The sequence below is a fragment of the Somniosus microcephalus genome, chromosome 6, assembly GCF_052327205.1.
Source record: "Somniosus microcephalus isolate GS21.2 chromosome 6, FLI_Smic_1.0, whole genome shotgun sequence".
In the NCBI taxonomy this organism is placed as follows: Eukaryota; Metazoa; Chordata; class Chondrichthyes; order Squaliformes; family Somniosidae; genus Somniosus; species Somniosus microcephalus.
In genome coordinates, this window is record NC_140992.1 from 41,280,493 (window position 1) to 41,352,581 (window position 72,089).

The following is a 72,089-nucleotide window of genomic DNA, read 5'->3' on the forward strand; positions in this document are numbered from 1 at the left end:
AGAAACTATGCAAATTTGCATGGTTCCCGATTGCATCACAGATGTCACTCATAGGGCGAATCATTGTCTGCCTTGTTTACAGCACAATCCAAGTGCCTACACTAATTGGGCACTGTTGCGCAGTCCCCCACCTCCTGATGAACCGTGGACCCACCTTCAAATTGACTTCACAGGGCCTCTGCCTACAGGACCTTCTGGTTTGTGGTATTGTCTGGTTATAGTTGATAAATTTACTAAATGGATGGAGGCTTTTCCATGTAAAACAAACACCGCATTGACAGCAGCTTGCCTTTTATTGGTTGAGGTGATCTACAGGTGGGGAGTGCCAATTCAAGTTGATAGTGATCAGGAATCACACTTTATCGCCCAAATTTTTACCGAACTACAACGGATAATGGGTATCTCGCATAAACTTCACATCTCCCATAACCCACAATCCTCTGGAGTGGTGGAAAGAGGAAACTGAACTCTGAAAACTATGTTAAACACATTTTGTGCAGATCACCCCACCAAATAGTCCAGTATGTTGCCAATGTGCCTAATGGCGATTAGGTCCTTCTGTTCTTAGGCAGTCCCTCGGAACCAAGGAGGGCTTGCTTCCACATTAAAAATGAATTTGCAGGTGACTGATTAGTCCAATGCGGGACCTACAGTCTCTGTCACAAGTGGGGCAGACGGTGGTTGGAGGGACGGTTGGCTGGGGTGCTTGGGCTGACGTGTGCTCCTTGCACTGCCTGCGCTTGGCTTCCGCTTGCTCCCGGCGAAGAGACTCGAGGTGTTCGGCGCCTTCCCGGACGCTTCTCCTCCACTTTGTGCGGTCTTGGGCCAGGGATTCCCAGGTGTCGATGTGGATGTTACAGTTTTTCAAGGAGGCTTTGAGGGTGTCCTTGAAGCATTTCCTCTGCCCACCTGGGGCTCTCTTGCCGTGCCGGAGCTCTGAGTAGAGCGCTTGTTTTGGGAGTCTCGTATCAGGCATGCGGACAATGTGATTCGTCCATCGGACCGATGGATCAGATCCACCCACAAAGCACAACGGGTATCTCACCCTACCAGGCTATGACCGGGCGACTAATGCGAATGCCAACCCATCTGTTAACCCCTTCAGCACACCCTTAGTACAGGGAATTGCAAACCAAAAATGACTTGAAATGGTGGTAGAGAACACAGAACACACTAACATGTTTGTAGCCGCACAAACAGGCAAATCAAAAAACCAGACAAAGAAATACTTCGACAAGAAGGTCCGAACATTTGAGTATCAAGTGGGGGATGTTGTAATGGTACTAAACTATGGGAAGAAGCAACATTGCTTTGAACCAAAGTGGAATGGCCCCTTCCCGATTATTGACAGGGCCAGTCCTTTGGTTAATCTGATGCAATTCCCTGGGAAAAAGGAAGAGCCAAGATGGCTAAATGGTACCATATCAATCAGTTCAAAATTGTGAAAGAATAAATATTCCTTGTTAGATGTTAAACTGTAGCTTTCTTTACAATTTCTGTATTCTTTGTTTTGCATCATTGTCGTACTGTATATATGTACTTAGTCGACGTTTATTTTTAGCCCCATTAGAAAATGTAATTAATTTTTTCAAAAATTTAAATTATTGTTTAAAATAGTTATTTCATATAATTTATAGTTATTTTAAAAATGTGATGGTTTTTAAAAATTTATTTGAAGTGTTAGTGATGTTTTGGGGCTTATAGTATTTATAGGTTTGATAGCTCTTCCTGTCAAACTTATAAATGAAGCATTCCCTGCTACCATTGGCTCTCCATGGCCCACGTGATCCCAGGGGATGCATCGAACTAACTGCGCCCCTGGGATACGCAAGCACTGCGCGCCGGCAGTTGGAAGAGGCCCAGGATCGGAATCCCACGCGGGCCCAAAGCTCAACGGCCGGCGCGCTAGGTAAGTGCAGGTCGGGGGCTTGCACCTGCGGGAAGCCCCCGACTCGAATTTCTGGGCCAATATACCCACCATAATGGTTTGCACTCGATCCTGTTTACCAGAGATACGTGAACCTCTACACTCCTTCCCATTATACTATACACTCAGCAGTATAATAGCTCCTCAAATTTTTCTTAATTCTAACCAAATAGATTCTGGTTTTGCACCCTCAAGTGCATCATCCCTTTCTAGTGCTGTAACAATATCTTTGATTAATAATGTCATCCCCTATCTTTTTTTCCTTCTTTATCTTTCCTGAATAGATTGTGGCCAGGAATATTAAGTGTCCATTCCTCCCCTTGTTTGAGCCAGGTCTCCGTCATTGCTATCATATCCTAATCCCATGTGGCTACCTTTGCCTGTAACTCACCAACCTTATTTACCACGCTCGGGTCCATTTACACAGATGCTCTCTAAACCCATCTTGGCCTGCCTCACATTTCCCCCTGTCTATTCTAGTGCTGTTTGTCTCTCCCAGTCCTCTGTGCACCTTGTATCTCCTCTCTAATGCTTCATCCTGTTCCCCACGCCACCTGCCTACAAAATTCATTTAAAACCCTCCACCCACAGCAATTCTTTGTGATTATCTATAAGGACATGTGCAGCTAACCTGCCAATCAATACGTTCCTCAGCCTTTTGCCTCCACCTCCTTGCAGACTAGCACAGGGATCCTGTGCAGTATCAGCCAAAGTGCTGCCCACACGTGTATCAATCAAACGATCACTGTGGCATGCACTTTCACCTCTTTTCCCATGGAAGGAACAGCAGAATGATATGTGCCAGGAATTTCCTTGGAGCTGTTCCCACACCCGTACTGTAACTTCCCCAGAGGTGTAGTGGAAACTCTACAAATGGGGTTTCCTCGACACTTCTGGTGAAACTTCGGCAGCGGAGTGAGAGCAGCTCTGAGGAAGTTCATGACCGTAGTTGTCCAATGTTGCCACACTGTTGTATTACCCTAAATAGAAGGATGATTGATTTTTTTCTTTTGCTGGCAGCCATATGACTGTCCTGTCGTCCATCTTGTGAGTCAGTGAGTAATCATACATTATCCAGGTAGGTTGTGTTACAGTGATTTTATGTGTGAAGCTCTTGAAATTGTGATTGTATCAGGAGCATCAGTTGGAAGTTGCCACTTGAATTTACATCCTGCTGGAGTATATCATACATGGCAATCAAAGAACTGGGTGGGCAGACTGGTCAATGGGTGGACTGGCAGACAGACCAACTAACAGACTGACTGACTGATTGAATGACTGACTGATTGACTGACTGATTGACTCAAGGATTGACTGACTGACGGATTGACTGACTGGCTGATTGACTGACGGATTGACTGACAGATTGATTGACGGATTGACTGACTGACGGATTGACTGACGGATTGACTGACAGATTGATTGACGGATTGACTGACTGACGGATTGACTGACTAACTGATTGACTGACTGACGGATTCACATCCAACAGTGCAGCACTCACTCAGTACTGCACTAAAGTGCAAGCCTTGATTAAGTGCTCAAGTCTCAAACGTGACAGGATGCTGCTGGGGGACAAGGGATACCCCCAGTTTGCGCTGGTGCCTGGGTGGGATGGAGTGCATTGCGGTGTATCCTCAGGAGGATTGTCTTCCTTTGAGGTGTCTTCATGTACAGATGCATGCTGAGAAGGAGCTAGGCGAAAGAGGCAAGAATTAAGATGGCAGATAAAAGCTGGACATTTGCAGGTGAGAGATGAAGAGCATTACTTATCCTTGCTGCTCTTATGAGGTTATTGAATCTCTTTCTGCATTGTACCCAGATCCTGGGGTTGATGTGGGTGGCACTTACCCTTTCAGATGCCTCTGTCCAAGCCTGCTTCATGGCGGTCTTGGGTACACCCTTGCTCCCTTCTTGTCCTCACTTCCTCCATTGTCAGCTGTGGCTCAGTGGGTAGCACATTTGCCTCTGAGTCAGAAGGTTGTGGATTCAAATCCCACTCCAGGAACTTGAGCACATAAATCTAGACTGACAATCCAGTACAGTGCTGAGGGAGCGCTGCACTGTCAGAGGTGCCGTCTTTCGGATGAGACATCAAACCGAGGCCCCATCTGCTCTCTCAGGTGGACATAAAAGATCCTCATGGCACTATTTCAAAGAAGAGCAAGGGAGTTATCCCCAGTGTCTTGGCAAATATTTATCCCTCAATCAACATCACTAAAACAGATGATCTGGTCATTATCACATTGATGTTTGTGGGAGCTTGCTGTGCATAAATTAGCTGCCGCGGTTCGCACATTACAACAGTGACTCCACTCCAACAATACTTAATTGGCTGTAAAGTGCTTTGAGACGTCCGGTGGTAGTGAAAGGCGCTATATAAATGCAAGTCTTTCTTTCTTTCCATGAGGACCTGTCACCTAAAAATGCGTTCCACAGTTGCGCAATGAAAAGTCCAAGTAGGGGAAACAACCTTGAAATCGTGCAACCCGGCTTTAAGTAGGAATCGGGAATCACGCCTAAATTGAGTGCACGACGTGGGCATGTGGGCAGCCCGTCAGTCGTGGGAGCTTGACACCGCCGCGCCCCCTCACCCGCGTGCATGATTCAGAGAGGCTTAACTGGTTGCTAAAATCAAACTTTTGTTTGTTTCACATTTACTGTTACTGTTTAAAGTTTAAAATCTAAATTTCCCAGTTTTAAGCAGGGATATACAAGGCCTACAATTCAGAGCAGCTGAAGGCAGTTAATTAGGGAAACTAGATTAAGCTGGTTTTCCTGTAGCTGAGCTCAGCAAGTCTCCCTTCTTTCATGGCCTATAAAACAGGCTTTGAAGTGCGATTTTGCACTGAGTGCGGTTTCAACAAAGTGCTGCGAGTTGGGTGAGTCAGGGAATTAGGTGAGGAGTGGTAGGAGGAGCTCCCTTGCTTCACCTTTGGTTTTCCTAACTTTTCAGCCTGTAGGAAGAGGCCGGTGTCGGGAGCAGCAGGAGAGCAGTGAGTATTTAAACTCACATTCGTGGGCTTTTTCTCAAAGGCCTGTCAATCTTGCAGACCGGCGGCAGCGTTCCAGAGCCATGCCACGATTCAAAAAGTGACACGGGCAAGAGGAAGCAACCGATTGGGTGCGTACGGCCAGGTGGGTATTTATACTACTCTATAGTTTGACAGCTAAAGTTAATAGTTTATAAAGTTTAGAAGGTCTTAATTTTTGTGGTTATAGTTTCTAAGGTCTCTGTTGTGTATTTGGGAGTGCTAGTAACCAAGGGCCCTTGAGTATATCATATAATTGTAGTGTAATTGGTGGTATTGATTTGATTTAAGTTAATTTAAACTAATTGAAGGGTAAGTCATGACAGCACAGCTCGGCCCCGTGGCATGCTCCTTCTGCACTATGTGGGAAATCAGGGACTCTTCCTGTGTCCCTGACGACCATTTGTGTGGGAAGTGTATCCAGCCGCAGCTACTGGCAGACCGCATTGTGGTGCTGGAGCTGCGAATGGATACATACTGGAGCATTTGCGATGCTGAGGATGTCGTGGATATCACGTTTAATCAGTTGGTCACACCGCAGGTAAAGTCTGCAAAGGCAGGAAGGAAACTGGTGACCACCAGGCAGAGTAGTAGGTGCAGGCAGGTAGTGCAGGAGTCCCCTGTGGCCATCCCCCTCTCAAACAGATATACCAATTTGAATATTGTTGAGGGAGATGGCTTATCAGGAGAAGGCAGCAGCAGCCAACTTCCTGGCACCATGGGTGGTTCTGCTGCACAGGACGGGAGGAAAAAGAGTGGGAGAGCTATAGTGATAGGGGATTCTATTGTAAGGGGAATAGATAGGCGTTTCTGCGGCCGCAAACGAGACTCCAGGATGGTATGTTGCCTTCCTGGTGCAAGGGTCAAGGATGTCACAGAGCGGCTGCAGGGCATGCTGGAGGGGGAGGGTGAACAGTCAGTTGTTGTGGTGCACGATATAGGTAAAAACTGGGATGAGGTCCTAAAAGCTGAAAATAGGGAGTTAGGAGGTAAATTAAAAAATAGGACCACAAAGTTAGTAATCTCAGGATTGCTACCAGTACCACGTGCTAGTCAGAGTAGAAATAGAAGGATATTTCAGATGAATACGTGGCTAGAGGAATGGTGCAAGGGGGAGGGATTCAAATTCCTGGGTCATTGGAACCGGTTCTGGGGGAGGTGGGACCAGTACAAACTGGACGGTTTGCACCTGGGCAGGACCGGGACCGATGTCCTAGGGGGAGTGTATGCTAGTGCTGTTGGGGAGGGTTTCAACTAAAATAGCAGGGGGTTGGGAACCTGTACAGGGAGACAGAGGAAAGGGAAGTAAGGATAGAAGCAAAAGTCAGGAGGGAGAAAAGCTAAAATGGCAGTCAGAGAAATCAAGACTTTAAATCAAACATGGCCACAGTAAATAATAATTCTAAAATGTGTAAGAGTGTTAAAAAACTAGCCTGAAGGCTTTGTGTCTTAATGCGAGGAGTATTCGTAATAAGGTGGATGAATTAGCTGTGCAAGTAGATGTAAACGGATATGATGTAATTGGAATTATGGAGACATGGCTCCAGGGTAACCAAGTCTGGGAATTCAACATCCAGGGGTATTCAATATTAAGGAAAGATAGGCAAAAAGGAAAAGGAGGTGAGGTAGCATTGCTGGATAAAGAGGAGATTAACACAATAGTAAGGAAGGATATTATCTCTGATGATGTGGAATCTGTATGGGTAGAGCTGAGAAATACCAAGGGGCAGAAAATGTTAGTGGGAGTTGTATACAGACTCCCAAACAGTAATGCTGAGGTTGGGGATGGCATTAAATGGGAAATTAGAGACACGTGCAATAAGGGCACAGCAGTTATCATGGGTGGCTTTAATCTACATATAGAATGGGCTAACCAAATTAGTAACAATACTGTGGAGGAGGAATTCCTGGAGTGCATACGGGATGGTTTCCTGGACCAATATGTCGAGGACCCAACTAGAGATCAGGCCATGTTAGACTGGGTATTATGTAATGAGAAAGGATTAATTAGCAATCTTGTTGTGTGAGGCCCCTTGGGGAAGAGCGATCATAATATGATAGAATTCTTCATTAAGATGGAGAGTGAATTAGTTGACTCAGAGACTAGGGTCTGGAATTTAAATAAAGGAAACTACGATGGTATGAGGCGCGAGTTGTCTAGGATGGATTGGGGAACGTTACTTAAAGGGTTCACGGTGGATAGGCAATGGCAAACATGTAAAGATCGCATGGATGAACTACAGAATTTGTTCATCCCTGTTGGCATAAAAATAAAACAAAGGGTGACTCAACCGTGGCTAACAAGGGAAATTAGGGATAGCATAAGATCCAAGGAGAGGACATAAAAATTGGCCAGAAAAAGCAGCAAAGCTGAGGATTGGGATCAGTTTAAGATTCAGCAAAAGAGGACAAAGGGATTAATTAAGAGGGGGGGAAATAGAGTATGAGAGTAAGCTTTCAGGGAACATAATAACTGACTGTAAAAGCTTCTATAGATATGTGAAGAGAAAAAGATTGGTGAAGTCAAGTGTAGGTCCCTTGCAGTCAGAATCAGGGGAATTTATAATGAGGAACAAAGAAATGGTAGAGAATCATGATTCTCTGACTATATAAGCTGTGTCTTTATACATTTCTCCACTTCACCTGACGAAGGAGCAGCGCTCCGAAAGCTTGTGATTTCAAATAAAGCTGTTGGACTATAACCTGGTGTTGTGTGACTTCTTACATTTGTCCACCCCAGTCCAACTCCGGCATCTCCACACCATGTTCAATAAAGGTGGCAGAGAGAAAACGGGGAATTATAGACCAGTAAGTCTGACATCGATAGTGGGGAAAATGCTAGAGTCCATTATAAAAGATGTAAAAGCAGAGCACCTGGAAAAGAGTGACAGGATCAGACAAAGTCAACATGGATTTACAAAAGGTAAATCGTGCTTGACTAATCTACTGGAATTTTTTGAGGATGTAACTGGTAAAATAGATAAGGGAGAACCAGTGGATGTGGTGTATTTGGACTTTCAGAAGGCTTTCGATAAGGTCCCGCATAAGTCAAATCAAATCAAATCAAATCATCTTTTATTGTCATTGTTAGTGCACAAGTGCAGTACAATGAAATGTAGGCTTGCGGCTCCCGAGAATGTACATTTAGATTAAGACATTTAAACATTCAACATACATTTGGCTTGTAATACATTAACATAAACATAACCATAATAAAGTGCATTGGCAGATGTGCAGGCTTTAGAGTTTATTTGTGGAGTTCAGTAGGATGACAGCCCTGGGAAAGAAGCTGTTCCTAAATCTGGTCGTACGGGTGCGAATGCATCTGTAGCGTCTCCCAGATGGCAGGAGGGCGAACAGACTGTGGCTGGGGTGGGTAGGGTCTTTGATGATGGACCGTGACCTCCGCAAACAGCGTTTCTGGTATATGTGCTCTATGGTCGGTAGCCGGGTGCCGGTAATGCGTTGGGCAGTTTTGACTACCTACTGCAGGGCTTTCCGGTCATAGTAGCTACAGCTGCCATACCATACTGTGATACAGTTCGTCAGGATGCTCTCTATTGTGCAGCGGTAAAAGTTAGAGAGGATCAGGGGTGACAGGTTACATCCCTTCAGCCTCCTTAGAAAATATAGGCGCTGCTGGGCCGCCTTCACCAGAGAGGAGGTATTGAGGGACCAGGAGAGGTCTTCCGTGATGTGGACTCCGAGGAACTTAAAGCTGTCCACCCTTTCCACCACAGCCCCATTGATGTGGATGGGGGTGTGACTTCTGCCTTTAGACTTCCTGAAGTCCACAATGATTTCTTTGGTTTTCTTGATGTTAAGGGCCAGGTTGTTATCGGCGCACCACTTCACGAGATGCTGGACCTCCTCCCTGTAGGCTGACTCATCATTGTTGGTGATCTGGCCTACTACCGTGGTATCATCCGCAAACTTGATGATGGTGTTGGAACCACGAACAGCCACACAGTCGTGGGTGAAGAGGGAGTAGAGGAGGGGGCTCAGCACACATCCTTGTGGGGCCCCTGTGTTCAGGGTCGGGGGGGGGGAGGTGTGGTTACCTAATTTGACAGACTGGGGTCTGTTTGTTAGGAAGTCCAGGGTCCAGTTGCAGAGGGAAGTGTTCAGGCCAAGAGTTTGGAGTTTGGTGGCCAGCTTGTTGGGGACGATAGTGTTGAATGCTGAGCTGTAGTCTATGAACAGCATTCTGATGTAGGTCTCTTTACCATCTAAGTGATTCAGTGCCGAGTGTAGAGCAGTTCTGATTGCATCCTCCGTTGATCTGTTTGCACGATAGGCAGCACAGTGGCATAGTGGTTAGCACTGTTGCCTCACAGCGCCAGGGACCCGGGTTCAAATCCGGCCTCGGGTGACTGTCTGTGTGGAGTTTGCACATTCTCCCCGTGTTTGCGTGGGTTTCCTCTGAGTGCTCCGGTTTCCTCCCACAGTCCAAAGATGTGTGGGTTAGGTTGATTGGCCATGATAAAAATTGGCCCTTAGTGTTAGGGGGGATTAAATACGTGGGGTTATGGGGTTACGGGGATAGAGCTTGGGTGGGATGGCTGTCGGTGTAGGGACCGGGTGCTAGGGTTTGGATGATCAGCCATGATCTCGTTGAATGGCAGAGCAGGCTCGAAGGGCCGAATGGCCTACTCCTGTTCCTATCTTCTATGTTTCTATGTAAACTGGTGTTGGTTGTGTAAAGTTAAAGCACATGGGATTGGGGGCAAGGTACTGGCTTGGATAGAGAACTGGTTGGCAGACAGGGAGCAAAGAGTTGTAATACACAGGTCTTTTTTCAAGTGGCGGGCAGTGACTAGTGGGGTACCGCAGGGATCGGAGCTAGGACCCCAGCTATTCACAATATATATTAATGGTCTAGACAAGGGAACTAGATGTAATATCTGCAAGTTTGCAGATGACACAAAGCTGGGTGGGCGTGTGTGCTGTGAGGAGGATGCCGAGAAACTCCAGTATGATTTGGACAGGTTGGGTGATTGGGCAGATGCATGGCAGATGCAGTATAATGTGGATAAATGCGAGGTTATCCACTTTGGTGGCAAAAACAGGAAGGCAGATTATCTAAACAGCAATAGATTGGGAGAAGGGGAAGTGCAACGAGACCTGGGTGTCCTTGTGCACCAGTCGCTGAAGGTAAGCGTGCAGGTGCAGCAGGCGGTTAAGAAGGCAAATGGTATGTTGGTCTTCATAGCGAGAGTACTGAATTTGGATGATCACCCATGATCTCATTAAATGGCGGAGCAGGCTCGAGGGGCCGAATGGCCTACTCTTGCTCCTATCTTCTATGTTTCTATGACAGTGCGACTAGGCACCCTGCTGTTTGTGTGTTGGTGCCAGGCCTCGATGGCTGGTGATGGCAGCCCCCTTGACTGAAGGGATGATTGATTAAAATACTACGTTTTCTTTACTCCTCCCCGCTCCCTTCTATCTCCTGTAGCTGAGGGCTTCACAGGCACCAAGCTTGTAGGGCTTTGGTGGCACAGGTTGATTTTGACTGTTGTAGCCCTGGCCAATCGCTCTTACCTGAAGGTACTCCCACAGTGCTGTTAGGTAGGGAGTGCCAGGATTTTGACCCAGCGGCGATGAAGGAACAGCGATATGTTTCCAAGTCAGGATGGTGTGTGACTTGGAGGGGAACTTGGAGGTGATGGTGTTCCCATGCGTCTGCTGCCCTTGTCATTCTAGGTGGTAGAGGTCGGGGGTTTGGGAGGTGCTGCCAAAGAAGCCTTGGTGAGTTGCTGCAATGCGTCTTGTAGATGGTACACATTGCAGCCACGGTATGCCGGTGGTGGAGGGAGTGAATGTTTAAGGTGGTGGATGGGGTGCCAATCAAATGGGCTGCTTTGTCTTGGATAGTGTCGAGCTTCTTGAGTGTTGCTGGAGCTGCACTCATCCAGGCAAGTGGAGCGTATTCCATCAGACTCCTAAGTTGTGCCTTGTAGATGATGGAAAGGCTTTGGGGAGTCAGGAGGTGAGACACTCGCCGCAGACTACCTAGCCTCTAACCTGCTCTTGCTGCCACAGTATTTATGTGTCTGGTCCAGTTAAGTTTTTGGTCAATGGTGACACCCAGGATGTTGATGGTGGTGGATTCGGCGATGGTAATGTCATTGAATGTCAAGGGGCGGTGGTTAGACTCTCACTTGTTAGAGATAGTCATTGCCTGCCACTTGTGTGGCGCGAATGTTACCTGCCACTTATTAGCCCAAGCCTTATGTCGTCCAGGTCTTGCTGCATGCGGACATGGACTGCTTCATTATCTGAGGAGTTGTGAATGGCACTGAACACTGTGCAGTCATCAGCAAACATCCCCACATCTGACCTTATGATGGAGGGAAGGTCATCGATGAAGCAGCTAAAGATGGTTGGGCCTAGGACACTGCCCTGAGGAACTCCTGCAGTGATGTCCTGGGGCTGTGATGATTGATCTCCAACCACCACAACCATCTTTCTTTGTGCTAGGTATGATTCCAGCCAGTGGAGAGTTTTCCCCCCGATTCCCATTGACTTCAGTTTTACTCGGGCTCCTTGATGCTACACTCGGTCAAATGCTGCCTTGATGTCAAGGGCAGCCACTTTCACCTCACCTCTGTTGTGCATGTTTGGACAAAAGCTGTACTGAGGTCTGGGGCTGAGTGGTCCTGACAAAAACCCAAACTGGGCATCAGTGAGCAGGTTATTAGTGAGTAAGTGCTGCTTGATAGCACTGTCGATGACACCTTCCGTCACTTTGCTGATGATTGAGAGTAGACTGATGGGGCGGTAATTGGCCGGATTAGATTTGTCCTGCTTTTTGTGGACAGGACATACCTGGGCAGTTTTCCACATTGTCAGATAGATGCCAGTGTTATAGCTGTACTGGAACAGCTTGGCTAGAGGCACAGCTTTTTCCGGAGCATAAGTCTTCAGCACGACAACCAGGATGTTGTTGGGGCCCACAGCCTTTGCTGTATACAGTGCACTCAGCCGTTTCTTGATAGCACATGGAGTGAATCAAATTGTCTGAAGACTGGCTTCTGTGGTGGTGGGGACCTTAGGAGGAGGCCGATATGGATCATCCACTCAGCCCTTCTGGCTGAAGATGGTTGCAAATGCTCCAACTTTGTCTTCTGCACTCACGTGCTGGGCTCCACCATCATTGAGGATGGGGATATTCATGGAGCCTCCTCCTCCCGTTAGTTGTTTAATGGTCCACCACCATTCACGACTGGATGTGGCAGGACTGCAGAGCGTGGATCTGATCCGTTGATTGTGGGATCGCTTAGCTCTGTCTAAAGCATGCTGCTTCCACTTTTTAGCATGCATGTAGTCCTGTGTTGCAGCTTCCCCAGGTTAACACTGCATTTTTAGGTACGCCTGGTGCTGCTCCTTGCTTGCTCTTCTACGCTCCTTATTTAACCAGGGCTGGTCCCCTGGCTTGATGGTAATGGTAGAGTGAGGGATATGCCGGGCCATGAGGTTACAGATTGTAGTGGAATATAATTCTGCTGCTGCTGATGGCCCACAGCACCTCATGGATGCCCAATTTTGAGCTGCTAGATCTATTCTGAATTTATCCCATTTAGCACGGTGGTAGTGCCACACAACACGATGGAGGATGTCCTCAGTGTGAAGACGGGGCTTTGTCTCCACAAAGTCACTGCTACCAACGCTGTCATGGACAGTTGCATCTGTGATAGGTAGATTGGTGATGACGAGGTCAAGTAGCTTTTTCCCTCGTGTTGATTGCCTCATCACCTGCCGCAGGCCCAGACTGGCAGCTATGTCCTTCAGGACCCGGCCAGCTCAGTCAGTAGTGGTGCTAACCATCCACTCTTGGTGATGGACATTGAAGTCCCCTACCCAGAGTACATTCTGTGCCCTTGCTACTCTCAGTGCTTCTTCCAAGTGGTGTTCAACATGGAGGAGTATTTATTCATCTGCTGAAGGAGGGTGGTAGGTGGTAATCAGCAGGAGGTTTCCTTGCCCATGCTTGACCTGAAGCCATGAGGCTTCATGGGGTCTGGAGTCAATGTTGAGGACTCCCAGGGCCACTCCTTCCCGACTGTATACCACTGTGCCGCCACCCCTGGTGGGTCTGTCCTGCTGGTGGGAGAGGACATACCCAGGGATGGTGATGAAGGAGTTTGGGACATAGGCTGAAAGTTATGATTCTGTGAGTATGACTATGTCAGGCTGTTGCTTGACTAGTCTGTGGGACAGCTCTCCCAGTTTTGGCACAAGTACCCAGATGTTGGTGAGGAGGAATTTGCAGGGTTGACTGGGCTGGATTTGCCGTTGCCATGTCCGTAGCCAGTGCCGAGGTCGATGCCGGGTGGTCCGTCTGGTTTCTGTCTTATTGTTTCTCATAGTGGTTTTTGTAGTGTATGTACTTTGCAGAATGAACTATATTCTGCAGCCCCTGTATACTGCAGTACCAGTAGTGACCACCCCTGTATATAAGCCTGTGTAGTAACTTTGCATAGTAGTTCCAGTTTGTCTCCACTCAGTAAAGGCCTGTTGTAACCAACTCCTGCAGTCCGTGTCTCAATTACACACGGACATAATACTGGTGACGAGCAGATCCGAACTTACCTACAGTCTGCACCACCTCATGGGGATCCATCCCTGAAGCGAAGTTGTCAGAGGTCGAGGTCAGAAGGAAGAAAGAGAAAAAAAAAATAAAACAAACAGAAGAAGCGAGCGTCGACTGTGGGCAACCGCCTCTGATTCATCGGAGTTGAAGATTTGCAGGAGAGGCTGTCAAGAGCGGGGCTTGGTTATCCTGTCGATGGTGTTCCAGCTAATCGGGCTGGTGGCAGGTAGTACACTGATCCTTCCTGGGCTGCGGCGGGCTAGAGCTCGATCGGGTGGCTTTTCAACGGGGCCGAGCAGCGTTGTCGGGAAGAGGAGAGAGGGTGGAGCACACAGGGCGCGGCTGGTGCTACGAAGCCGGGCAGCGTAACAACCCAAGAAGAGGGAGGAAAGTGTCCCATAGGGTTGCACCGACGACGGGGAAATAAAAGAAATTAGAAGCGCAGAAAGCCGCGAGGAGCTGCAGTTGCCACGGGAACCGCGGAGAGCGGCATTAGCAGCAGCGCGGGGGGAAGTGCGCGAAGACCATAGGGCGTCGCCATCAAAGCATAAAACGGCAGCAACAGCGCTAGCAGCAGCGGAGAAGACGGAAAGCGCGGGAGGCGCCATTTTGTTAAATCGGGGAAGAAGGCAAAGCGCAGGAGGCGCCATCTTAGATTTCCAAGATGCCGAAGACTAGCATTATCACTGCCTTCGATAATGCAATAGAAGACTGGACCACGTATGTGGAAAGAGTCGAAGTATATTGCAAAGCAAACGAAGTAGCCGATGAGAAAAAGGCATCAGTACTACTAAACTTAATGGGCGCAAGAACGTACGGCGTATTGCGGAACCTGATCACTCCAGCCAAACCGATGGCGAAGAGTTTTAACGAAATTGTTGATATCCTACAGGAACACCTAAATCCTACACCGCTGCTGATAGCAGAAAGATTTAAATTCCACAGGAGAAATCAGCATAAAGATGAGAGCAATGCTGATTACCTTACGGAACTACGCAAGCTATCAAAGCACTGCCAGTTCGGAGCAGGACTGACAGATACTCTACGGGACAAATTTGTCTGTGGACTCCTGAGTGAAGGAACCCAGAAGAGGTTACTCTCAGAGAAAGAGCTGATGCTAGATAAGGCTTTCAGCATGGCAGTATCATACGAAGCAGCAGCAAGGGGAGCTGCGGAAATACAGCAAAAGCCACAGGAATACGGCACCCACGAAATGACACAGGGATTTGAAAAATGTTATCGCTGTGGCAGAACAACCCATGACCAGAAGGACTGCTGGTCCAAGGACAAAATATGCAGGCATTGTGGAAAGATGGGACACATTGCACGAGTTTGCAGGTCTGGGAAGAAGACTAATGACAACAAAAAGGCTACTAAGGAACACTACAGGAAAGTACAAAAGATGACGGACAGTAGTTCCGAAGACCAGAAGAGCGATAGTGAATCCGGGAACAAGAGACTAAGTTGTCTCAAACTTCACAACGTAATCACAAAAGAGGATCACCGAACCATTTGGGTCACCCTCACGATAGCAGGGTCCCAAGTCAAAATGGAATTGGATACAGGATCAGCCCTGACCGTCATGAATCGACGAGACTATGAGCGGCTATTCTCACACATGCCCTTGAAAGAGACATCCATTGTCTTGAAGACGTATACGGGGCAGAAAGTATACCCCAGAGGGAAAATAAGGGTGCCTGTCGAATACAACGGCAAGGAAATACAGAAATTGTATCTATACATACTGCAACATGGTGGACCACCGTTATTGGGACGTGAATGGATCAGAAAGATAAGTTTAGACTGGCACTCCATTCAGGCACTGACGGTGGCTGGTAAAAAGGATGACGACGTCACACCTGGACGATTGTCAAAAATCTTAGCTAACGCCAAAGAGGTATTTCAACAAGAACTGGGAACCCTTAAAGGCGTAACCGCCTCAATAAAAATAGAAGAGAATGCAATTCCCAAGTTTTTCAAAGCAAGACTGGTACCGTATGCAATTCGCCCAGCCGTCAAGGCAGAGCTGGAGAATCTGGAGAATGCAGGCATGTTATCTAAGGTAGACTGGAGCGAGTGGGCAACACCCATCGTTCCTGTCATGAAGAAAACATTAAACAATAAGTCTGAGGAGCCAAGGAAGGTTCGCATCTGTGGGGACTTCAAGGTGATGGTGAACCCAGTCCTTCACACAGTACAGTATCCTCTCCCGAGGATAGAAGATATTTTCCCCTCACTATCTGGAGGGAAGCGTTTTACAAAAATTGACCTAACACAAGCATATTTGCAGATGGAGGTTGAAGAATCCTCTTGGAAGTATCTCACGATAAACACTCACAAAGGTCTTTACCAGTATAATCGACTGGTATTCGGAGTAGCATCAGCTCCGGCGATATGGCAAAGAGCGATGGAACAAGTCCTGCAAGGTATTTCGGGGACTCAGTGTTACTTGGACGACGTCCTAGTGACAGGTGAAGATGACAGTGAACACCTTGCCAACCTAGAGCAGGTGCTCACTAGACTAAGAGAACATGGGCTACGAGCCAATCGCCCCAAGTGCGAGTTTTTTAAGAAACAGATATCGTATTGTGGCCGCGTGATTGATGAAGAGGGGTTACATAAGTCCCCTGACAAAATTGAAGCGGTAGTTAGGGCTCCAGCGCCTGAAAATGTGTCGCAACTGAGGTCATTCCTCGGATTGGTGAATTACTACCATAAGTTTTTGCCGAATTTGTCCACAATTCTGCAACCACTGAACGCCCTACTACAAACTGGAGTAGCATGGAAATGGAGCGATGAATGTAAGCGGGCTTTTCAGAAGAGTAAAGACCTAATCACTTCAAGAGAAGTATTGGCTCACTACAACCCATCACTACCGATAAGACTAGCGTGTGATGCGTCTCCCTATGGCATTGGAGCGGTACTGTCACATAAATTCCTTGATGGTTCAGAGAGGCCGATAGCTTTTGCGTCACGCTCGTTAACTTCAGCCGAGCGTAACTACGCCCAGATTGACAGAGAGGTCCTCAGCCTGGTGTGGGGGGTGAAGAAGTTCAATCACTACCTGCACGGTCAGAAATGTATTCTACTAACTGATCATCAACCTCTTGTCTCCATTTTCAACCCTCAGAAGGGCGTCCCGATAATGACAGCACAACGGCTACAGAGGTGGTCCCTTTTCCTAGGGGCACACCAATATGACATCAAGTACAAAGGAACTAAACAGCATGGGAATGATGATGGATTGTCGCGCCTACCGTTGCCGACGGTGGAAGAAGCACCTGCAGTGGATCCTGTGGAGATATTCCACTCGACCATAGTCGAATGTCTACCTGTGATGAATGCAAACATAGAAAAGGAAACACGAAATGACCCGACACTCTCCTGGGTCTATGATTTAACGGTGAAGGGATGGCCAGCACATGGCGAACCACTGTTGCCAGCATTCTCGCCGAGAAGAGAACAGCTGTCAGTGTGCAGAGGAACCTTGATGTGTGGATCCAGAGTAGTAATTCCACCCAAATTGAAGGATAGAGTGCTCAATGAGCTTCATGAGGGTCATCTGGGAGGGGTAAAAATGAAGAACTTAGCCAGAGCGTTTGTGTGGTGGCCGGGAATCGATAGAGAAATCGAAGAGATGACCAAGAGCTGTACAGGATGCCAGAAGGTCCAAAACGCCCCACCACAAGCCCCTCTACATCCATGGGAGTGGCCCTCATCTCCATGGCAAAGGGTGCACATTGATTTTGCTGGTCCATTTATGGACTCGATGTTTTTAATTGCGGTGGATGCGCATTCAAAGTAACCAGAGGTAATAAAAATATCCTCAACCACCACAGAAAAAACTATCACAGTCTTACGAACCATATTCGCCAGAAATGGGCTGCCTGAACAGATTTGCTCCGACAATGGACCACAGTTTGTGTCTGAAGAGTTCCGGAGGTTCTTAAAGAACAATAGTGTTAAGCATTACACATCCGCCCCATATCATCCAGCCACCAATGGATTGGCTGAGAGGTTCGTTCAAACATTCAAGAAGGCTATCAAGGCAATGTGTAATGAAGACATACCCCTACAACACAAGGTGGATAACTTCTTGTTTGCCTACCGGAATGTGACACATGCGGTTACCAACCAAACTCCAGCCATGATGTTCTTTAATCGAAGACTACGATGCCGCTTGGATTTGGTTAAGCCAAACATCAGAAGAGATGTGGAGAACAGGCAGTTTCAGAATATGAATGAAAGGCCGACCAGGAATTTTAAGATAGGTCAACCAGTTTTGGCCCGGGACTACCGCACAGAGAAATGGCAGCCAGGAACGATCTGCACACGGCAAGGACCCCTAATGTATACCGTGGATGTTGGAGAGAACATTGTAAGACGCCATGCTGACCAGATTCTAGAGTCACTGGAAAACGTCAATTCCACACCACGATCCGATACACCTGGTGATGAAACTGAGGTACCAATTGCATCTACCTCAGAATCGGTGATAGTGGAAGCAGACGAACCAAACAACGACGTTGATCCCGAATCAACTTTGCCAGAAGAACCTGATACCCCAAAGAGGCGTTATCCAGACAGAATCAGGAAGCCTCCTCAAAGACTGAACTTATAATTGCTTAACTTCAGCTAATGTATCTAGCAACTGTAATTGTAAATATGTTATTTAATTATTAATCAAATGTTATGTACTGTTTAGCTAAAAGGGGAGGAATTGTAGTGTATGTACTTTGCAGAAGGAACTATATTCTGCAGCCCCTGTATACTGCAGTACCAGTAGTGACCACCCCTGTATATAAGCCTGTGTAGTAACTTTGCATAGTAGTTCCAGTTTGTCTCCACTCAGTAAAGACCTGTTGTAACCAACTCCTGCAGTCCGTGTCTCAATTACACATGGACATAATAGTTTTTTACAACTGAGACCATTTCAGAGGGCAGTTAAGAGTCAACCACATTGCTGTGGGTCTGGAGTCACATTTCAGCCAGACCAGGTAATGATGGCAGATTTCCTTCCCTAAGGGACATTAGTGAACTTGATGGGTTTTTAACGACAATCCGATAGTTTCATGGCCACCATTGCTGATACTAGCTTTTTATTCCAGATTTATTTAATTAACTGAATTTAAATTCCCCAGCTGCTGTGGTATTTGAACTCACGTCTCCGGATCATTAGTCCAGGTCTCTGGATTACTAGTCCAGTAACATAACCACTATGCTTCCATTACCGCTAAGTCTACTACAAGATGGCCCCAGGTCTTGTGTGACAGGGAATTTACACCTTTAACATTGAAAGTCCTATTGCAGCGCCACCTACATGCATAAAAGGTATTGCAGATAAATGTTGAAACTTTTAAAATAGGATTTTCTATTAGAGGAGGTTGACAGGAGTTTGCAATGGGTTGCATGCCCCACATCCTGAATTTAATATATAATTGATCTCAAAAATCTTACATTTTCATCTACCTCCTGTCAATTTTCTGCATTATAAATTCCTATAACAGCATTAAAAATGGAATATGCCAAAGTAAGCTTTGCATACTGTAAATACACTTCACCTGAGTGGAGATGCTGCAGGCCAGTGCAAGTGGTTAGAGGATTCATGATGAAGTGAGAGACAGCACAGCAAGGGGGAGGGGAGGGTACAGCAGTTGAGTTGTTGTTCAAAGGGGAAGAGGCAGAGGTAGTGATGGGGTGGTGGAAGGAGGAAGAGGTAATGGGAAGTTGGAAGGGTAGGGACCATGATGGGACTGAGTGGGTCGGGGGCAATAATGAGTGACTGGGGGAGGGGATGAGAAGGAAGTTGATGGGAGCCAAATTTTCCTTCCAACACCCACCCCAATTGCAGCGTGAAGCTACTGCTGGCTTGTTGCGTGCCACACCACCTCATGTCACCCACCATCCCCCACTCAAAAATTAATTAAAATTAATAAACGACAGGCATTGAAGCAGAAGTGGACAGAGAGAGAAGCATACAGAGTTAGGAAGAAAGAAGCCGTAGAAAAAAATAAGTGAGCGACAGAAGCAGAAAAGGAGAGACAGACAAACAGAAGCACAAAGACAGCAGAAACAGCAACTTATCAAGATCAAGCAGTTGTGTTATGAAAAAATGCAGCAAAATGGATTAATTTTCTCAAAAAACACAGGCTCTTCACAATTCTTTAAATTAAAGACTTTAATTGGTTTTGTAATACAGTAATTACAATTATACACAGTCAGATCATCATTCATCTTGTTTTTTTACATAATAAACAGAATCTTTCCAAATTCATTTTATTCCACAACCTGTACATGTAATTTTTTTTATATGCCTTCCTACTGCAGAACCGCCCGCCTCCTGATCACTTACCATTGTCATTTTGAATGTCATTCTACTCCGGAGCATCAATGTAAGTGAGAGTTGCTTATGTTTTGTTTTCCGGTTGCACCACCACACAAGCAATGCTTTGAGAATCACTAGCTGCATCTAAGTTAGCCAGTGAATCTCAAAGATTTTGGTAGGCTTTGGTTCACTCTCCTCCAGAACTCACTGAGCACAGGGGAACCCATTGTCACGTGAACAATATTCACTACATCATCTTTCATGTCCAACTTTTGTCCATTTATTTTCAGAATCAGGAATAACTATTTATACATATCTAATATGGGATCATTTTCTGACAGTGCTCACAGCAGGGAGCCTTGCATGCCAGGAGTACATATTGAAAATTAGGGCATTTACCACACAATTGAATTTCCATATGCACTGGGAGCGTGAATTCAAAAAAGTATCTCTGTAATGTCAACAAATTGACTGCAATCATTGATTACATAGGATTGCATAGGATATACAGCACAGAAACAGGCCATTCGGCCCAACCAGTCCATGTCGGCGTTTATGCTCCACACGAGCCTCCTCCTGTCTTTCCTCATCTAAATCTATCAGCATAATCCTCTATTCCCTTTTCCCTCATATACTTGTCCAGCCTCCCCTTAAATGCATCTATACTATTCGCTTCAACCACTCCCTGTGGTAGCGAGTTCCACATTCTCACCACTCTTTGGGTAAAGGAGTTTCTTCTGAATTCCCTATTGGATTTCTTGGTGATTATCTTATATTGATGGTCTCTAGTTATGCTCTTCCCCACAAGTGGAAACATTCTCTCTGTATCCACTCTATCAAAACCTTTCATAATTTTAAAGATCTCTATTAGGTCACCCCTCAGCCTTCTTTTTTCAAGTGAAAAGAGACCCAGCCTGTTCATCCTTTGCTGATATGTATACCCTCGCATCCTTGTAAATCTTCTCTGCACCCTCTCCAGTGCCTCTATATTCTTTTTATAATATGGTGACCAGAACTGTACGCAGGACTCTAAGTGTGGCCTAAACAAGGTTCGATACAGGTTTAGCATAACTTCCCTACTTTTCAATTCTATACCTCTAGAAATAAACCCTAGTGCTTGGCTTACTTTTTTTATGGCCTTGCTAACCTGTGTCGCAACTTTTAGTGATTTGTGTATTTGTACTCCGAGATCCCTTTGTTCCTCTACCCCACCCAGACTCGCACCCTCCAAGTGATAAGTGATCTCCCTATTCTCCCTACCAAAATATAATACAGAATCACAGAATCACAGAAACCCCACAGTGCAGATAAAGGCCATTTCGGCCCATCGAGCCTGCACCGACACATATCCCACCCAATCCCCGTAACCCCTACACCAACACATATCCCACCCTATCCCCGTAAACCCAAGTATTTAATCCCCCTAACACTAAGGGTCAATTTATCATAGCCAATCAACCTAACCCGCACATCTTTGGACTGTGGGAGGAAACCGGAGCACCCGGAGGAAACCCACGCAAACACGGGGAGAATGTGCAAACTCCACACAGACAGTCACCCGAGGCCGGATTCGAACCCGGGTCCCTGGCGCTGTGAGGCAACAGTGCTAACCACTATGCCACCGTGCTGCCTCACATTTATCTTTGTTGAACTTCATTTGCCAATTATATTACAGCCTTTATGAATGGACATAGCAATGTTATAGAAAATACTTATAAAAAATACAATTTGCATAGACAATCAGAAAAAATTTACTTAGGCCTTGAATTTAAACTGTGCAAATATTCGCAGGCGAATGCTTAATGCCTTTGTCCACTATTCTAGCAGAGGCCATAGCACCTCCACCAAGATAGTAGAGAAAAAGAATTTTGTAAGAATTCATTGAGCATTTCTCACTGTCATTGCCTAAATTAATACCACTTTAAATTCCTATTGTGTAATCTCAGCAGGTAGATTTTCAATGTGCTGCCCGTGTGTAAATCTGTGTTGCAGATTGGCTGGTTTCAATGGAAATGGAAATGAGGTGGTTTCTCATTAAATGCAGTGGCAGTTTCACACCCGGGCAGCAAGTTAAAAATCTACCTCCAGGTCTTTGAGTAACTGCTAAAATTGTTTGGAGTCGCCTTTCAAAAATTCTAGCACTAGTTTTGTTTAATTTAAAAGTGTGCCAGTTTTAAGCAGTTTTATGTACCTAACTAGTGAAAACATCAAAAATAACAACAGAAAATGCTGGAAAAACTCAGCAGGCCAGGCAACATCCGTGGAGAGAAATTAGAGTCGATGTTTCGGGTTGAAACCCTTTTTCAAAACATCAATCTACCTAGTATAATAAAATTTCCATTCCTATTGATAAATTAACGATTATACAATTAGATTATAGGTAGTAGAGGTCATAGGAAAGGAGTCCAACATAAAGTTAATATTAAGTTAAACTGTACAACAATGAGGCATTCTTGTTCCACTTTAAGAATAATGAAGGTCACACACTGTTATTCAGCTTAAGACGTAAAGTGCATTATTATTGTATATATTAGAGATTTCTCTTAGCTGAAATTCTCTCCTTGTCCAATGTTCCTTCTGTTTACAATTAACTGCTGAAAAGATTCAATATCACAACGTTAGTACAATACAGTAGACTGAGTGTAGTTTACAAAAAGTGATGTTTATACTTAAGAACAAATGAAATTTCTATTACGAATATTAACTGAAATATATACCTTTATAGTATTAATTTAGTGTCTAGTGGTCCTGCTTCTATAGTTTATACAAAAATGTATAGCAAACAATATTATTTTAGTCTTCTTCAGAGAGGCAGGGTCTGGTAAATGAAATGATTCAAACAGATTGGGCACGATCTTGCCAGCCCTGGGGAGGTGGGTATGGAGACGGGACTGCTGGGAAAATGGCAGAATCTGGGGGCGGGTGCCCATCCTGCCCCCAACCCGCCTCCGTGCCATCTTGCCAGGAGGTGGGTAGCTGACCCGCGCCGGGTCCCATCTCCTGGTGGCGGGAAGGGGATTACAGCCACTTAACTGCCTGTTAACAGGTAGTTAACAGGCAGTTAAGAGGATTATCCCCATTTTTCCAACAGAGGCGTGGGCTTCCCAACGTTGGGAAACCCCGCCAGGGTCACCAAGGCGAGCAGTGGGTCTGCGGGGGTCGGAGGGGTGCAAAAGTGCACTGTGAAGGTAAGTGATGGGTGCACGTGTGGAGAGGTAAGTATGTGAGGTGAGTGGAAAGTGATAGAAAATGCTTACTTACCTTTGTTTCTTCCTGCAGGCTTCAACAGTTGGGGATGCGGAGAGTCTCGCGTCTCACCAGCAGAGATGACAGATGGCTGCTGCATTCTCCGATGCAACAACCATCTCATTTCTGCTAAAGAAAGAGGTTTGATGAGCCTTGAATACAAGAACTCAGAGAGCTGTCAAACGATGACAATTCATTTGTCAAAAATGTTTGACAGATGAAATGTCATACGCTGACGTTCTCTGTAACCGGCTTCCCCTTAATTGGCCTGCTAAGCCCACTGGGCAGGCTTAACAAGGTCAATCAAGGGAAAATGGCGAGGGTTGGCCACAAGTCGATGGAGGTGCGACAATGATCCGGCAAGCAGCAGTCCCGCCTCCAACGCACCCCCATTGGCAAAATCGCCCCCATTGTGTCTCGTGAAGTATCATCTCAAGTGTATTGTTGGGACGAAGTGTGCCTGCATTTGGGAGGCACTAGCCTCTAGTACAATATTGGGCTAATAATCACCAGCTCAGAAACAATGGGCTGGATTTTGATTCAGGGGCGGGCTGGGGTCATGTAATCCGCATTTCGTGTTATCCACCCGAATCTAAATCAGTGTGGGAGATTGATGCGAATTTAACTTAATTGTACAATTGAGTTCCAACGTGTGGGAACCCATGGCAAATGAGTTTTCCCAGTCTGAAAGTCGCCTCCGATTATGTCATCATTGCTGCTGCATTTAAGGTCTGCAACAAGCCTTGCTTCTTCTGCAGACTGCCAACCTTTTGGCCTTTCATGCTAGAGGGACCTGGAGGCAGAATGGCCAGTGAAAGACCTAGGTCTGCTCCTAGGTTTGGCAGCGTTGCCCTGCAGGCTTTAGTTGAGGGAGCAAGAACAGATGAAGAGGTGCTCTTCCCTTCTTCAGGGAGGAAGAAGCCTCCCCAGCAGACCAAGGCTGTGTGGATCCAGGTGGCAGAGGAGATCAACTCATTATCAGTAAGCCGCAGAACCTGGATTCAGTGCAGGAAGTGATTTCATGACCTTCTGCGCACTGGAAAACTGAGTATGAATTTCCCATCACCCTCAATCTGATCCCAATTGCCTTTCCTCACCAGCACTCAGCTTTAGCAATCTCTTCCTCCCCATCCCACTTGACACTGACATCCATGCACCCTTACCCATTCCCTTTCTCTCTATGGTCACATTCACCTAACTATTCGACTATGCAGCTCTCACACTCCCTATCACTGTGATGCTATGAAAACAACTGACAACACACAGGGAGGGCCTTGGTCTTGCCACCTCACTCCGTCTTTGTCTCCTTCTACGTATCCATGCTATGGAATCTCTACACTCACTCCTTCATTCTCACTCAACCTCCACCTGTCACCCTCATTGCAGGAAAAGAGAGCTCACAATAAGCGAGAAAGAGCGAGGACAGGAGGAGGGCCAACCTCAGTAGCCCACCTCACCCCCTGGGAGGAGGCGGTCCTGGAGATCGTAGGAGTGGAGGAAGATGCGCAAGTGGGGGACGGACAGACGGGTGCATCACAGCAAGCTGGTGACAGAATAGTTTTCCATCTCTCTCATTGACATTGCATGAGTCGCTGATAATGATTCTAAAGCTCTAACAGATGGACTTATGATCATCTGCAATATGCAATGTGCATGTAACCTTGGCATCACATCTCTGACTCTTTCCTTTACTCCACCGCAGGACCATCGCAAGCACCTGTCCCCACTAGCCAGGAGGAAGAGCCTGAGCCTCCAGACGCCTCAGAGGAAGCTGCAACCTCAGAGGGCACAGCATCACCAGAATTCAGCGCACCCAGCACCAGCACAGACACTCGCACCTCGGTGGGACCTTCGGGACATAGAGTAGTGTTGTCACCTGGTGTATCACAGCTCACAAGTGAGCATCAGCAGATTGTGGAGACAGGGACAGCAGTGGAGAATCCTAGTCGGAGGGCGCAGGACTCTGCCAGCTCGGCTCAGCTGCATGTCGACCCTCTGCCTCTGGGTCCATTCATAAGATCAGCGGTCCTGGAACTCCAGGAACAGATGCCGGAGTCTCTGGCAGGTTTTGTCTCCAGGGTCGCTGCGAGTGTGGAGTGAATGGAGGAGTCCATTGCGAACATGAACAGAGCCTTTGTGGAGTCATTGGCGCATGAACGCATCACCATGGAAAGGTTGGCAACCTCCATGGAGGTGATAAGTCGCCAGAGTGCAGAAAACATGGTGAGTGTTAAGAATAGAATGACATCTCTGGAGGAGCGATGGTCATCTATTGAACAGAGAAACCAGACCTTCATGGAAGTCCTTCTGAGTAGGACTGCCAGTGCAAATACGGGTCCCCATGGCCCCCCTGATGTGCAGCAAGGTGCTCTCAAGCCACTTGCAAGCACTGAGGGGGACCTGACCCATGAGAGGGAAGTTGATGGCAGACATCAAGGAAGTGGGTGCTCCTCTCCAAGCGCTCACACTTCCATGCCACTGCAGAGCCCTCGGTCAGAGCCCCACCAGAGTCCACACCCAATTGAGATCGGCGTCTCAACACCTGTACAGCCACAGGAGCAGCAGACTGTTGACGAGCCCTCACAGTTTCACAACCCCAGAGGACGCCCGCCAAAGGTGTCGAGACAGGAGCAGCAGCTAAGTGAGCAATGGGCCTCCACATCTGCTGAAGCCACAGGGGAAGCACCACGTAGGAGCATGAGTAAGAGAAAGATACTGCACAAATAGTCACAAGGGTAGTCACTTGGGTGAAATTTGATGTTTTCTGTGAAAAAGCCATCAGATGAATAATGTAAATAAAAAATCTGATGACTACTGCTGTAGTTGTGGTGCGTGTCATTTCGCGAATGGGACTTCCACATTGAGGGCTTAGGATTACTTGCAATTGTTAGTATGGTGGTCAAATTGCTAGGAATCCGCTGGTTCTTGGCCATTGTCGATGCTCAGGTAAGAAGCTGCGAGGCAAAAGTACTTGATTGGCTAGGCTAAGCAAATCTGGCCAAGATAAGTGCGTTCCTTACATCCCGGGCAGCAATGTTCTCGCATACTGCTGCCACTGATTGATGGGCCTCTGCAAGATGTTCATTTTCGCTCTTCTCCTCCTCCTCATCTGAGGAGGATATGTGAGGAGCCACTTGGTCCTCAGGAATATGCAAGCCACGACACTATGCCATGTTGTGAAGTGCACAGCAAACCACAACGATTCTGGAGACCGTGGCTGCTGAGTACTGCAGGCCTCCACCTGATCTATCCAGGCATCTGAAGCGCATCTTCAGGAAACCGATGGTTTGCTCGATTATGGCTCTGGTGGACATGTGGCTGGAGTTGTAGCTCTCCTCAGCTTCGTTGGATGGCCTCCTCAACGGCGTCATTAGCCACGTCTTCAGGGGATAGCCCTTGTCTCCAAGTAGCCATCCGTTAAATTGGTCTGGTGGACTGAATAGCGGAGGCACACTAGACTGGTGCAGTATGAAGGAGTCATGGCAACTGCCAGGGTACTTGGCACAAACATGCAAAATTTCCTTCTTGTGGTCACATACCAGCTGAATGTTAAGGGAGTGGAAGCCCTTGTGGTTGACAAAAATGCCTGGATTGTGATGGGGTGCCTTAAGGGCCACATGTGTGCAGTCAACGACACCCTGCACCCTTGGAAAGCCTGCCAGATTAGCTAATCCAACCGCACGCGCCATGACATTGCTTGATCCTTGGTGAAATGGATGTGATTGTGCGCGAGGGCAAAGAGGACATCGGTTACCCACGTGATGCAAGTGTGTGTGGCCGCTGATGTCTGCTGCTGATCCCTGGAACGAGCCTGAGGCAAAAAAGTTGAGTGCGGTGGTGACTTTGACGGCCACTGGTAAGGGTTATCCATCTGGTCCTCTGGGCTGCAGGTCTTGTTGCAGCATTGCGCAGATGCCACCTGTGGTGTATGTAACCTGTTCCACCTTAAGAGAACTTAAGCCTGTTCCACCTTAAGAGATGTACTACTTTCTCTGGCTGCTGTATACGTAATACTGGTGGTGACCACCGGTATATAAGTACTGTGTAGTGATATTGTATTTAGTATAGTCCTGACTTCCAACTAGTAAAGACCTGTTGAACTTTATTCTTGTAGTCTGTGTCAGTAATTAATCTTAATACAACTGGAACACACAGACTTAACAGTGGCGACGAGTCCGATTCTTACCCTGCGGCAGTTTATATCCACGGAGGCTTCGTCCACAGAATGAGCGTCGAAGAGAGGCATCCACCCTCATCACCCTGCTGGAAGACACGTCGCGCGGCAGGCATCGAGAACCCGGAGTGCAGAAGACATCCTGAACTCGAAGCCTCCATCAGCGGCAGTCAGCTATCTTCTTTCTACCTCGGTGGTGGGTAAGCCGGTCAGCGACGCGAGCAGAAAGTCGGCCGCGTTGGCTGTACAGACGGGGGGAGGAAGACGGAGGAATAAGCGCGGGGACATCGATCGCGGCTGGTGATAAGGGCCGGGCCGCTTTCGGGCCAAAAAGGCGCAGCGTCTGGGGCGACTGAAGGCGCGAGAGCTGCGGTGAAGGCGAAAGCAGCCGGTGCTAATAACCGGGCTGCAAGAAGGGCTGCGAGGCACGGCATCAGGGAAGCGCGAATGCCCGAGGGAGCCGCGGTGAAGCGGAGACAGTGTCGGGGGAGTTACTAACCGCTGGGAAAGGGGAGCAGCAGCGGCACGCCAAACGCCATTGCAGCCAGTGGGTGAAGACCGGCAAGCGCGGGAAAACTGCCATTTTGTAGGCGGAGGATGAAGACAAGAGCGGGAAGCCGCCATCTTGGGATAAAATAAATTGCAACGATGCCTAAACATGGGAACATTAATGCCTTTGATGGCGACGTCGAAGATTGGGCCATGTATGTAGAACGCATACAAAATTATTGTAAAGCAAATAAAATCCCAGATGCAGAGAGAGCACTAACTTTATTGAACTTAATGGGTGCAAAGACATACGGGCAATTGAAACACCTTTTATCACCAGATGAACCGGCGGATAAGACGTTCGAGGAGATTGTTGCTGTCCTGAAAAATCATCTAAACCCCACGCCGCTGATGCTAGCGGAATGATTTAAATTTTACAGCAGAAGGCAGCTGAAGGATGAAAGCAATGCTGAATATTTAATGGAATTGCGTAAGCTAGCAAGGTGCTGTCAGTTTGGAACAGGACTGACAGATGCGCTAAGAGATAAATTTGTGTGTGGATTATTAAAAGAAGATACACAAAAGCGACTGCTCGAGGAGAATGAGCTGACGCTTGAGAAAGCGGTCACTATGGCAGCAGCACACGAAGCCGCAGCGAGAGGCACGGCAGTAATGCAGCTACGGTCACCGGAACTCAGTACAAATAAATTGGGTTTGAGTACTGTAAAATGTTATCGTTGTGGAAAGACAACACACGATCAGAACCAGTGTTGGTTTAAAAACCAAGAATGCAGAACGTGTGGCAGGCTTGGCCACATAGCTAAAGTATGCCGGTCAGGAAAGAAGACCAGCAACAAAAAGTCACCGCAAGGAAAATACATAAAGGTGCACAAGGTGACAAAGACCAGTTCGAACGAACAGAAGTCAGATTCAGACGCTAGCAGTAATGAACTGGATAGCTTAAGAGTACACAACGTTGGTAAGGATGCAGATCTCCAGACAATTTGGGTCACTCTTCAGATAGCAGGAGTCCAAGTAAAGATGGAATTGGACACTGGATCAGCATTGACGGTCATGAATAAGAAAGATTACAAAAGGTTATTCCAACATATTCCCCTACGGGATATGGAGATTATATTGAAAACATACACGGGGCAAAGAGTGTACCCCATCGGAAAGATAGAGGTAAAAGTGGTCCACAAGGGCGAAGAAAGCCAAGTAATGGACTTATATGTGCTACCTGAAGGAGGTCCACCACTACTGGGACGGGAGTGGATTAGGAAAATGAATATGGACTGGCACTCCTTAAAAGCACTAACGGTAGATTCTGGGGAAACAGATGTCAAACCTAAACGATTGTCCAAAATATTGGATGATGCTAAAGAGGTGTTCCAGCAAGGACTGGGAACACTGAAAGGAATTACGGCAAACATCAAGATTGATGAACATGCACAACCAAAATTTTTCAAAGCCAGACCGGTACCCTATGCAATACGACCTACTGTAGAAGCGGAACTGGAAGCACTAGAACGTTCAGGTGTACTGTCTAAGGTAGATTGGAGTGAGTGGGCTACACCCATTGTTCCCGTTATGAAACGCCCTTCGAGCAACAAGCCAGGAGAACCAGGGAATGTTCGCATCTGTGGAGGTTTCAAGATCACCGTTAATCCGGTGCTTCACACGGTGCAGTATCCGCTTCCGCGGATTGAGGATATTTTTGCTTCGTTGTCTGGCGGGAAACACTTCACCAAGATAGACCTGGCGCAGGCGTACTTGCAGATGGAGGTTGAAGAAGAGTCACGCCAGTACCTCACGATCAACACGCATAGAGGTTTGTACCGGTATATTAGGCTGGTTTTTGGAGTGGCATCGGCTCCGGCAATTTGGCAGAGGGCCATGGAGCAGGTATTACAGGGAATTCCAGGCACACAATGTTACCTGGACGATATTCTGATTACAGGTGATGGTGATGAAGAACACCTCGCAAACTTGGAACTGGTGCTCAACAGACTGAAAGAGTATGGACTTAGAGTTAATCGGCAGAAATGTGAGTTCTTTCAGAAGCGGATCTCGTACTGTGGTCATGTCATTGACCGGGAGGGGCTTCATAAGTCTCCTGACAAGATAGAGGCAGTTGTAAAGGCTCCCGCTCCGGAAAATGTCTCTCAGTTGAGGTCGTTTCTGGGATTGATTAACTATTACCATAAGTTTCTACCGAATCTATGCACGGTACTGCATCCACTGAACGCTCTTTTACAGAAGGGGGTACCATGGGAATGGAGCGAAAACTGTAAGAAGGCATTTCGCAAAAGCAAAGAATTGATCACCTCAGAGGAAGTGTTGGCTCACTTCAACCCGACACTGCCTATTCGGTTGGCTTGTGATGCTTCTCCATATGGTATTGGGGCAGTACTCTCACACAAGTTGCCAAATGGCACGGAAAGGCCAGTCGCATTTGCATCCAGATCATTGACCTCCGCTGAGCGCAACTATGTGCAGATCGATAGGGAGGCTCTCAGCCTTGTATGGGGAGTGAAGAAGTTTAATCATTACCTGCAGGGCCAAAAATTCACACTTCTGACAGACCATCAGCCGTTGGTATCCATTTTTAACCCTAAGAAGGGTGTTTCGGTGATGACAGCACAGCGACTCCAGAGATGGTCCCTTTTCCTAGGGGCACATCAATATCAAATAGAATTCAAAGGTACAAAGCAGCATGGCAATGCTGATGGGTTGTCGCGCCTGCCACTACCTGAAGCAGAAGAGACGACGAAAGTTGACCCTGTTGAGTTATTTCATTCGACCATCATCGAGTGTTTACCAGTCACCAATGCAAGTATTGAAAGAGAAACCAGGAACGACCCGACACTGTCCCGAGTTTACGAGGTGACAGTGAAGGGATGGCCAACACATGGTGATCCTCTGTTACCGGCATTCTCGGCAAGGCGAGACCAGCTGTCCGTCTGCCATGGTACTTTGATGTACGGGACAAGAGTGATTATTCCTCCCAAGTTACGGGAAAGAGTTCTAAAGGAACTGCATGAAGGTCATCTGGGGGGAGTTAAGATGAAAAGTCTTGCTAGGGCTTATGTATGGTGGCCGGGCATTGACCAACAGATAGAGGAGTTGACAAAAAGCTGCGCTGGGTGCCAAAAAGTGCAAAATGCACCTCCGATCGCACCGCTACACCCATGGGAATGGCCTTCAGCCCCATGGCAACGCGTACATATTGACTTTGCTGGTCCATTCATGGACTCCATGTTCCTAATTGCGGTGGACGCACATTCCAAATGGCCAGAAGTGATCAAGATGAATACCACTACTTCAGAAAAGACAATTGCGGTGTTAAGAACAATATTCGCAAGGAACGGATTGCCAGAAGAGATATGTTCGGACAACGGACCACAGTCCGTGTCGGAAGAATTCCAAAAATTCTTAAAGAAGAATGGGGTGAAACATTATACCTCTGCCCCATATCATCCGGTGACAAACGGGTTGGCCGAGAGATTTGTCCAAACATTCAAAAAGGCAATAAAGGCCATGAACGATGATCAGATTCCGTTACAACACAAGGTGGACAATTTCCTAATGGCATATTGAAACGCCGCTCATGCAGTGACTAACCAAAGTCCTGCCATGATGTTTTATAACAGGAGGTTGCGGTCCAGGTTGGACTTGTTAAAACCAAATGTGCGGAGGGAAGTGGAAAACAAACAGTTCTGGCATATTAATAACAAGTCCACTCGAAGTTTCGACGTAGGACAACCAGTGTTGGCAAGGGGCTATGGAAACGAAAAATGGCAGTCCGGAACAATTCGGGCCAGACAAGGACCTCTGATGTACACAGTAGATATTGGTAACAATGTGATAAGGCGTCATGCGGATCAACTGGTAGAATCAAGAGCAAGGGTCGAACCCATGGTTGCGACAGAGACAACTGTGGAAGACGTTAATGAACCTGAAGCATCTACCTCGGCAGGGACTGTACCTGATGATGACGTCCAATACATAGGAAACCAACAAGAAGAGTCACCTCAGCAACAAGAATCAGAGACCACTGAAAGGCGTTATCCAAACCGAATCAGAAGGCCTCCTGAGAGACTGAACCTTTGAACTGTTTATACCTGAAGTTATATATGTATATATGTTATGATGTTATGTTAAATGGGGATATGACTGTTAAGCTAAAAAGGGAGGATTGTGGTGTATGTAACCTGTTCCACCTTAAGAGAACTTAAGCCTGTTCCACCTTAAGAGATGTACTACTTTCTCTGGCTGCTGTATACGCAATACCGGTGGTGACCACCGGTATATAAGTACTGTGTAGTGATATTGTATTTAGTATAGTCCTGACTTCCAACTAGTAAAGACCTGTTGAACTTTATTCTTGTAGTCTGTGTCAGTAATTAATCTTAATACAACTGGAACACACAGACTTAACACCACCCACTACCTCTCGCAAAAGTCGGAGCCGCCTTTGGCACTCTTGCTCAGACATGTTGAGGTAGCTGACCCTGTGTCTGTAGACCCTGTTTTGGGGGTATCTCCTGCGCTGACGGGCTTCCATGCGCTGGCCCCTTCTGGCCTGTGCAGCTTCAGGTGGGTGAGCAGCAGCTTGGCGCTCCTGTTGTTGCTGCTGCTGCTGCTGTTGGTGCTACTGTTGTTCCTGGTTCTGCTGGTGCTGCCGCTGGTCTTCGTCCTCATCTAATGTCCAGAAGGGAAGGAAATAAATGGCTCCCATGCTTCTGGTATATGCCTCAGTTGAGGAAGCGCTCAGTGAAAGTGGCGAGAGGGGTTTCCCAGGAGGTCACACTGGAGATGGGTGTCAAGCTTCAAACTTCCACAGCTGTGGTTATGCCTTCTAAAAGTTCCCCCAGACCTGAGACAACAAAGTCCTGCCACCTGCAAATGATGGCTGATCAAATCTCCTATTTAATGGTTGACCTGCAGCTGATAGTCAGCAATCCAATTGTGCTCCCACCAGGATTCACCGTCGTGTTACAGAACAGGTTCACGTGGGAAAAGGGTTAAAATCGCAAAGGCCTTTCAAATTGGTATTATAGAGGCAATTTAGTGCATGCTAAGGCCTCTCCCGCCTCTTGGAGGCGGGTCGAAGACGGGACATAGACACAAATTAATGAAAATTGCTTAGAGGCAGGATGGAGGCGGGGTTGGGCCCGCCCGCCAGTTTTTTCAATTTTAACCCCCCGCACGCCTCCAATCCCGCCTCCATGGCCCAATGAAAATCCTGCCCAATAGGTTTAATGGAATTTTTCTGTGCTATTTCTATTTTTCTATGATAATTGCTGTCAAATTATATGTAAAGCCAAAAAGGCACTTTCTTCATCTTAATAATTACCCTTTACTAAATCAATATGGTGCCTTTATAATGAAAGTATTCTGCTTGAAGGTTGTGGTTGATCTCAGTTGTTCCCAGTATTTAGCATCGAGTTTAGGCAGAAAACCATTCACAAAATAAGGTGAGGTCAAATATTTTTTCTCAAAGCACTCAGCCATTCAGTTGTGGGAGGGTCAGTTAATAACACAGAATGTACACATTTGATGGTTATTTTCCACAACATACCTGTCAGGAACAAGAAGACTGCTAAGAAGTTGATCTTGATGATTTTGAAGAGTTTGCAAAACTTTCTCTCTTATTTGTTGATCAGTCAAATTCAGATCCTCACTTGTGACAGTAAACCTTAGGATAACTTTACGTTGTGCTGCACATAATATAAAGAAGTGATTAATGATTGCAAGTTGTAGCCAGTATGTTCATTTTATTTCTCTGACTATGGATAATTGTATAGATATAGACAAGATAACCAAATGCTCTATCAAACATGATGGTAATCTGGTTAATTGACTGGTGAGTGTAAAACTGGAGGTCATGCATATAAATGTCAACTGAAAGAAAAAGAAAACTGCATATGCTGGAATCCTGTAATAAAAACAGAAAATGCCAGAAATACACAATGCCATCGGTAAAGAGAAATGATAGGTTATTCACATTTGAGGTGTATAACCCTTCATAAAATCATAGAATTATAGAATGATACAGCACAAAAGGAGGTCATTCGGCCCATCATGCCTGTGCCGGCTCTTTGGTAGAGCTAACCAATTAGTCCCACTCCCCTGCTCTTTCCCCGTAGCCCTGCAAAATTTTCCACTTCAAGTATTTATCTAATTCCCTTTTGAAAATTATTATTACATCTGCTTCCACCACCTTTTCAGGCAGTGCATCCCAGATTACAACAACACGCTGCATACATTTTTTTCCCTCATGTCACCTCTGTTTTTTTTGCCAATCATCTTAAATCTGTGCCATCTGGTTACCGACCCAAAAGCTGGCTGGGAATGTAAGTTGTGAGGAGGATGCAAGGAGGCTTCAAGGGGATACAGACAGGCTAAGTGAGTGGGCAAGAACATAGCAAATGGAATATAATGTGGAGAAATGTGAAGTTATCCACTTTGGTAGGAAAAATAGAAAAGCAGGGTATTTTTTAAATGGTGAGAGATTGGGAAATGTTGATGTTCAGAGGGACCTGGGTGTCCTTGTACACAAATCACTGACAGCTAACTAGCAGGTACAGCAAGCAATTAGGAAAGCAAATGGTATGTTGGCCTTTACTACAAGAGGATTTGAGTATAAGAGTAAAGATGCCTTTCTGCAATTATATAGGGCCCTGGTGAGACCACACCTGAAGTATTGTGTACAGTTTTGGTCTCCTTACCTAAGGAAGGATTTACTTGCCATAGAGGGACTGCAACAAAGGTTCACCAGACTGGTTCCTGGGATGGGGGGATTGTCCTATGAGGAGAGATTGAGTAGACTAGGCCTATATTCTCTAGAATTTAGAAGAATGAGAGTTGATCTCATTGAAACATACAAATACTTCCAGGGCTTGACAGGATAGAGGCAGGGAGGATCTTACCTCTGGCTGGGGAGCCTAGAACCAGGGGTCACAGTCTCAAAATAAGGGGTCAGCCATTTAGGACTGAGATGAGGAGAAATTTCTTCACTCAGGCGGTGGAGAATCCTTGGAATTCTTTACCCCAGAGGGCTGTGGAGCCTCAGTTGTTGAGTATATTCAAGAGATTGATCGATAATTTTTTGAATATTAAGTGAATCAAGGGATATGGGAATAGTGCAGGAAGTGGAGATGAGGTAGAAGATCAGCCATGATCTTATTGAATGGTGGAGCAGGTTCGAAGGGCCAAATGGCCTACTCCTGCTCCTATTTCTTATGTTCTTATGACCCTTCTGCCACTGGAAACAGTTTCTCCTTATTTACTCTATCAAAACCCTTCATGATTTTGAACACCTCTATTAAATCACCCCTTAACCTTCTCTGCTCTAATGAGAACAACCCCAGCTTCTCTAGTCTCTCTACATCACTGAAGTCCCGCATCCCTAATACCATTCTAGTAAATCTCCTCTGCACTCTCTCTAATGCCTTAACATCCTTCCTAAAGTGTGGTGCCCAGAATTGGCCACAATACTGAAGTTATTGTCAAGTTTTGTGTTTGCTATCTCTGGCGGCAGGAACATTTTTGAAGAACACTGGGTTCCAGTCCCAGAACGAACAGGTTGTACCTGGTTTGTGGAACGAATGTCCTTTAAGGCAAACTACCTTTTCTCATTCCATGCTTTGATAGATTCTTATGGTCCTGGATATTAGAAGTACGGAAATACAGGAATAGCTGACTCGGATGTATATTTACTGTTTGCTTGGCATCTGATGCCAATCTTATTATAGGTGTCCTAATTTAAACATACATATTGTAAATAATAAGCTGTGAAACAGCAATCTCCAAGAGTAGGCAACGTGTGTGTGTGTATGTGAATATTTTATCATAATCTTTTAATGTGTTAGCTGGTGTCAAGTGTTTGCCATGGCTCAGTGCTCTCGCCTATGAGTCAGCAGGTTGTGGGTTCAAGTCCCACTCCAGAGACTTGAACCAAAAATCTAGGCTGACTTTCCAGTGCAGTGCTGAGGGAGTGCTGAACTGTCAGCAAAGTGATGAAAGCTGTCATTGACAGTGCTATCAAGCAGCACTTACTCACCAATAACCTGCTCACTGATGCCCTGTTTGGTTTCCGCCAGGACCACTCGGCTCCAGACCTCATTAAAGCCTTGGTCCAAACATGGACAAAAGAGCTGAATTCCAGAGCTGAGGTGAGAGTGACTGTCCTTGACATCAAGGCAGCATTTGACCACGAGTGGCATCAAGGAGCCCTAGTAAAACTGAAGTCAATGGGAATCGGAGGAAAACTCTCCACTGACTGGAATCATACCTAACACAAAGAAAGGTGGTTGTGGTGGTTGGAGATCAATCATCACAGCCTCAGGACATCACTGCAGGAGCTCCTCGGGGCATTGTCCTAGGCCCAAACATCTTTAGTTGCTTCATCAATGACCTTCCCTCCATCATAAGGTCAGAAGTGGGGATGTTCGCTGATGACTGCACAGTGTTCAGTGCCATTCACAACTCCTGAGATAATGAAGCAGTCCATGCCAGATGCAGCAAGACCTGGACAATATTCAGGCTTGGGCTGATAAGTGACAGTTAACATTCACACCACACAAGTGCCAGGCAATGACTATCTCCAAGAAGCGAACATCTAACCACCGCCGCTTGACATTCAAGGACACTACCATCGCCAAATCCATCACCATCAATATCCTGAGGCTCACCATTGACCGGAAACTTAACTGGGCCAGCCACATAAATACTGTGGCAACAAGAGCAGGTCAGAGGCTAGGTATTCTGCGGTAAGTGTCTCACCTCCTGATTCCTCAAAGCCTTTCCACCATTTACAAGGCACAATTCAGGAGTGTGATGGAATACTCTCCAATTGCCTGGATGAGTGCAGCTCCAACAACACTCAAGAAGCTCAACACCATCCAAGACAAAGCAGCCCGCTTGATTGGCACCCCATCCACCACCTTAAACATTCACTCCCTCTGCCACCGGGGTACTGTGGCTGCAGTGTGTACCATCTACAAAATGCACTGCAGCAACTCACCAAGGCTTCTTCGGCAGCAATTCCCAAACCCGTGATCTCTACTACCTAGAAGGACAAGGGCAGCAGGCGCATGGGAACACCACCACCTTCAAGTTCCCCTCCAAGTCACACACCATCCTCACTTAGAAGTATATCGCCGTTCCATCATCGTCGCTGGGTCAAAATCCTGGAACTCCCTCTCTAACAGCACTGTGGGAGTACCTTCACCACACGGACTGCAGCGGTTCAAGCAGGCGATTGGCACCTGATCCACAACCTTAAACATTCACTCCCTCCACCACCGGCGTACTGTGGCTGCAGTGTGTACCATCTACAAAATGCACTGCAGCAACTCACCAAGGCTTCTTCGGCAGCACCTCCCAAACCCCCGACCTCTACCACCTAGAAGGACAAGGGCAGCAGGCGCATGGGAGCACCACCACCTCCAAGTTCTCCAAGTCACACACCATCCTGACTTAGAAGTACAAAATGCACTGCAGCAACTCACCAAGGCTTCTTCGGCAGCAATTCCCAAACCAGTGATCTCTACTACCTAGAAGGACAAGGGCAGCAGGCGCATGGGAACACCACCACCTTCAAGTTCCCCTCCAAGTCACACACCATCCTCACTTAGAAGTATATCGCCCTTCCTTCATCGTCGCTGAGTTAAAATCCTGGAACTCCCTCTAACGGCACTGTGGGAGTACCTTCACCACAAGGACTGCAGCGGTTCAAGAAGGCGGCTCACCACCACCTTCTCAAGGGCAATTAGAGATGGGCAATAAATGCTGGCCTTTCCAATGACGCCCACATCCCAGGAATGAATTTTTTTAAATGTCTCTTTTATACTACATTTGGACTATGTTTCTCATGGCAAATCTTGAATTTTCTCTGAAAACACCCTCCATCGTGTTATGTGGCACTACCACCGTTAACATTTTGATTTCAAACCCCACCATGGCAGTTTGTGAATTTAGTTAATTAAATACATCTGGAATAGAAAGCTCGTATCAGTAATAGTGGCCATGCAGCAATTGGATTTTCATAAAAACCCAACTGGTTCACTAATGGCCTTTAGGGAAGGAAATCTGCTTTCCTTACCTGGTCTGGCCTATATGTGATTCCAGACCCACAGTAATTTGGTTGACTACTAACTGCCCTCTGAAAGTTGCTTCAAACCACTACAAAAAGGTACAACAAGAATAAAACCAGACGGACCACCCGGCATAGACCTAGGCATCAAATTTGGACATGACAAAGGCACACCCAGCCTAGTTAACCCTGCAAAGACCTCCTCAATAACATCTGGGGACTTGTGCCAAAATTGGGAGAGCTGTCCCACAGACTAATCAAGCAACAGCTTGACATAGTCATACTCACAGAAACATACCTATCCGCCAACGTCTCAGAATCCTCCATCAACATTTCTGAGTATATCCTGCTCCACCAATAGGACAGACCTACCAGAAGTGACAACACAGTGGTATACTGTCGAGAGGGAGTGGCCCTGGGAGTTCTCAACATTGACTCCAGACCCCATAAAGTCTCATGGCATCAGGTCAAATATGGTGAAGGAAACCTGCTGCTGATTATCATCTTCCGTCCTCCCTCAGCTGATGAATCAGTACTCCTCCATGTTGTACACCACTTGGAAGAAGCACTGAGAGTAGCAAGGGCACAGAATGTACTCTGGTTGGGGGACTTCAATGTCCATCACCAAGAGTGGCTCGGTAGCACCATTATTGACCAAGCTGGCCGAGTCCTGAAGGACATAGCTGCCAGACTGGGCCTGCGACAGGTAGTGAGAGAACCAACATGAGAGATAAAGCTACTTGACCTCGTCCTCACCAATCTACCTGTCGCAGATGCATCTGTCCATGACAGCATTGGTAGCCATGACCACCGCACAGTCATTGTGGAGACAAAGTCCCATCTTCACACTGAGGACACCCTCCATCGTGTTGTGTGGCACTACCACCGTGCTAAATGAGATAGACTCAGAAAAGATCTAGCAGCTCAAACCTGGGCACCCATGAGGCCCTGTGGGCCATCAGCAGCAGCAGATTGTGTATTCCACCACAATCTGTAACCTTATGGCCTGGTATATCCCTCACTCTACGATTACCATCAAACCAGGGGACCAACCCTGGTTCAATGAGGAGTGTCAAAGAGCATGCCAGGAGCTGCACCAGGCATACCTGAAAATGAGGTGCCAACCTGGGGAAGCTGCAACACAGGACTACATGCATGCTAAAAAGCAGAAGCAGCATGCTAGTCAGAGTTAAGTGATCCCACAACCAGTGGGTCAGATTAAAGTTCTGCAGCCCTGCCACATCCAGTCACGAATGGTGGTGGACCATTAAACAAATAACGGGAGGAGGAGGCTCCATGAACATCCCCATCCTCTGCGATGGCGGAGCCCAGCACTTGAGTGCAAAAGACAAAGCTGAAGCGTTCGCAACCTTCTTCAGGCAGAAGTGACGAGTGGATGATCCAACTCGGCCTCCTCCTGAGGTCCCCACCATCACAGATGGCAGTCTTCAGACAATTTTATTCACTCCACGTGCTATCAAGAAACGGCTGAGCGCACTGGATACAGCAAAGGCTATGGGCCCCAACAAAATCCCAGCTGTCGTGCTGAAGACTTGTGCTCCAGAACAAGCTGCTGAATTCCAGAGTTGAGGTGAGAGAGGCTGCCGTTGTCATCAAGGCAGCATTTGACCGAGTGTGACACTAAGGAGCCCCAGCAAAATTGAAGTCAATTGTGTTCGGGGGGAAAACTCTGTACTGGTTGAAGTCATACCTCACACAAAGGAAAATGGTTCTGGTTGTTGGAGGGCAATCATCTCAGCCCCAGGACATTGCTACAGGAGTTCCTCAGGGCTGTGTCCTAGGCGCAGCCATTTGCAGTTGTTTCATCAATGACCTTCCCTCCATCATAAAGTCAGAAGTGGGGATGTTCAGTTCCATTCGCAACAGCTCAGATAATGAAGCAGTCCGTGCCCACATGCAACAAGGCCTGGATGACATTCAGGCTTGGGCTGGTAAGTGGCAGGTAAAATTTGTGTTGCACAAGTGCCAGGCAATGACTAACTCCATCAAGAGAGCCTATCCACCGTTCCTTGACATTCAACGGCATTACCATCATTGAATCCCCCACCATTAACATCCTGGGGTCACCATTGACCAGAAACTTAACTGGACCAGCCACATAAATACTGTGGCAACAAGAGCAGGTCAGAGGCTAGGTATTCTGCAGTGAGTGTCTCACCTCCTGACTCTCCAAAGCCTTTCCGCCATCTACAAGGCACAAGTCAGGAGTGTGATGGAATACTCTCCACTTGCCTGGATGACTGCAGCTTCAACAACACTCAAGAAGCTCAACACCATCCAGGACAAAGCAGCCTGCTTGATTGGCACCCCATCCACCACCTTAAACATTCACTCACTCCACCACCGGCATACCGTGGCTGCAGTGTGTACCATCTACAAGGTGCACTGCAGCAACTCGCCAAGGCTTCTTCGACGGCACCTCCAAAACGCGTGAACTCTATCACCTAGAAGGGCAAGGGCAGCAGGCGCATGGGAACACCATCACGTCCAAGTTCCCCTCCAAGTCACACATCATCCTGACTTGTAAATATATCATTGTTCCTTCATCATCGCTGGGTGAAAATCCTGGAACTCCTAACAGTTCTGTGGGAGTGGCTTCACCACACAGACTGAAGCGGTTCAAGAAGGCGGCTCACCACCACCTTCTCGAGGGCAATTAAGGATGGTCAATAAATCCTGGCTTCGCCAGCAATGCCCACATCCCATGAATGAATAAGTTTTAAAAATGGCATAAGTGAGCCATTCTGAAAGGCTAGTACTGTGCTGTTCCATTCTTACCATGGTCTGGGATGCCGGTTATGGGGAATAGAGGTCTTTTCTACCTTAGGTACACAGTGTCAGCGTCAAGCAGATGACGATAAAGTCCTTCTGCTCTGCCAAACAATGCATCATGAAACCAACTTTAGAGCAGTACCCTTCACTGCACCAGAGCAACATTTTCCATTTCTCACACTAGCCTTGCTATGACTTTTTTGAGTGACGTGGCGAATATTGAGCTCCTTATCCCAAATTGTGGGTAGTTTTGCACGTTAGGCATACATCCACATAATACTTAGTTAAGTCTATTCAGACTGATTTCAGTAAGACTCTTTAGCTGTTTAAGAGAGGACTGGAGGTCTGCTAAAGTTGGACAGTTGTTTAAAAAGAGAATAAGGGATAGACTGAGTAATTACAGGCCAGTCAGCCTAACCTCAGTGGTGGGCAAATCATTGGAAAAATTCTGAGGGACAGTATTAATCATCATTTATAAAGGCATGGATTAATCAAGGACAGTCAACATGGATTTGGTAAGGGAAGGTCGTGTCTGACTATCTTGATTGAATTTTTGAGGAGGTAACAAGGAGGGTCGATGTAGTCTACATGGATTTTAGCAAGGCTTTTGACAAGGTCCCACATGGCAGATTGGTCAGAAAAGTAAAAGATCCAAGGGAAAGTGGCAACTTGGATTCAAAATTGGCTCAGTGGAAGGAAGCAAAGGCTATTGGCCGACGGGTGTTTTTGTAACTGGAAGTCTGTTTCCAGTGGGGTTAAGCACGGCTCAGTACTAGGTCCCTTGCTTTCGTATATATCAATGATTTAGAATTAAATGTAGGGGGCATGATTAAGAAGTTTGCAGATGACACAACAATTGGCTGTGTGGTTGATAGTGAGGAAAAAAGCTGTAGACTGCAGGAAGGTATCAATGGACTGATCAGGTGGGCAGAAAAGTGGCAAATGGAATTCAATCCGGAGAGGTGTGAGGTAATGCATTTGGGGAGGGCCAACAAGGCAAGGGAATACACTATAATGGTAGGATACTGAGAAGTGTAGAGGAACAGAGGGTCCTTGGTGTGGTGTATGTGCCTTTAAGAGCAATTATGGTGTATGTGCCTTTAAGAGCCCCAGGTGTGCGTAATGCCGGTAATTGCCACTTGGGCTATATAAGCCTGTGTATTGTGTATATCCTTTAGGAACCCCCCCTCCCAGACTTGCTTAGTAAATACCTATGAACCAACTCCTGTCTTCAGTGTCTTTATCTACACACGGACACTACAGTGGCGACGAAGTGGAAACGGACTTACCTGCAATTCGGCAGCACCTCAAGGACATCGATTCCTCCAGCGTCCAGAAGACTCAAGGAAGTAAGAGAAACTGTGGTTTCACCAGCTGGCCAAGCTGGTGACAGGTACTGCGCTAATCCTTCCTGGGCATCAGGCTGGAGCTCCAGCGGCGGGCTCTACAGCTGAGACAGGCAGCGAAATCGAAGGCAAGCAATAACGGACTGGGAGGGTGCACTCGAGACACGGCCGGCGCGGCAAGCAGGTCAGCGTTTAGACCTCCGTCGGGAACGAGTCTCCAACAGTGAATAAACGGAAACCACAGTAAAACAGCGTTGTTATCTGTAGCAGCGGCGGGAAAGCGCGGGAAGCGCCATATCATTGCTACAGAGTGAAAAAAAAAGCGCGGGAAGCGCCATATCTTTTCTGAAATGCCTAAATCTGGTAATATTGAGGCTTTTGATGGCGAAATAGAAGATTGGACCACATACGTGGAAAGAGTAGAGGTTTATTGCACTACAAATGGAATAACAGATGAAAAAAAAGCTTCAGTACTTCTGAACTTAATGGGCGCGAAGACATACGGGCTGTTACAAAATTTAATCACTCCAGCCAAACCAAAGGACAAGACTTTTAAAGAAATTGTTGATACCCTGCAGGAGCATTTAAACCCAACACCGCTACTGATAGTGGAACGATTCAAGTTCTTCAAGAGAAATCAACACAAGAATGAAAGTAACGCTGATTACCTAACCGAATTAAGAAAGCTATCAAAGTACTGCCAATTCGGAGCAGGACTATCGGATTATCTTCGAGACAAATTTGTTTGCGGTCTCTTAAGTGAAGGAACACACAAAAGACTGCTTTCTGAAAAAGATTTAACATTGGACAAAGCTTTCAGTATGGCTGTATCATACGAAGCAGCAGCAAAAGGAGCTGCAGAGATACAACAAGAGACACAGGACTTCGGCACCCATAAAATGACACAGGAGTTCGGAAGATGTTATCGCTGCGGCAGATCCACCCATAACCAGAGGGACTGCTGGTTCAAGGGCAAAGCATGCAGGCAATGTGGTAAGATTGGACACATTGCACGGGTATGCCAATCTGGACAAAATAAATCCACTGACAGAAAACAAAAAATCAATAAAGAAAAGTACAGGAAGGTACAAATGATGACGGACAATAGCTCCGAAGACCAGAATAGTGATAGCGACTCCGGAAACAAGAGACTAAGCTGTCTCAAATTACATAATGTACTTGCCAAAGAGGATTACCAAACCATTTGGGTTACCCTCACAATAGCAGGGTCCCCAGTTAAAATGGAGCTAGATACAGGATCAGCTCTAACCGTAATAAATCGATGAGATTACGAGAGGCTATTTTCGCATATACCTCTAAAAGACACATCCATTATCTTAAAAACATATACGGGGCAGAAAGTCTACCCCAAAGGAAAAATAAGGGTGCCTGTGGTATACAACGGCAAAGAAATACAGAAGTTGTATTTATACATTCTACAAGATGGTGGTCCACCGTTGTTGGGACATGAATGGATAAGGAAGATACGTTTAGACTGGCACTCCATTCAGGCACTGACGGTAACCAGTAAGGAAAAAAACAATGATGACATCATACCTGAACGATTAAAAGACATCTTGGCCAACGCCAAAGAAGTGTTTCAAGAGAAACTAGGAACCTTGAAAGGCATCACCGCCTCAATAAAAGTGGAAGATACAGCAATTCCAAAATTTTTTAAGGCAAGACCGGTGCCATACGCAATACGTCCGGCAGTCGAGGCAGAGCTGAAGAATTTGGAAAAGGCAGGCGTATTATCCAAAATAGATTGGAGCGAATGGGCAACACCCATCATTCCAGTCATGAAAAAAACATTGAAAAATAACTCTGAGGAACAGAAAAAAATTCGCATCTGTGGGGACTTTAAGGTGACTGTAAGCCCGGTCCTTCACACGGTACAGTATCCTCTTCCGAGGATAGAAGATATTTTCGCCTCACTATCCGGAGGGAAACGTTTCACAAAAATTGACTTGGCACAGGCATATCTACAGATGGAGGTTGAGGAGACCTCTAAAAAGTATCTCACAATAAACACACACAAAGGCCTGTACCAGTACAATCGACTGGTTTTTGGAATAGCATCAGCTCCAGCTATCTGGCAAAGAGCTATGGAGCAAGTCCTGCAAGGGATTCCGGGGACTCAATGCTACCTAGACGACATCCTTACAACAGGAGAAAACGACAACGAGCACCTTGCCAATTTGGAGCAGGTGCTCACTAGGCTGAAAGAACGGGGCCTACGAGCAAATCGCCCCAAGTGCGAATTTTTCCAAAATCAGATATCATATTGTGGCCACATAATTAATAAGGAAGGGTTGCATAAGTCACCTGAAAAAATTGAAGCAGTTATAAAAGCCCCAGCACCTGAAAATGTTTCACAATTAAGGTCATTCCTGGGATTAATAAATTACTATCATAAATTTTTACCGAACTTATCAACTATTCTACACCCTCTTACTGATCTTCTGCAGACAGGAGTGATTTGGAAATGGGACGAAGACTGTAAACGTGCCTTCCATAAATGTAAAGACTTAATCACATCCGAGAAAATTTTGGCTCATTACAACCCATCACTACCAATCAGACTGGCGTGCGATGCATCCCCTTACGGCATAGGAGCGGTATTGTCCCATAGATTCCCTGATGGCTCGGAACGGCCGATAGCTTTTGCGTCACACTCATTGAACTCAGCTGAGCGTAACTATGCCCAGATAGACAGGGAAGCACTCAGCCTGGTATGGGGAGTGAAGAAATTCAACCATTACCTACACGGACAAAAATATGATGTACTAGTTAGCTAGAAGGGGAGGAATTGTGGTGTATGTGCCTTTAAGAGCAATTATGGTGTATGTGCCTTTAGAGCCCCAGGTGTGCGTAATGCCGGTAATTGCCACTTGGGCTATATAAGCCTGTGTATTGTGTATATCCTTTAGAACCCCCCCCCCAGACTTGCTTAGTAAATACCTATGAACCAACTCCCGTCTTCAGTGTCTTTATCTACACACGGACACTACACTTGGAGTGCATGTCCACAGATCCCTGAAGGTAGCAGGACAGGTAGATAAGGCAGTTAAGAAGACATATGGGATATTTTCCTTTATTAGCCAAAGCATAGAATAGAAGAGCAGGTAAATTATGCTGGAACTGTATAAAACACTAGTTAGGCCACAGCTGGAGTACTGTGTACAGTTCTGGGCACTACATTATAGGAAGAATGCACCAGAGAGGGTACAGAGGAGATTTACGAAGATGTTAAAAGGACTGGACAATTTTAGCTATGAGGAAAGATTGGATAGACTGTGGTTGAATTCTTTGGACAGAAGAGGCTGAGGGCAAATTTAATTGAGGTGTATAAAATTATGAGGGGCCAAGATAGAGTGGATCGGAAGGATCTATTTCCCTTAGCAGAGAGGTCAATAACCAGGGGGCACAGATTTAAAGTAATTGGTAGAAGGATTAGAGGGGAGTTAAGGAGAAATGTTTTCACCCAGAGGGCGGTGGGGGTCTGGAACTCACTGCCTGAAAGGGTGGTAGAGGCAGAAATCCTCATTGCATTTAAAAAGTACTTGGAAATGTACTTGAAGTGTCGTAACCTACAAGGCTATGGACCAAGAGCTGGAAAATGGCATTAGGCTACATAGCTCTTTTTCGGCCGGCAGACACAATGGGCCGAATGGCCTCCCTCTGTGCCATAAATTTCTATGGTTCTATGAGAGGTTCCATCAATGTGGGATAGTTTTGGCCACAGTAGCTAGAGGTAAAAGGAAAACTAAAGGATTACAAGGAATGGCTAGGAGGTTGGTTTAAGTACAGAAAACACAATAGTGGCTAATGGATGTTTTTCAGCCTGATGGGATGTATACAATAGTGCATCCCAGATATCCGTATTAGGACCATTGCTTTTCTCAATTTACATCTTATTAGAAATGTACACCTGCAAACATTTCCTGTTGTCACTTTTTGTCACACTTTTGTGTCAACTTATTTACATATAAGTTTTGTTGTCCGCATTTATAATGGAACTGCCAATGTAAATGTGTCACACTGTAGTTGCACCCTCCCACCAGTGGTGACACTGAAACATTTTCATTGCCCAGTTCTGTTTCCAGGGGTGTCTCTGTAACAGTTGTCACCTTTTCCTAGCTCCTAAATTTGCAGCTTCCCTGGTGACCTCATTTCATTGTACGCCTCTCAATGGTGTAAAAAGCCAGTCATACTGCTCCAGGCCCCATTCTGAGAAACACCATTTTCTTGGAATGTTGGCCCCAGCATTCTGGCAGAGCTCTGTGCTCCAAGTTTAAAAAAAATTATGTTTAAAATCTTCATGTTACATTTCTCATCACAGGAAGGACTATACCCTTTGTAATTAAATTGCCTACTCTTGACTGTTCTGGCCCACACCCCTGCTTGCAGACCTCCATCTCCTGAAATAGGAATTTCAGCCACTCCATGGTCACAAAGAGCACAATCTCTATTCCAGGTGGCAATCTCTCTTCCTGGTGGCAAATCAGCTGAAGAACTGTGGACCACGGCACTAAATCCATAGATTCCAGACTGCCAAGGGAAGAAAACAGGTGAACTCATGAATGAAGAGCGAGAAAAAGCAATGGAAAAATTAAGAGAAATGAGAGAAATCAGGGAAAGAAAGAGTGAAATGGGGAAGATAGAAGCGGAGAGGTTTAGGGAGCGAATTCCAGAGCTTAGGGCCTTGGCAGCTGAAAGCACGGCCGCCAATAGTGGAGTGATTAAAATCGGGGATACTCAAAAAGCCAGAATTGGAGGATCACAGATATCTTGGAGGATTGTAGGGCTGGAGGAGGATACAGGGATAGGGAGGGGCGAGGCCATGGAGGGAGTTGAAAACAAGGATGAGATCAAATGGATCAAATCAAAGCTCTGCAATCCTGGCACATCCAGTCATGTATGGTGGTGGACAATTAAGCAACTAACGGGAGGAGGAGACTCCATGAACATTCCCATCCTCAATGATGATGGAGCCCAGCACATGAATGCAAAAGACGGGGCTGAAGCATTTGCAACCATTTCAGCCTGAAGTACCGAGTGGATGATCCTTCTCAGCTTCCTCCCTAGGCCTCCACCATCTTCAGCCAGTCTTCAGCCAATTCGCTTCACTCCACATGTCATCAAGAAATTGCTGAGTGCACCGGACACAGCAAAGGCTACAGGCCCAACAACATCCCAGCTGTAGTGCTGAAGACTTGTGCTCCAGAACTAGCCACACCTCTAGCCAAGCTGTTCCATTGCAGTTGGCATCTACCCGACAAAGTGGAAAATTGCCCAGGTACGTCCTGTCTACAAAAAGCAGGACAAATCCAACCCAACCAATACCACCCTATCAGCCTACTCCCAATCATCAGCAAATTGATGGAGGGAGTCATCAGTGGTGCTTTCAAGTAGTACTTACTCACAATAACCTGCTCACCAATGCTCAGTTTGGGATCTGCCAGAACCACCAGGCACCAGACCTCAATACAGCCTTGGTCCAAACATGGACACGAGACTTGAATTACAGATGTAATGAGAGAGTGACTGTCCTTGACACCAAGGCAGTATTCGACTGAGTGTAGCACCAAGGAGCCCTAGTAAAATTGAAATCAATGGGAAACTGGGGAAAACTCTTCAATGGCTAGAGTCATACCTGGCACAAAGGAAGATAATTGTGGTTGTTGGAGGCCAATCATCTCAGCCCCAGGACGTCACTGCAGGAGCTCCTCATCATCCTAGGCCCAATATCTTCAGCTGCTCATCAATGACGTTCCATCATAAAGTCAGAGATGGGGCTGTTCACTGAGGGCTGCATATTGCTCAGCTCCAGTCGCAACTCCTCAGATAATGAAGCAGTCCATGCCTGCATGGACCACATCCAGGCTTGGGCTGATAAGTGGCAAGTAACATTCGCGCAGCACACATGCCAATCTATGAACATCTCCAACATGAGAGAGCCTAATCACCTCCCATTGCCAATCAAAGGCATTACCAATACTGAGTCCCCACCATCAACATCCTGGGAATCACCACTGATTGGAAACTCAACTGGACCAGCCTCATAAATGATGTGGCTAATATAGCAGATTCGATGCTGGGTATTCTGTATCACGTAGCTCACCTCCTGACTTCTCAAAGTTTCTAATCACACCTTCAATGCACATGTTAGGTGTGTAATAAAATACTCTCCATTTGCCTGGATGGGTGCAGCAGCAACAACACTCAAGGAGCCCGACACCATCCCAGACAAAGAAGTTCGCTTGGTCAGCTCCTCATCCAGTAGCCTGAACATCTGCCCGCTCCATCACCGGCGTTCCGTGGCTACAGTGTGTCCTAGCTACAATGGCCCAGAAATTCGGGTCCCAATGCGTGAGTACGCACGGGGTACTCACGGGTAGGGCCAACGAAAGTGTCGGTTTCATGCATGCACTGCGCATGCGCGGGAAACTGGCACTTCCGTTCCCCTGAAAGAAGGGGTTGACAGGTGGAATGCGTGCGCCGGAGAGGCAGCGCGTGCGCCTCGAACTTACGTTTTTTTGCAGGGATCTCCGGGAGGGTAAGTCTCCAGGTTTATTATTTTTAAATACTTTAAAGAAAGGTAAGTTTATTTTTAGCCCGGTTAGAAAATGTAATCAATTTTTTCAAAAATTTAAAATATTGTTTAAAATAGTTATTTCATGTAATTTATAGTTATTTTAAAAATGTGATGTTTTAAAAAATTTATTTGATGTTTTAGTGATGTTTTGGGGCTTATAGTCTTCCTGTCAAACTTAAGAATGAAGCATTCCCTGCTACCATTGGCTCTCCATGGCCCATGTGATCCCAGAGGACGCATCGAACTAACTGCGCCCCTGGGATACGCAAGCCCTGTGTGGCGGCAGTTGGAGGAGGCCCAGGATTGGAATCCCACACGGGCCCACAGCTCAAAGGCCGGCACGCTAGGTAAGTGCAGGTCGGAGTCTTGCACCCGCGGGAAGCCTCCGACCCGAATTTCTGGGCCATTATATTCTTTAGTCCATGCCAGCAGGGCCTTGCATATTGGACATTGGGGAGAGGGGGGGTTGGGGGAGGGGGCACAGTGGCTGCGATTTTCCAAAATGCGCTGGCTAGAGCCAAGGTCCTGCAATGCCATATGCACTCATAAAATTTACCCCAAAATGTATGCTTTCAAATGAAAGTGTACAAATTATGTTTGTAATACATTGTTTTCGGTATCTGCAACTGCAACAAGGAATTTTATTGCAAAAAGAAATCCAATCTGGTAAACTGACAAAGTGGGCAGATTCAGTAGTCACTTGTGCACTGAAATTACACTGTAGGGGACCAACATGTGACTGCTAATGTACTCATCTGAAATGGCAATCCCTTCTTCTTCTTCTTCTTCTTCTTCTTAGGCAGTCCCTCGGAACTGAGGATGACTTGCTTCCACATTAAAAATGAGCTCGCAGGTGGCTGATTAGTCCAATGCGGGACCTACAGTCTCTGTCACAGGTGGGACAGATGGTGGTTGAAGGGCCGTGTGGGTGGGGTGCTTGGGCTGACGTGTGCTCCTTGCACTGCTTGCGCTTGGCTTCTGCTTGCTCCCGGCGAAGAGACTCGAGGTGTTCGGCGCCTTCCCGGATGCTTCTCCTCCACTTTGTGCGGTCTTGGGCCAGGGGTTCCCAGGTGTCGGTGGGGATGTTGCACTTTTTCAAGGAGGCTTTGAAGGTGTCCTTGAAGCGTTTCCTCTGCCCACCTGGGGCTCTCTTGCCATGACGGAGCTCCGAGTAGAGCGCTTGTTTTGGGAGTCTCGTATCGGGCATACGGACAATGTGACCTGTCCATCGGAGCTGATTGAGCGTGGTCAGAGCTTCGATGCTGGGGATGTTGGCCTGAGCAAGAACACTGATGTTGGTGCGCCTATATCCTGCCAATGGATTTGCAGGATCTTGCGGAGGCAGCGTTGGTGGTACCTCTCCAGTGCTTTGAGGTGCCTGCTGTACATGGTCATGTCTCTGAGGCATACAGCAGGGCAGGTATCACTGCTGCCCTGTAGACAATGAGCTTAGTGCCGGGTTTGAGGTCCTGGTCTTCAAACACTCTCGTATACACTCTTATACAATATACACTCTTTTAGCAGACATTAAATCATTTACTTTAAACTGAACAACGCCTCAAATAAAAGAGAAAGGAAACTCAAATAACTGCATTGAAGTCACTTCAGAAATTTTGTATTCCAATATTAATGCTGTTCAATTAATGTTAAATAGAACATTATTCACACAGCTACATTGTGCAATGAATTAAATGTTACAGTTAATAAGTAATGTGCAAATAAACAGTACCATCACAAGATGAATTGTCTTTGCTGATGCTGAAGAAATTATGACAGCTGCAGTGAAAGCTTCCAATTGTATTGTTGCAGATTTGTTGACAGGTTGATGTGTTGGTTGCGCATTCATCGATATCTGGAGAAAAAGTCCAATTACTCCTCGTTCAGTTTGACTGACTTTTGACTGTACATTGTCAACCTAAATCACATGTTTTCAACACATCATTTTGCAATTTATAATGTCAGATTCCTCTTTACATTCATTAGTGTTGTTTTCTACAAAATATAAAATCAGCATTATAAAACCTTACTAAATGTATGGATACTATTGGATCTGACTTTCATCATGGGTACTATTGGACCTGCCCTCACCAAACTATAATGTTCCCGCCCCCATTGATTATAAATGACAGGAACATTGAGTAAGGGCGAATCCAGAACTGCAGACACAGCCCATTGATTAGAAACTGTGAAATAAACTTGAAATTTCCAAGTAACTCACTGATTTACCACAATAGTTTTATCATATTCTGCAAACAAAATATCCCTATTGTGTATGGACAGTGAAAATTGTAGGGAAATTCTGATTGTTTAATTTTTAAGGAAAACATAGAAACATAGAAGATAGGAGCAGGAGTAGGCCATTTGGCCCCTCGAGCCTGCTCCGCCATTCAATGAGATCATGGCTGATCATCCAAATTCAGTACCCTGTCCCTGCCTTCTCTCCATATCCCTTGATCCCTTTAGCCTTAAGAAATATATCCAACTCCTTCTTCAATATATTGAATGAATTGGCCTCCACCGCCCTCTGTGGCAGAGAATTCCACAGGTTCACCACTCTCTGGGTGAAGAAATTCCTCCTCATCTCTGTCCTAAATGGCTTACCCCTTATCCTTAGACTGTGACCCCTGGTTCTGGACTCCCCCACCATCAGGAACATCCTTCCTGCATCTAGTCTGTCTAGTCCTGTTAGAATTTTATAAGTTTCGATGAGATCCCCTTTCATTCTTCTAAACTCCAGCGAGTACAAGCCCAATCGACCCAATCTCTCCTCATACGTCATTCCTGCCATCCCAGGTATCAGCCTGGTGAATCTTCGCTGTACTCCTTCCATGGCAAGAACATCCTTCCTCAGATAAGGCGACCAAAACTGCACACAATACCCAAGGTGTGGCCTCACGAAGGTCCTGTACAACTGCAGCAAGACATCCTTGTTCCTGAACTCAAACCCTCTCGCTATGAAGGCCAATATACCATTTCCCTTCTTAACCGCCTGCTGCACCTGCATGCTTACTTTCAGCGACTGGTGCACAAGGACGCCCAGGTCTCGTTGCACTTCCCCTTCTCCCAATCTATTGCCATTCAGATAATAATCTGCCTTCCTGTTTTTGACACCAATGTGGATAACCTCGCATTTATCCACATTATATTGCATCTGCTATGCTTCTGCCCAATCACCCAACCTGTCCAAATCATCCTGGAGTTTCTCGGCATCCTCCTCACAGCACACACGTCCACCCAGCTTTGTGTCGTCTGCAAACTTGGAGATATTACATGTAGTTCCCTCGTCCAGATCATTAATATATATTGTGAATAGCTGGGGTCCAAGGACTGATCCCTGCGGTACCCCACTAGTCACTGCCTGCCACTCGGAAAAAGAGCCGTTTATTCCAACTCTTTGCTTTCTATCTGCCAACCAGTTCTCTATCCAAGTCAATACCTTGCCCCCAATCCCACGTGCCTTAATTTTACATGCTAATCTCTTATGCGGGACCTTATCGAAAGCCTTTTGAAAATCCAAATACACCACATCCACTGGTTCTCCCTTATCTATTTTACCAGTTACATCCTCAAAAAATTCCAGTAGATTAGTCAAGCACGATTTACCTTTTGTAAATCCATGTTGACTTTGTCCGATCCGGTCACTTTTTTCTAAGTGCTCTGCTATTAAATCCTTTATAATGGACTCTAGCATTTTCCCCACTACCGATGTCAGGCTTACCGGTCTGTAATTCTCCGTTTTCTCTCTACCACCCTTTTTGAACAGTGGGGTAACATTAGCTACCCACCAATCCATGGGTACTGTTCCAGAGTCTATCGAATTTTGGAAGATGACCAGCAATGCATCTACTATTTCTAGGGCCACTTCCTTAAGTACCCTAGGATGTAGATTATCAGGCCCAGGGGATTTATCGGCCCTCAATCCCATCAATTTCCCTAACACCATTTCCCTACAAATACTGATTTCTATCAGTTCCTCCCTTTCATTAGACCCTATGTTCCCTGACATCTTTGGGAGGTTATTTGTGTCGTCCTTTGTGAAGACAGAACCAAAGTATGTATTTAATTGATCAGCCATTTCTTTGTTCCCCATTATAAATTCCCCTGATTCTGGCTGCAAGGGTCCTACGCTTGACTTCACCAATCTTTTTCTCTTCACATATCTATAAAAGCTTTTACAGTCAGTTTTTATGTTTCCTGCAAGCTTACTCTCATACTCTTTTTTCCCCCCTCTTAAATAATCCCTTTGTCCTCCTTTGTTGGATCCTAAACTGCTCCCAATCCTCAGGTTTACTGCTTTTTCTGGCCAAATGACAAAAGATGTTGCTTGAAAACATCTAGATTTTGAAAGGCAAAGAGAAATGCTAGTTGGAGGATAATTTTCAAATCATCTGTTGCAGAGAATCCTTATATTTGAAGATTTCCTACCATCACAAAGAGAAGTGTTGTTCATGTTGATGCTGAAGCCAGGACGGCAACTGCAGGTGTAGTTTCCAATTGTATTGTTGCAGATTTGTTGACAGGTTGATGTGTTGGTTGCACATTCATCAATATCTGGAGAAAAAAGTCCAATTACTCCTCGCTCAGCTTGAGTGACATTTGGCCGTACATTGTCAACCTAAATCACGGCCCAGAGTTTGCGGTGGGTTATAATAGCAAACGAACACCGTTCGCTGTTATTACCATTTTCAAACTGACCGCAACTTCAAGATATAAAAAAGACTATGGGGGAGAAATTCGGTGTCGCTCTGTTTGAGGCGCAATTATCGGCCGGGCGCAAAGTTTAGCGCCTGGCGCAAATTATCACCTCCGACTGCAAACTTGGCTTCTATCACCCCTGGAGGTGATTGCAGCGCTATATCAGATGCTACACACCTGTCTTAAGGTGCAAAGGCCGAGGAGCGAGGCGCTAACTCAGAGCGCTGGTGAAGCTCAGGTGATGTCAGTTAGCAATGGAACACAGACACAATGGCGCCGGCCAGTTCTTAAAGGGAAGGGTCAACGTTGCTCTCCAGCCACACCCTGCTCATTGCAGCCTTGAATCTCGGCCTGGACAGACCTCAACCACAAAGCTGCTGCAAAGAGCTATGGAGAGGACCAGGGAACGAGCTCAGCGCTTCAACGACCAGGCCTTGGTGGCTGTGGTTGGCACATTGGAGCACCGAAGATCAATACTATACGCAGAGAGTGGCAGGAGGCCATTGCCCCACAACTATAGAAGAGTCTGGAGGGAGGTGGCTCAGCACGTCTCCTCCAGGAGCATGGTGTCCAGGACCCACACACAATGTCGGAAAAAGTTCAACGACATCACTCGGGTGGCCAGGGTTGTTGCGTCCGTGTATAAGACACAGACTGCGGAGAACGGTACAACAGGTATTTACTCAACGTGGCTCACAGTGGAACTGATCTGTACAGATTACAACTCAGTGCTATATACAGGTGTGGTCACTGCCGGTACTGCAGTATACATGAGCTGTAAAACATAGTTCCCCCCTTAAAGGTATATACATTACAATTCCTCCCCTTTTAGATTAACAGTACCATAACACTCATTTAACAATTAAAAATCAAACTAATTACAATTAACACTTTTAACATGCAACATTAGCTGAAAATAGTCTATTTATATATTCAATCTTTGGGGAGGCTTCCTGATCCTTTCTGGATAGCGCCTTTCCCGAGTGTCTTGCTCTTGGTGCGGAGGCGATTCTGGCCCCCTGTCGTCGGTTGGTTCATCAGCTTCCGATGCTACTGCTTCTGGGGTAGATGCGACCTGTACGTCGGGTTCATCACCAGGTACGTATGGGCGAGGCATGGGGTTGACTTGTTCCTGTGACTCTAGGATCTGGTCAGCATGGCGTCTCACGATGCTCTCCCCAATGTCCACTGTGTACATTAGTGGGCCCTGCCGTGTGCATATCGTTCCTGGCTGCCATTTTTCTGTTCGGTAGTCGCGGGCCAAGACTGGTTGCCCTACATTGAAGCTCCTTGTTGGCTTCTCATGGATGTGCTGGAATTGCTTACTCTCAACATCTCTTCGTACGTTTGATCTGAGCAAATCCAGGCGAGATCTTAACCTTCGGTTAAAGAACATCATGGCTGGGGCCTGGTTGGTGACTGCATGTGTCGCATTCCAGTAGGCGAACAGGAAATTGTCCACCTTGTGCTGCAGCGGAATGTTGTCATTGTACATAGCCTTTATTGCCTTCTTAAAGGTTTGTACGAACCTCTCAGCCAATCCATTTGTGGCTGGATGATACGGGGCGGATGTGTAATGCCTTACCCCATTCTTTTTCAAGAACCTCCGGAACTCTTCGGACACAAGCTGTGGTCCGTTGTCGGAACAAATCTGTTCTGGCAAGCCATTCCTGGCAAAAATGGTCCGTAGGACTGCAATAGTTTTCTCCGTGGTGGTGGAGGACATTTTGATGACCTCAGGCCATTTTGAGTGCGCATCCACGGCTATTAAAAACATTGAGTCCATGAATGGACCAGCAAAATCAATATGCACCCGTTGCCATGGAGATGAGGGCCACTCCCATGGGTGTAGAGGGGCATGTGGTGGTGCATTTTGGACATTCTGGCATCCTGAGCAGCTCTTGGTCAGGTCCTCGATTTGTTTATCGATTCCCGGCCACCACACATAAGCCCTGGCTAGGCTTTTCATTTTTACCCCTCCCAGATGACCCTCATGAAGCTCATTGAGCACTCTATCCCTTAACTTGGGTGGAATTACCACTCGGGATCCACACATCAAGGTCCCCCGGCACACTGACAGCTGTTCTCTCCTTGTCGAGAATGCTGGCAACAGTGAGTCGCCATGTGCTGGCCATCCCTTCACCGTCAAATCATATACCCGAGACAGTGTCGGGTCATTTCGGGTTTCCTTTTCGATACAAGTGTTAGTTACCGGTAGGTATTCAACTATAGTCGAATGGAATATTTCAACAGGATCCACTGCTGGTGCTTCCTCCGCAGTAGGCAGTGGCAGGCGTGATAGCCCATCAGCATTTCCATGCTATTTTGTGCCCTTATATTCAATCTCATAGTGGTGCGCCCCTAGAAAAAGTGACCATCTTTGTAGTCGTTGCGCAGTCATCACCGGAACACCCTTCTTCAGATTAAAAATGGAGACAAGAGGCTGGTGATCAGTCAGCAAGGTGAATTTCTGCCCGTGCAGATAGTGATTGAACTTTTTCACTCCCCACACTAGGCTGAGGGCCTCCCTGTCAATCTGGGCGTAGTTAAACTCGGCTGAGGTTAGTGATCGTGACGCAAAGGCTATTGGCCTCTCTGAGCCGTCCGAGAATTTGTGCGACAGCACCGCTCCAATGCCATAGGGTGACACATCACATGCCAAGCGAATTGGTAATGCTGGGTTGTAATGGGCCAATACCTCTTTCGATGTGATTAGTGTTTTGCTCTTCTGGAAAGCTCGTCTACATTCGTCACTCCACTTCCATGGCACCCCAGTTTGCAGTAGGGTGTTCAGTGGGTGTAGTATTGTAGACAAATTTGGCAAGAACTTATGGTAGTAGTTTACCAGCCCGAGGAACGACCTCAGTTGTGACACATTTTCCGGTGCTGGAGCCTTGACTACTGCCTCAATCTTCTCTGGGGACTTATGTAACCCCTCTTTATCGATAACGTGGCCACAATACGAGATCTGTTTTCTAAAAAACTCGCATTTGGGGTGGTTAGCTCGGAGCCCATATTCCTGCAATCTGGTGAGCACCTGCTCCAGGTTGGCAAGGTGATCATTGTCATTTTCGCCCGTGACCAGGATGTCGTCCAAATAACACTGGGTCCCTGGGATCCCTTGCAGGACTTGTTCCATTGCCCTCTGCCAAATAGCCGGAGCTGATGCTACCCCGAATACCAGCCAGTTGTATTGGTAGAGACCTTTATGGGTGTTGATTGTGAGGTATTTTTTTGATGCTTCTTCTACCTCCATTTGCAGATACGCCTGGGCCAGATCAATCTTAGTGAAGCGTTTCCCTCCAGGTAGCGAGGCGAAAATATCTTCAATCCGCGGAAATGGATATTGTACAGTGTGAAGGACCGGGTTCACTGTTACCTTAAAGTCCCCACAGATGCGAACCTTCCTTGGTTCCCCAGGCGTGCTGCTCAACGACTTTTTCATCACAGGGACGATGGGTGTAGCCCACTCGCTCCAGTCTACCTTGGACAGTACACCTGAACGTTCCAGACTCTCCAGCTCTGCTTCGACGGGCTTGCGTATTCTTCAATTTTAATCGTCGCTGTCATGCCTTTTAGTGTTCTGAGTCCTTGCTGGAACACTTCTTTCGCGTCAGTTAGGATCTTTGACAGTCGCCCAGGTGTGACGTCGTCATCCTTTTTGTCAGCCACAGTCAGTGCCTGTATGGAATGCCAATCCAGTTGTATTTTCCGGATCCATTCACGTCCCAGTAATGGTGGTCCTCCATCTTGCAATACATACAGGTCTAGTTTTGGTGTTTCCTTACCGTTATATATAACGGTCACCCTTATTTTTCCTTTTGGGTAGACTTTTTGCCCTGTGTACGTCTTCAAAATAATTTTTGTGTCTCTCAAGGGTATGTGTGAGAATAGCCACTCGTAGTCCCGTCGGTTTATGACTGTTAGGGCTGATCCTGTGTCCAATTCCATCTTTACCTGGACTCCTGCTATCTTGAGAGTGACCCAAATGGTTCGGTGATCCTCCGTTGTGATCACATTATGTAGTTTCAGACAACTCAGTTCCCTGCTTTCGGAGTCGTTATCACTCTTTTGTTCGTCTGAACTATTCTCCGTTATCTTATGTACCTTCTTGTACTTTCCTTTGGTCGGTTTCTTATTGCTGGTTTTCTTTCCCGACCTGCAGACTCGTGCTATGTGTCCTACTTTTCCACACTGTCTGCACACTTTGTCTTTGAACCAGCAATCATTCTGGTCGTGTGTTGTTCTGCCGCAGCGATAGCACTTCTCTGTTCTGTATGACATTTTGTTTGTGCCATATTCTTGCGGTCTCTGTTGTATCTCTGCAGCGCCCCGTGCTGCTGCTTCATATGATACCGCAATGCTGAAAGCCTTTTCCAGCGTAAGGTCCTTTTCAGATAAAAGCCGTTTCTGGGTTCCTTCACTTTGAAGCCCACACACAAACTTGTCCCTTAAGGTATCTGCCAGTCCCGCTCCAAACTGGCAGTGTTTCGATAGTTTGCGCAGTTCTGTTAAATAATCAGCATTGCTTTCATCCTTATGCTGGTTCCGTTTGTGAAACTTGAATCTTTCTGCTATCAGCAGTGGTGTGGGGTTTAAATGTTCCTTTAGTATCATTACTATGTCTTCAAAACTCTTTTCCATTGGCTTCGTTGGGGTTACTAGATTTCGTAATAAACCATACGTCTTTGCACCCATTAAATTTAATAATACCGGCGCTTTCTTGTCATCTGACACCTCATTTGCCTTGCAGTACACCTCTATTCATTCGACATATGTCGTCCAATCTTCGACTTCATTGTCAAATGCGGTGATACTGCCACTCTTCGGCATTTTGGGTGTGGTTTAAAATGGCGTTTCCCAATGACTTAAAATGGCGTCTCCCGTGCTTTCCTTCCTCCCCCGCTGCTGCCAACGCCGCTCCCTGCGGTTTTCGTGGCAATGGCGGCGCCCTGTAGGTCTCGCGCGCTTCTCCTGCGCTGCTGCCAACGCCACTCTCGGCGGTCCTCGTGGCAATGGCGGCGCCTCACGGGTTTCTGCACGTCTCTCTCTCCCTCTCTCCGACGCTACTCGGCCCCTGAACACCGGCTGCGCCCCGTGCGCTCTGCCCTCTCTTTCTCTCCCCGTCGACGCTGCTCGGCCCTTTGCTGTGCCGCTCGGTCGGGCTCTAGCCCGCCGCTGTCTGGGAAGGGTCTGCGCACTACCTGTTGCCAGCCCGTTTCGCTGGACCACCTCGACTGGAAAGCCAAGCCTGGCTCTCGACAACCTCCCCCACAATTCTCGAGTCTCTGCTGGATGACTGGCCGGTTGCCCGTGGTCGACGCCCGAGTCTCTGGCCTTGACCTCCAATCCACTGATCTCCAGGAACGAATCCCCGGGAGGTGATGCAGAGTTGCAGGTAGGTTTGAACTTGCCTCGTCGCCAATGTTGCGTCCGTGTATAATAATACAGACTGCGGAGAACGGTACAACAGGTATTTACTCAACGTGGCTCACAGTGGAACTGATCTGTACAGATTACTACTCAGTGCTACATACAGATGTGGTCACTGCAGGTACTGCAGTATACATGAGCTGTAAAACATAGTTCCCCCCTTAAAGGTATATACATTACAAGGGTGAGTGGCTGCTTTTGAATACCTCTCCATCCCTCCATCTCAACCTCACTCTATGGCCAGAAGGTGTAAAAACCCCAATGCCCAACACTCATCCAAGACCTATGGCCATCTCATAAAACACACACGCACATTCCACACCTTGCATACATTAAGGGTTGTTCAACTATGGGAAGCACATCAGGCAAGCACATGGCTGCATATTTACTCAGACGCCGTCCTTTTTCTTGCAGGCCAAGCTATCTCATAATAGGTGGCAGCAGCAACGGATGGGTGGAGGGCCGCCTCAGCTGCAACCCCTCAGCGATCTTGAGGCGTGCGTCCACAGGATCGTTGCAAGCCAGGTGTTAGCTCCCGTGGCTGCTGGAGAGGTCGACCCCCTTCGGGACAGCAATGGTAAGTTCATCAGCTTTCTCTCCTCTCTCATTCCACTTGTCCCCCACAGCACCAGCATTTTACACTTTCAGTCCAACTTACTAAATCTCTCCAGTCCTTGCTCTCTCACTGCCCCTCTGTCCTGATGCTAAAGCCACTCTTGTACCTCCCTGCTTTCAGATGGTGAACCACCAGCTGAGGAGGCGGGCCCTCAACCAGCCAATGGAAGCGACGCCACAGGCGAGGTGGAAGAGGAAGCCGGAGCCTCAGCACCAGCGTCTCCCGAGGGAACCCATGCCCACACTGGGACCACGTCTTCCCTGGAGGGGAGCAGGGGGGAAGGGTCTGATGAGGGTGAAGCTCCAGGACCCAGTTGGCAGCAGCAACGCGATGGGGGTAGGGAAGCTCGGGGGCCATCTCCCCGGAGGGAGAGCAGGCCAGCGAGTCCTGCTGCACTGGACACAGAGGAGGAGCGGCTCATCGCTGAAATGAACATCCAGGCGGTGGACATGCACACTCAGCTCATGGGTGCAATGGGAAGGGTGCCCGAAAGCATTGATGGACTGGTAAGGAGTGTGGAGCACTCCGCTGCAGCACAGGCGGACGCAACGCAATGGCTTAGTGCTGCAATTCAGTCACTGGCTGCCGTGATCCAATCTCAGACTGCTTTCATGCAGTCTCAGATTGAGGCAACGCAAGCACTGACTGCTGCCATCGTCGCTGGTTCAGCCACATTGCCCCAGGGCTCTTACGGTGCCACAGCAGGCCAGCAACCTGTGCTTGAGCAGATTGCTCCGGATGCTGATGTGCTGGCCCGTGGGAGTGCCAGTGTGTCAGTCAAGCAGGGAGATGTTGTCCTCTTTCAGGATGACAGCATTCCTGCTCCCACCACTGTCACTTCCCCATTGCACTTGCCACCGCCTGCAACACAGCCAGCCCAGACTGCTGCCGCCCATGCAGAGTTGGTGCAGTCTGCAGCCGGGGCCTCCAGGCCCAGAGCTGGTCGAGGGCGTCCTTCAAGGGCATCTGTAGTCTCAGGATCTGACATTCAGCAGCCTTCCACCAGCCTTGCTGCAGCCACTGGGGCCCCATTACGGAGGAGCAGTAGGGTAGGAAGGGGGTAAGTGCGCAAGGGATGAAGGTTACCCTCGAAGGGCAAAAAGTAGGAGGTTTCAAGAAATGTTGGGAATGTTTTTATTAAAGGCCGAGGTTCATCTGATAACTTTTGTTTCGTGTTTTGGCCATTATCTCCAGCTTGTGAGAACCAGTTATATTAATTAATGATTTGTTGTGTGTGTTTCTATTAGTTGGTCATGAATAAATGACACACAGAGTTTGTAAAATAAAAAAGTTGTTGTATTCAGAATGTACATGTTTGGCCGTTGGAATCATTGCTGCCTTGGCCAGCTATAGGGGTTACGGGTTGCTTTCCATCATGTTGTTCTCCATGCCAGAAGCCATCTTCTGAGTAGGGGTCTAGAAGCGGCTTGTTATCAGCCATTGACGGACGGCCCTTGCAGTTTCAACATTGTGGGCCTCCCTCCCACCTTGGTGCTGCTGCTGATCATCCTCCTCCTCCTCCTCCTCCTCTTCCTCCTCCTCTTCTCCTCCTCCAGTGGTGCACCTGGTGGCATTGGCTGGGTCCGGAGGATTGCCAGGTTATAAATCATGCAGCACACAATTATGAAGAGGGAGACTCGCTCAGGAGAGTACTGCAGGGCTCCTCCTGAGTGGTCCAGACAGTGGAGCCATTGCTTGAGCACACTGATCGCCTGCTCAATTATGTTCCTGGTAGCGATATGGCCCTCATTATAATGCAGCTTGGCAGGGGTGTTGGGGTCACGGAGCGGTGTCATCGGCCAAGTGCAGAGTGGATAACCCTTGTTCCCGAGGAGCCAACCACTTGGCTGATGCGGTGCCTGGAAAAGGTCTGGCACAGGATGAAAGCATCGTGGACATTTAAGGAGTGGAAGCCCTTGCGGTTTTGGAAAACCTCTGCATTTTCATGTGGGGCCGGCAATGCCTCATGTGTGCAGTCAATGGCGCCCTGCACCATGGGGAAGCCTGCTATCCTCGCAAAGCCACATGCGCGTTCATGCTGTTTGGCCCGAGTCATGGGGAAAGAGATGTAGTGGCGCCTCCTTTTATAGAGGGCATTTGTCACCTCCCGGATACAGCAATGGACCGCGAACTGGGAGCTATTGGCGATGTCCCCAGTAGCTGCTTGAAAGGAGCCGGTGGCATAAAAATTCACAGCCACTGTCATCTTCACTGCCACCGACAGAGACGTCCTGGTCTTCAGTTGAGGCTGCAGATCTGGTTGCAGCAGATGGCAGAGCTCAGTGACCACCTCCTTGCTGAAGCGCAGCCTGTGCAAACACTGCTCCTCAGACAAATGAATGTAGGAGAATTGTTCCCGGAATACCCTGGGAGGGTAAGGTCTCCTGTGCAGCAACCTTGTGATGAAATATTCCATTCACCACTGCCTGTGACTGAGATCGGTTTCAGTGTCATTTCCCTTCCCCCAGACCTCATTGTATTGTGTACTGGAATGTGCTGTATTGTATACTGGAATGTGCTGGAATGTGCTGTGTGTAGGGCTCCGCCCATACCTGGCCCTGCTTGTAAGCTAGTTCAGTCTGGCCTCAGTCTCCAGAAGGAAGACATCTCTCTCTCTTACGTGTTACATTCTAAGTTAATAAAAGCCTTGTTTTTGTTCTGCTAACTTCGAGTCTCGGAATTATTGAGGCACATCAAACCTGTTGGCCCTTCTCCCTCTGGCCATGTTTGCCACTCTCTCTCTGCATCTCTGAAGCCTCCGATTCTGCAGGCACAGGACAACGCCCCGAATCAGTGCAGCCCCCATAGTCTATTGGCATTCGAAGCAATGAAAGTCAAATCCAAAGGAACCTGCAAAATGCTGCTCAATAGCCAAAACTACTTCACACAGCGTTGAATCTCTCCAGAAGTCTCTCACTCGCGCTCAGAATCTCTCTCTCTCTCTCAGAATGCGTGGTGCAAAAATGTCTCAAACAAAAAAAGGCAGGAAGAGGCCGCCTTTAAATAGCGCTCCCCCAGCCCCTTCCCGACTGCAAAACGTTCCACTCTCCCCGTCGTTGCTAGTGGCAGGCGGAAAGTTAGGGGGCGCCACTCAATATCCGGTTTGGGGCGCTGCCGGGGCGTTGCACGCTCGACTGACGTCATGATCTGTGGGCACAGGAGATTGTGGCGGTAGAGTATAGCGCTGCCGCAAAATCTCGGGTCAATTTCGCAAGCGGCGCAAACATCGCCGTGCCTGGTCGCTACTTGCTTTGCACCCCGTTAGCGCCCTCTTAGGGCGCAAACGGGAGATGCTAATCAACCGACGGCCCAGAAATTCGAGTCTCCACGGGTGAGTACACATGGGGTACTCACCCGTAAGCCCAATGGAAGTGCCGGTTTTGTGCATGCACTGCGCATGCGTGGGAAACCGGCACTTCCGTTCCCCTGAAAGAAGGGGTTAACAAGTCGAACAAATGCACGGGAGAGGCTGCGCGTGCGCATTGAACTTATGTTTTTGTCCAGGTTTCTCCGGGAGGGTAAGCCTCCAGAAGTTAGACATGTAAAAAGCAGCCGCAAGGCTTGCTATTAATAAGGTAAGTGGTGAATTAATTAAAATTAAAACATTTTTTCCACAGGTTTATAATTTTTAAATACTTTAAAGAAAGGTAAGTTTATTTTGAGCCCTGTTAGAAAATGTTATTTTTTTCAAAAATTTAAAATATTGTTTAAAATAGTTATTTCATGTAATTTATAGATTATTTAAAAAATGTGATGTTTAAAAAAAAATTATTTTAGGTTTTAGTGATGTTTTGGGGCTTATAGTATTTATAGGTTTGACAGCCCTTCCTGTCAAACATATGAATACATAGAAACATAGAAGATAGGAGCAGGAGTAGCCCATTCGGCCCTTCGAGCCTGCTCCGCCATTCATTGAGATCACGGCTGATCATCCAAATTCAGTACCCTGTCCCTGCCTTCTCCCCATATCCCTTGATCCCTTTAGCCTTAAGAAATATATCCAACTCTTTCTTGAATATACTTAATGAACTGGCCTCCACCGCCCTCTGTGGCAGAGAATTCCACAGGTTCACCACTCTCTGGGTGAAGAAATTCCTCCTCATTTCAGTCCTAAATGGCTTACCCCTTATCCTTAGACTATGACCCCTGGTTCTGGACGCCCCGGCCATCAGAAACATCCTTCCTGCATCTAGCCTGTCCAGGCCTGACAGAATTTTATAGATTTCGATGAGATCCCCTCTCAATCATCTAACTCCAGTGAGTATAAGCCCAATCGACACAATCTCTCCTCATACGTCATTCCTACCATCCCAGGTATCGGCCTGGTGAATCTTCGCTGCACTCCCTCCATGGCAAGAACGTCCTTCCTCAGGTAAGGCGACCAAAACTGCACACAGTACTCAAGGTGTGGTCTCACCAAGGCCCTGTACAACTGCAGCAAGACATCCTTGTTCCTGTACTCGAACCCTCTTGCTACGAAGGCCAACATACCATTTGCCTTCTTAACCGCCTGCTGCACCTGCATGCTTACCTTCGGCGACAGGTCTCTTTGCACTTCCCCTTCTCCCAATCTATTGCCTTTCAAATAATAATCTGCCTTCCTGTTTTTGCCACCAAAGTGGATAACCTCACATTTATCCACATTATAGTGCATTTGCCATGTTTCTTCCCAATCACCCAACCTGTCCAAATCGTACTGGAGTTTCACGACATCCTCCTCACAGCTTACCCTCCACCCAACTTTGTGTCGTCTGCAAATTTGGAGATATTACATCTAATTCCCTCGTCCAGATCATTAATATATATCGTGAACAGCTGGGGTCCCAGGACTGATCCTTGCGGTACCCCACTAGTCACCGCCTGCCACTCGGAAAACGACCCGTTTATTCCAACTCTTTGCTTTCTGTCCGCCAACCAGTTCTCTATCCAAGTCAATACCTTGCCCCCAATCCCATGTGCCATAATTTTGCACACTAATCTCTTATGTGGGACCTTATCGAAAGCCTTCTGAAAGTCCAAATACACCACATCCACTGCTTCTCCCTTATCTATTTTACCAGTTACATCCTCAAAAAATTCCAGTAGATTAGTCAAGCATGATTTACCTTTTGTAAATCCATGTTGACTTTGTCCGATCCTGTCACTGCTTTCCAAGTGCTCTGCTATTACATCTTTTATAATAGACTCTAGCATTTTCCCCACTACCGATGTCAGGCTCACCTGTCTATAATTCCCGCTTTTTCTCTACCACCTTTTTTGAATAGTGGGGTAACATTAGCTACCCTCCAATCCATGGGTACTGTTCCAGAGTCTAACGAGTTCTGGAAGATGACCAGCAATGCATCTATTATTTCTAGGGCCACTTCCTTAAGTACCCTGGGATGTAGATTCTCAGGCCCTGGGGATTTATCGGCCTTCAGTCCCATCAATTTTCCTAACACCATTTCCCTACAAATACTGATTTCTTTCAGTTCCACCCTTTCATTAGACCCTATGTTCCCCGGCATCTCTGGGAGGTTATTTGTGTCCTCCTTTGTGAAGACAGAACCAAAGTATGTATTTAATTGGTCTGCCATTTCTTTGTTTCCCATTATAAATTCCCCTGATTCTGACTGCAAGGGACCTACGCTTGACTTCACCAATCTTTTTCTCTTCACATATCTATAAAAGCTTTTACAGTCAGTTTTTATGTTCCCTGCTAGCTTACTCTCATATTCCATTTTCCCTTTCTTAATTAATCCCTTTGTCCTCCTTTGTTGAATCCTAAACTGCTCCCAATCCTCAGGATTATTGCTTTTTCTGGCAAATTTATATGTCCTCTCCTTGGACCTTATGCTATCCGTAATTTCCCTTGTTAGCCACGGTTGAGTCACCATTTTTGTTTTATTTTTATGCCAAACTGGGATGAACAAATTCTGTAGCTCATCCATTCGGTCTTTGAATGTTTGCAATTGCCTATCCACCGTCAACCCTTTGAGTGACATTCCCCAATCAATCCTACCCAACTCACTCCTCAGACCATCGTAGTTTCCTTTATTTAAATTGAAGACCCTAGTCTCTGAGTCAACTACTTCATTCTCCATCTTAATGAAGAATTCGATCATATTATGATCGCTCCGACCCAAGGGGCCTCGTACAACAAGATTGCTAATTAATCCTTTCTCATTACATAATACCCAGTCTAAGATGGCCTGAGCTCTGGTTGGTTCCTCGACATATTGGTCCAGGAAACCATCCCGTAAACACTCCAGGAATTCCTCCTCCGCAGTATTGTTACTAATTTGGTTGGCCCAATATATATGTAGATTAAAGTCACCCATGATGACTGCTGTGCCCTTATTGCATGCTTCTTTAATTTCCCTTTTAATGCCATCCCCAACCTCCGCCTTACTGTTTTGAGGTCTATATACCACTGCCACTAATGTTTTTTTCCCCTTAGTATTTCTCAATTCTACCCATACAGATTCCACATCATCAGAGCTAATATCCTTCATTACAATTGTATTAATCCCTTCTTTAACCAGTAATGCTACCCCACCTCCCTTTCCTTTTTGCCTATCTTTCCTGAATATCAAATACCCCTGGATGTTGAGTTCCCAGTCTTGGCCATCCTTGAGCCACGTTTCCGTAATCCCAATCAAATCATATTTGTTTACCTCTATTTGCGCAGCCAATTCGTCCACCTTATTACAAATGCTCCTCGCATTAAGACAGAAAGCCTTCAGGCTTGTTTTTTTAATGCTCTTAGACCTATTAGAATTATTATTTACTGTGGCCATGTTTGATTTAAATCGTTGATTTCTCTGACTGCCACTTTTGATTTTCTCCTTCCTATCTTTTGCTTTTATCCCTGTTTCCCTTTCCTCTGTCTCCCTGCTCAGGTTCCCAACCCCCTGCCATTTTAGTTTAAATCCCCCCCGAACAGTGCTAGCAAACCTCCCTGCAAGGATATTTGTCCCGTTCTGGTTCAGATGCAACCCGTCCGACTTGTACAAGTCCCACCTTCCCCAGAAGTAGGCCCAGTGATCCAGGAAACTAAAGCCCTCCCTCCTGCACCAACTCTTTAGCCACACATTCATCTGCTCTATCCGCCTATTCCTATACTCACTAGCACGTGGCACCGGGAGTAATCCAGAGATTACAACCTTTGAGGTCCTGCTCTTTAATCTGCTACCTAGCTCCCTAAATTCTTGCTGCAGGACCTCATCCTTCTTCCTACCCATGTCATTGGTCCCAATGTGAACCACGACCTCTGACTGTTCACCCTCCCCCTTCAGAATGCCCTGCAGCCGTTCAGTGACATCCGTGACCCTGGCACCAGGGAGGCAACAAACCATTCTGGAGTCACGTCTACGGCCACAGAAATGCCTATCTGTTCGCCTTATGATAGAATCCCCTACCACTATTGCTCTCCCACTCTTTTTCCTCCCTTCTTGAGCAGCAGAAGCACCCCTGGTGCCAGGAAGTTGGCTGCTGCTGCCTTCCTCTGGTAAGTCATCCCCCCCAACAGTATCCAAATCGGTATACCTGTTTGAGAGGGGAATGGCCACAGGGGTCCCCTGCACTACCTGCCTGCCTCTACTGCTCTGCCTGATGGTCACCCATTTCCCTTCTGCCTGTGCAGCCCTTACCTGCGGTGTGACCAACTCAGTAAACGTGTTTTCCACGACCCTCTCAGCATCGTGAATGCTCCAAAGCCCATCCATCCGCAGCTCCAGCGCTGCAATGCGGTCTGCTAGCAGCTGCAGCTGGATGCATTTCTGGCACACATGGTCATCAGGGACACAGGCAGCGTCCCTGAATTCCCACATACAGCAAGAGGAGCATAACACGGGGCTGGGCTGTCCTGACATGACTTACCCTTTAATTAATTTAAATTAATTCACTACCACCAATTAAAGATAAACTCTAAGGCACTGGTATGGTTTACCAACAGTCCCCGCTACACCAGAAAGACCTTAGCAACTATAAACCACAGAGTTAAAGTTTAAAAAAGAGAAATACTCACCAGGAATCACTTACCTGCTCCCTGGTGACAGCACACTCTGATTACTTTTTACCTCTCTCCCCACTGCTGAGTTGGCAAGCCTCGCTGTTCCCTGGTCCGAACTGGTCGGGCCTCGCTGATCGCGCCAGTTTTTATACCGCGCTCCTCGCCTCGCTGCTCCCTGGTCCGAACTGGTCAGGCCTCGCTGCTCGCGCCAGTTTTTATACCGTGCTCCTCGCCTCGCTGCTCCCTGGACCAAACTGGTCGGGCCTCGCTGCTCGCACCGGTTTTTATACCGCGCTCCTCGCCTCGCTGCTCCCTGGTCCGAACTGGTCGGGCCTCGCTGGTCACGCCGGTTTTTATATCGCGCTCCTCGCCTCGCTGCTCCTTGGTCCGAACTGGTCGGGCCTCGCTGGTCGCGCTGGTTTTTATACCGCGCTCCTCGCCTCGCTGCTCCCTGGTCTGAACTGGTCGGGCCTCACTGGTCACGCCGGTTTTTATACCGCGCTCCTCGCCTCGCTGCTCCCTGGTCCGAACTGGTCAGGCCTCGCTGGTCGTACCGGTTTTTATACCGCGCTCCTCGCCTCGCTGCTCCCTGGTCCAAACTGGTCGGGCCTCGCTGGTCACGCCGGTTTTTATACCGCGCTCCTCGCCTCGCTGCTCCCTGGTCTGAACTGGTTGGGCCTCGCTGGTCACGCCGGTTTTTATACCGCGCTCCTCGCCTCGCTGCTCCCTGGTCTGAACTGCTAACATTGGCTCTCCATGGCCCATGTGATCCCAGGGGATGCATCGAACTCACTGCGCCCCTGGGATACGCAAGCACTGCGCGCCGGCAGTTGGAGGAGGCCCAGGATCAGAATCCCACGCGGGCCCACAGCTCAACGGCCGGCGTGCAAGAAAAGTGCAGGTTGGAGGCTTACACCCGCGGGAAGCCTCCGACCCGAATTTCTGGGCCAATATCACTGTTAAATACCCCATTAAAAATTAGACCATTTTAGATTAGGTGAAACTGGGGTTTCAACAGCATATTGAATGTTAAACAAAGGTTATGGCCCTGAAAAACTAATTTTAATTTTGTGGAGTGTCACATTTATCCACCTAAATAAAAATTCACATTTTTAAGACACTTTAAAAAAAATTTAATATTTTAAAAAATATTGTTCATGTTTATTTCAGGTTTGCCTTTTCCCCATGTGAGAGCCACAATCTTTGTTTTTCTCGCTGTAACATTTTTAAAAAGTTAGAATCAAAGGAACTTACCCACTTCCTGCTTCGCTGTCTGTGAGAATTCTGCATTTTGATTGGCTGCTTCAACAGCATGCCCACACCACATTAGCTCTTCGCTGGGAATCCCCATTAACTTGTATTGATTCCAATTACGTGTCAGAAAAACCGAACTTCTCACCACAGAGATCACAAACTCTTTGTGGGAAGCTTACTTGGGGGCAAGCGGCGAACGCCTTTGCTACCTACTGACTGCAAATTACAGGTCCACATGTTTTCAACACATCAGATTTCACTTTACATTCGGAAGCAATATCATTAGATTTCCTACCATCACAAAGAGAAGTGTTGGTCTTGTTCATACTGAAGCCAGGACGGCAACTGCAGGTGTAGTTTCCAATTGTATTGGTGCAGTTTTGTTGACAGGTTGATGTGTTGGTTGCACATTCATCGATATCTGGAAAAAAAAGTCCAATTACTCCTCGCTCAGTTTCATTGACATTTGGCCATACATTGGCCCAGAACTTGGTGTTGGGGGCTTGCCGCGCGTGCAAGCCCCCGATGTGCACTTACCCGGCGCGCCGACATCTGAAACCTGGCCCGCAGTGAATTTCCTGTCAGTGGCCCGGTTCTGATGTCGGCGCGCTGTGCTAACCTGACCCAACGGCGTAGTTAGTGCGATGTGCCAGCTGGGATCAGGTGAGCACTGTTCAGCCAATCAGGGGAGGGGAAACTTCATTCATAAGTTTGAGAGTAAGAACTGTCAAACTCATGAAAAGTACTGCACCCCAAAACACTACTTAAACTTTAAATAACATTTAAAAAAAATCCCAATCATTAAATTAAGTATAAATAAGTTAAAAAAAATAATTTAAACAATAATTTTTTTTTTGAAAAAAATAAATTTTTAATAAAAAGGGTCAAAAACTAAACTTACCTTATTGTAGATTCTTTAAAATAATAAACCTGTGGGGAAAATTTTTCTAAATTGCACTAAAACACCACTTACCTGTAAAAATAAATACGTACGTGTGCTTTTTACAAGCGTAAAGACCGGAGGCCTTTACACATGCGCAAATCCCCCAAAACAGAGGAAATCCAAGATGCATGCGCTGCCCCCTACAGCGCACGCACTAGCCTCTTCACCTCTTGGGTTAGAGGAGAGGAAATGCCGGTTTTCAGCGCATGCGCTGTGCATGCTGAAAATCGGCATTTCCTCCGGCCAGACGCGTGAGTACCCCTTCCGTACTCACGCATTTGGGGAGGAATTACTGCCCCAATGTCAACCTAAATCACATGTTTTCAACACATCATGATGCATTATATAATGTCAGATTCCTTTTTACATTCAGCAGCAAAATCATTAATGCTGTTTCTCTTTAAAATATAAAATTGGCATTAAAGAACGTTACTAATGTATAGATACTATTGCACGTGATTTTGTTCACCTGCCCTCACCAAATGATAATGTTCCGGCCCCCATTTATTATAAATGACAGGAACTTTGAGTAAGGGCAAATCCAGAACTGCAAACACAGCCCATTGATTAGAAACTGTGAAATAAACTTGAACTTTGAGTAACTCACTGATTTACCACAATAGTTTTATCATATTCTTCTTTCAAAATAACCCTATTGCGTATGGACACTGAAAACTATAGTGAGTCTCTGATTGTTTCATTATTGAGGAGAACAAAATTCTTTGAAGCCATCTGGATTATGCAGGGCAATGAGAAATGCTGGATGGAGTATAATCTCCAAATCATCAATTGCAGAGAATCTGTCAGCTAAAAATTGGATCGCCCCCCCGAAAACACACGCGGGGATCGTCATGCGCGATTACCATGCGCCCATTCAAAGGAACGCAGGCACGCTTACTATGTGCTGCCTGCTGATTAGCATGATTTTGGCGTTCAGCCCAGTGTTGAATGCACTAAGTGGTTGAATGCTCAGCAGGGGTCCTCAGTTTGTGTGAGGCTAGCACCAATTAAAGTTTGTCTGCACTTCTTAAAGGCAGTCTGCAACTTTTAATGGGGAGGTGCATTCTGCGTGCAGCAGCTGATTCAATTGGCTGGGGAAGAGAGTGAGAGGAGGAAAAAACAATCATGTCACAACAGGGGAGAGAGCTTGTGCCAAAGTTCTCTGATGAAGCACTAGAGGCCTTAGTGCATGATGTCAAAACTAGTAGAGAGGTCCTGTTTCCACAGGGGCCGTACATTGTCAACTAAATCATGGCCCGGAATTTGTGGTGGGTAATAACAGTGAACAAACAGTGTCAGTTGTGAAGAGGATGTGAAGAGGCTTCAAGGGGATCTTGACAGGCTCAGTGAGTGGGCGAGAACATGGCAGATGGAATATAACGTGGATAAAAGTGAAGTTATCCACTTTGGCAGAAAAAACAGAAAGGCAGAGTATTTCCTAAATGGTGAAAGATTGGGGAATGCAGATGCTCAAAGGGACCTGGGTGTCCTTGTACATGAGTCACTGAAAGTGAATGTGCAGGTGCAGCAAGCCATTAGTAAGGCAAATGGTATGCTGGCCTTCATTATAAGAGGATTTGTGTCCAGGAGTAAAGAAGTCTTACTCTGTATAGGGCCTTGGTGAGACCACACCTAGAGTACTGTGTACAATTATGGTCTCCTTACCTAAGGAAGGATATACTTTCCATAGAGGGAGTGCAACGAATGTTAACGAGATTGATTCCTGGGATGGCGGGACTGTCGTATGAGAAGAGATTGAGTAAACTAGGCCTGTATTCTCTTGAATTCAGAAGAATGAGAGGGTATCTCATTGAAGCATACAAAATTATTACAGGGCTTAATAGGGTGGATGCTGGGAGAATGTTTTCCTTGGCTGCCAAGTCTAGAACCAGGGGCCACAGCCTCAGGATAAAAGGTAGGCCATTCAGGACGGAGATGAGAAGAAATTTCTTCACACAGAGGGTGGTGAATCTTTGGAATTCTCTACTCTAGAGGGCTGCGGAGGCTCAGTCATTGGGTATATTCAAAATAGAAGTCGATAGATTTCTGACTAGTAAAGGCATCAAAGGATATGGCGATAGGGCCGGTGAATGCAGTTGAGGCAGAAGATCAGCCATGATCTCATTGAATGGTGGAGCAGGTTCGAAGGGTGGAATGGCCTACTCCTGCTCCTATTTCTTATGTTCTTATGTTTGCTGTTATTACCACTTTGAAACAGACTGCAACTTCAGGTTATAAAAAAGACTATAGGTCATGCGCATCCTAACGTGGAAATCCTGAAGTTGCGGTCAGTCATTCACTGCTGCGACGTTGGCTATGCTGTGCCCGCCATCCCCCCAAACAGCCGGTAATCAGTGTAATGTGTGAAAACATCAAACTGACGAAAACATCGGCTCTTCCGCGGTAATACCCCATGAAAAATTAGACCCTTTTAGATTAGGTGTAACTGGGGTTTTAACAGCATATTGACTGCTAAACAAAGGTTATGGCACTGAAAAACTAATTTTAAATTTGTGGAGTGCCAAAT

At 46.8% G+C, this 72,089-nt stretch overlaps 1 long non-coding RNA gene across 1 annotated transcript; it reads right to left on the bottom strand.

Moving 5' to 3' along the window:
* Window positions 1-21,261: 21,261 nt before the first annotated feature.
* On the bottom strand, window positions 21,262-50,492 carry LOC147115641 (uncharacterized). Its single transcript, XR_015078654.1, has 3 exons — window positions 50,358-50,492; window positions 33,374-33,512; window positions 21,262-22,474 (listed from the first exon to the last, which is right to left on the bottom strand). It is a non-coding gene; the product is annotated as an uncharacterized LOC147115641 (long non-coding RNA).
* Between the last annotated feature and the right edge of the window lie 21,597 nt (window positions 50,493-72,089).